Raw genomic sequence first — 71,833 nt, 5'->3', positions numbered from 1 at the left:
AATAAACTGTTCCTGACTACTGAAGCAAATAGGATTCTAGTTTTTTTAACTGGTGGTTTTGAAGCTGAGAACACTACTGTTTCCTTCTGAAGCTATGCATATCAGGCCAATATGTTTAGCAAGCATAAAAATACAGTTGTTCAATTTACAATTTTAGAAAGTGAAGCAGAAAGTATTCTCAAAACACTTTGGAAAATTAATCATCAGGAACAGATGGAATACCAATAGGGCCATTTCAAGTTATAGAGACGAAATCCATACAAATTCTTTAAAAGTCTGGCAAAAAAATATGGAAAACAAAACAATGTCGCACTGGTTGGAAATGTTCAGTATTCATTACAATACACCAGAACTGTGGTAACCATCAGACCATTGCACTAATCTGCCATGCAAGTAGATGATATTCAAGATTTTACAACCAAACTTCTACCATGTATAGAGCAAGAAATGCCAAATCCTGAAGCTAGATTCAAAAAAAGAAGAGGCTCACAAGATCATATAGCAAACCTGTTCACTAATGGAACACAGCAAAGAATTTCACAAAAATATCAGCTTGTGCTTTATAGTTTACAGCAAAGTATTTGACTTTGTATATTATGAAAAATGAAGGGTCACTCTAAAGGAAATGGAAGTCGTGTAACATTGGATTGTCCTAATGCATAACCTATACTTGGACAAGAGGTCACTGTCAGCATACAATATGGAGTTACATAATGATTTACAATTGGGAAGGGCATCAGTCAATGGTGCATTTTGTGACCCAAAAATGGGATTAGACATGGAGGAAGGAGGTGTTAAAACTGAAGAAGAAACATGAGTAATCTAAGACATGAAGATGACATTACATTAGAGCGTGCCCGCTCCATACATGGGCATGCCATACACGGCTTTCACTTTACGTGGAAGCCGCGCTGCTATTCACTGAATGGTGCATGCACCCATGGCATGCACACACCGCCACGAGCATGAGCTTATGTGTGTGGGGGGGTGTGTGTCTGGAAATGATCCCCGCATAAGGCAAGTCTCCACTGCATTAACATAAAATAGTCTTGGGAGAATTACTGCTCAAAGTTCAGGAAGAAAGTGCAAAAGCAGGGTTAAAACTGAATATCAAGAAAATAACAACAAAATGACTACAGAAGGTTGAGGCACAGTCTACACAGGCCAAAAGCCTCATCCCCCCACCATTCTGGCATTGTCCTTGTCAGATAGCACATGTCCCAAACCCTAGTTCTAGGGTACTAGTGTGACCAGTTCAGATGATGTCCAACACATTCTACACCAGAACCAGAGTATAATCTTAAAAAGGTTGTGAAAACCATATCTGTTATTCTGGATCTTCTGAGAAGATCTGGAGCCCTCTTTTCTCACACTGACTTGGTTGTCTGCATAGGTATCCCACTAAGCTGCCTGGCGTCCATCACAGGCTGCTTTCTCTGAGGTCAGAATGAGGGGACTATCTATGGGATTGAGGCTGCCCTTCAAGTATCCTGACCCATACAGACAGGACCTTAGACAATTTTAAACTTTAAAGTATCAAAATAGTTGACATTGTTTAAAGATTTTCTGTATCAGCAATTAATCAAAATGGAGGCTGCAATTAAAAAAATATTGTCTTCCCCCTTAACCATGACATGTTAATGAAATTTAATAAAGAACATTTTTATGCAATAATAATAATAATAATAATAATAATAATAATAATTAAATAAAAAAATTGAAGACTTGGAATGACAGTTCTGAAGGAACTAAATAAGACTCTCAAAAGGTATCATTAAAAATACCAAAGTCATAATAATCCATACAATCGTATTTCCAATTTCTGTGTATGAATGTAAAAGCAGTATAGAAAGGTGACAAGTTAGAAACAAATAAGCCACTAATTGGAACCGTGGTACTAGAGGAGAGTTCTGAAAATACCATGGGCCACTAGAAAGACAAATACAGTAAATAGGTCTGAAAGCACATAATACTTGCACTCTCTCTAGAAACCAAAATGCTTAAATCAAAGCTATCATACTTGAGATGTATCATGAGACAACATGACTCACTGGAAAAGGCAAAAATGCTTAATAAAGTTGTAGGTAGCAGGAAAAGAGGATGACAGTACAGTCAGTTCTCTGTATCCACAGATTTTTTTTATCCACAAATTCAACCATCCATGGCTTGAAAATATTCAAAAATAATAGTAATTCCAAAAGCAAACCTTGTTTTTGCCATTTTATATAAGGATACCATTTCACTATGCCATTGTGTTTAATGGGACTTGAGCATTCACAGATTTTGGTATCCATGGGGAGTCCTGGAACCAAACCCCAGTGGATACCAAGGGCCCACTGTATTCTAGGAGGATAGACTCAGGGGCTGTACAGACTAGCCAAAAGGGCCAGCATTGGAGTGTAGTGGGGACATGGTGACTGCATGCTGCATACTCCGACTCCACTCCCGGGTGGCATCACAGTGTTTCTTCAGTGCAGTGTTTAGACACACTGCACTGAAGAACAAGGAAGAGCTGTGAGGTGGCAACAAAGGCACCATTTTTCTGGGCCAAAAAGAAGTGGCATTTTGGCATGGAAAAATGCTGTATCAGGGCCACGGCATACGGTTGCTGTAGCCTGATCCAGCACTCAAATGGGCAGTGGCAGGCCACACTGTCAGGACAGTTTGTTTCACCCCTCAGTCACAAAACCACAGCCCTGAGTTTGTAAGAACTGAGCAAGACTAAATTACCAGTGCTGTTGGTGGTCTCTCATTCATAAGGTTGTCATATGTTGAAGTGGATGTGCAAATAATATGTGTTGTGGTCCATTGATGAACATGGATAATTCCTTTCAAGAGTAAGAGCAAGAGTAAGAGTAGATAGAATCTGAAGCAAAAAAAGGTGTTGTTGTTGTTTTAAAATATACCCCTTATTCTGAAATTTCATTAGTATGATAGATTAATATTTCCTGTTCATGTTTTGAGAGAAAAGGCCATATTGAAGATTTAAAATGACAAATGACAAAGTCACAATGAAAAAGAAAGAAAGTAGATAAGTAAATAATGTGGAAGCACAAAACTAATTTTATATGACTGTTGTTAACTCTGTACTTCATTGGTGATAGCTGAACATGAAGAGACTGATGTAGCAACCTCTTTTTCAAGGGTATTTTGACCTTCATTATTGTAAGTCCTGATTCCCTCTCTTTATAGAGCATAGTAAGGCCACGGAAATTTGGAAGGCAATAGTAAATAGGTGCCTTTAATCTTTTCTGTCTCATAAAATGTATTTAAAGGGCACTCAAATGATATCTCAGAAATATGTTGGCTCTGCAAAGGTTTGCTGGATTCTGCTTTCCTTTAATTTTAACCCTATGCAATTTAAGAGTTGTGTATCCAACACAAGAGGTCTGAAATATGCCACTGAACAATGCTATCAATATTCAGAAATCTGCCCCCCCCCTTTCTATCTCCTTAAGCATCTGAACATTATTTGCATTGCATAACATTGTTCCATATTTACTTTTTTGGAGTATGTGTGGAATTAACATTTCCCCCTATGACTGGGGGAAAGCAGCTCTGAGATAATGGGAGGATATTTTGAAATGAACATAAGATCTCTAGTACAATGCCACAAAGAAGAAAATTGGAAAATTGGAAAATTATTGATATATGTTATCTAGGCTATGTTTGTTCAAAATAATAATAAAATTATTATCCAATTTCCCCCTCAAAGATGCTAGTACAATTATCATGTTGATGGTCATTGCCATCATGCTGAAAAGAAATAAAAGTATCAGTGGTTATATAAAGGAATGGCTAAATAACAAATTAATTAACCTATATAAACATAAATTCCTACTGAATTCCAAGACCTTTGAAAAATGCAACAGAAGAAGAAATAATACATATTGTTTGTTGGGTACAATTTTTGGAAATTATTGCTTAGTGGAGGTGTTAACAATCTTCCTACTCACACTCCTGTCCACCACTGTAGCCCCACTTTAGAACTATACCAACACTTAGAAAATTTTGCTTCAAACCTCCTTGGTATAGAGAACTATGCTGCTCAAAGTTACAGAATGGAGAGGGAATGAATATTAATTCAGCTTAAGGCTATATTAAAAAGGTCTCACTGAGAACTGTTTTAAATACAAAATTATTACAACAATTGGAAATGACTTGAAGGCACACAGCAACAGCAACAACAACAGCAACCAAATATCACAGTCAGTGCATGAAAAAAATGAATAACTGTATACCACTGTAATGTTGGCTTTTGTCAGGTGCTATCTGAGTAACAAATTGAGAGAGTGGTAGGCTGTACACCCTCCCCCCCCCAAAGGGGCAGCCTCCAGCTACTCCTTTTATAGTCAGATCGGAGCTGCAACAACCACACACCACGGCTCCAGTCTGGCCTTTCTAGGATGCAAATGGAGCCACAAAAAGTGGCTTCTTTTTGCACCCTGGAAAGGGCGCAATAGTCATGGTGCCATGGCTTTACAGAGCTCCTTCAGCGCTGTGTCATGTGGACACAATGCTGGAGGAGTGCTGTGACACCACGTGCCATGCAGTGCACTGTGCAGCATCATGCCGCTTTAGTGGCGGAGCCAGATTCTGCCCCCAAGCCGGCCCAAACTGCTGATGTGCACAGGGCCTATGAGTTAATATTGCATAGTTTTAGATATAGAGGCCAGGATGGTAAGCAACATTTTTTCTGTAAAGCAAAGAACTAAATCCCAGTATAATGAGCCGCACCATGCATAGGTAATTTTCCCATAGCTTCAATACAGCTGGCATGGGCCAATGTGGCTCGTTTGTTTGTTTGCTTATGTTTATGTTCTGGTTTTCAGATGAGACTTACAAAGTGCATTTCTTAAAAGGGTGAATTCCAATGATGGATTATCTGTATAGCAAGGGATCTTGTAGCACCCATGAGACTGTGTGAAAGAAGTTATAGCATAAGCTTTCAAAGATGGTCTACATAATCAGAGGCTGAACATATAGATAAAGTTCTTCCACACACCTGTCTGCAATTTTAGAAACTTCCCTTCAATATTATGGAATTCAGTTCTTCAGATGATACTACTAACACAAAGCATTGTGTGTGTGCCCTTTTTTAAAATGGAACTGACACTGCAGGAAGACTCCTGATTCTGTGTTAAAAACTCATATGAACTTGCACAATCCTGTTAGATGAGATCACACCAGACTAAAGCAGATTCTATGCTGCTGGGTGAATCTTGGCAAGATTCATTCAGAGGAGTTTTGCCTTTGCCTTCCTCTTAGCCTGAGAGAGTGTGACTTGCCCAGGGTCACCTAGTAGCTTTCCATGGTTGGGTGAGAATGTGAATCCTCTTAGCCTGAGAGAGTGCAACTTCCCCAACTTCACTCAGTGGGTTTCCATGGCTGGTGAGATTTTGAACCCTGGACTCTCGAGTCTTAGTGCAACACTCACACCACTACACCATGACGTCTCACAAAGAAGTAAAAGGAACTCACCTATGACAACTAAAATAGTGAGTAGAGAATTTTAAAGTGCAGGCCTGTAGCAACAACCTGAAGCAGAGCTGAAAAATGGAGGTGGTTGTGTTGTTCTGTCTGTAATGGTAGCTTTATTGTTTGTAGCCACCCCAAGTTAGTTCACAGTAACACATTACAAAATACATACACAAATATAGAATATTTTTGTAGCATAGAATGTCATTTATAGTTACTAAATAACTGTTGTGCCTAAAAGATCTAAAATTACCAAATGTAACATTTATATAAAAACTTTCCTTTCTCGTACAAAAGGCATACTATCTAATTCTACACATCACATTAAAACATAGGCACAAAAAGCTTTCAAAAGAGACTGTTCTGTTTACCCAGCTAATTTATTTTTGATGTCTGGCTCTTAATTTTTTAGCAGACAGAGAAAATATTGCAACCAACATAGTGATAAAAATAATGCTGCTTTCTAGTAGTGCACCAAGAGGAGGTCTGTTTGGCAAAGAACAGAAATGGAAGCAAGAACTTTGTGCCTTATGGAGTGTACGGTAGGCAACCATAATAATAGTGAAATATGCCTTCGATTTCATGAGATGCAGAATCTTTGGTGAGACGGGGTATTATTGAACACCCCCTTCCCCTAAAGCTGTGGGCATACATTGCGGATAAAGTTGTAAAGAGGGCCATGATTCACTTGGGGATTTTTAAAGTGAATATGTTTTTTTTTTTATTTATATACCACTATTCCAAAGATCATAGTGGTGAACAGCAAGTAAGCTAATTAGCAAGTAAGCTAATTTGCCCCCAACAGTCTGGGTACTCATTTTAGCGACCTCGGAAGGATGCAAGCCTGAATCGAGCTTGGGCCCTTTTGCTGTTCTTGAACTCGCAACCTTGTGGTTTCGAGTGAATGGCTGCAGTACAGGCATTTAACCACTGCGCCACCAGAATATGTGTCTGCAGGAAACAGAATTGAGCAGTTTTGCCTCCTCTGTATTCAGCAAGGGGCTGCTATTACATTATTACATAATTAAGCCAGCAAAGTAACTGCTGTCATAAGGACTAATGTATAATGGGATCCAATGCACAACAGGACCTGATGTGCACTGGGACTGATGTGCTTTGGGACCATCATGAACAATGGGACACGGGCTAAAGAGTGCTAATGAACATTGGTAGAGTTTGATGCACACTGGGACACTCTTGCTGGTATCCCATTATGCATCTTTGCTATTTACTAACATGAGTTCCTTAGCACCTCTGCTATGGAGCTAAGTGTGCTGAAAGTTGTGCAACCTAGACTGTGACTGAGAATCTCATCTGAAACTCTTAAAATCAGAAATGCAAAATATTCCTCTAAAACAAGTATCATTTTATACAATTGACACCATATAGAATAATACATTAATGTCATTGCATACAAATCCCACACTTTTAATACAGCTGGATTATTTCTTTAAACAATTGTTTTGCTCTGGTGGAGGAAGGGCCTCAGTATTAATTCTGTGGTGTGCAAGATACTTTTTGCAGAATTTACTCAGGAGAGCTGTGATAAAGTTTGCAGTTGCTCTAAAAACATTTTTGGTAAGTGGGATTCATTCATACAAGACATTCATACAAGACCAGCATACAAGACCTGCAACATAAGGCAAGAGCAACATGGACTCATCTTTCTATACAGCAATTCTGTTTTAGTTCTTGAGAGAAATGCATGCATACCTTGAGGGACAGCTAATAAGATTCTTATACAAAAGAATTCTACACTCTCCAAAGAAGAGAATTTTGGATAGCCACATATATTTGTACCATAGAACAATTGTGAAACTATGTTCTTTGGTGATACAAACAGGCTCCCAATTTGAACTTTAGACAAATATATCAAGGACTGTATGGAGTTTATTTTACTTCACTGCATCCAGGGTCTATGAAAGCTGAGTGTCAAGCCCAAATCCAAAATTATACTGCTGTTCATTCACAGGGGTTTATTGCATAGACTTTAAAACAGTCTCAAGCCTCCCAAGCTGCAGCCAGGATGTGGAATGGAGGTGGAGTTGCATGCTAAATTGCCACCCTATCGCCCACCACCAGCCCAGGTCCAAATCAGGTTCCAGCTGCACTCTGCCAGCACTTTTTCAAATTTGGAAGCTTTCCGGCGTCTAAAAAGTGCTGGTGGGGTGTGGCTAGGATCCAGGCTAATGGCAGGGGATGATCAGGCAGCAATTTAGCAAGCGATAACCTCTGCCTCCATCCCGCTTCCCGGCTGCCGCCTGGGAAGCTTCAGACAGTGTTAAAGTCCATGTGATAAGCTCTACAGTCTTCAGCTCTGTGGACTTTTCTATGGTGTTTTATATAAGTAAACAATACAATGAGGATTCTGATTTAAATAATTATCTGTCTCTCTGTCTGTCTGTCGCTATCTATCCTCTCTCTCTCTCTCTCTCTCTCTCTCTCTCAATGTCTGAAAAATTTCTACCAGTTTTTATGAGCCTCTACCAGAAGCATGCATTCTGTGGCCTTAGCAAGATCAAGTCACCTGGAATACTTCATATTATCATAGCCATTCATTGTTTTTGTGAAAATTTGTTTCCCCTCCAGTTACTCTGAAGACTACAGCTACATGTAGAGAGACCTGGGCTGTCTAAAGATGGTGATGCCATAATTTCTGGTAACAAAAGAGCCTTGTCACTTTGACCCCCAAAGCCTTGGCTCTTTTACAGAAAAGCAATCACTTCCTTTTCCTTCTTTATTTTGGTTGGTAAAAGTATTGCTCTGGAAAGTCATGCAGCCAGCAATAGTGGATGAGTTGTTACCAAGGCTTTAGTATTCTGACTCTGGGTATGATAGGTGGCTAGTAGTATTTGTCTTTCATGATGCTACAATCTCAAGATCACTAAAAGGTCTGCAAATAGCTATTTGAACAAGGTCCTATAGTTATTTCATCATTTAGTTCTGCATTAGTGGCTTCCAGTTGGTTTATGGTTCTGTATTAAACACAGGTTTGCAACTTGCAAGACAACACAGTCCATTTATAGTTTCTTTTTTCTTTGCAAAGGTTGAAGCAGTGTCATTACTTATCAAGCAGGGGGAAAATAGGTGCATCTAATTGATTTCACTGGTGGTGTTCTTGGTTCTTTCAAAGCTTATGCATAATGGATGTACTCTGATCATTTCTGCTTCCCCTTCTGAAAAAGCAAGTCACAAAAACAGGTCTAAAAATCTGACTAAGAAAATATGAAGCCCAGTGCTGGTAAGAAAAGAAAATCAGGAAAGCCATGGGTCAGACTTAGAGAATCAAAATCCAAAGACTATCAGTACTACTTCTACTACTGCTGCTGCTGCTGCTGCTATTACTAGTTGTTGTTATTGTTGCTGCTGCTATTTGCATTACAAAAAACAAAACAAAACAAAAACTAGTAATATTTTGTTGTTGCTGTGTGCCTTCAAGTTGTTATGGTGACTCTAAGGCAAACCAATCATGTGGTTTTCTAAGGCTGTGTGTGTGACTTGCCTAAGGTCACCAAGTAGGTTTCCATGGCTGAGTGGAGATTTGACACTACTCAAGACGCTTTTAAGATGCTGGTTCCAGTAATATTATAAATAAAAATTCTCACTTGAAAATCATCCCATACAGACAGAAATGCTAAGAGTAACCAGAATGAAATATGTGCCCAAACTGGACTTCAGTCAGGGATCTTCAAAATATGGTGAAGATGGTGGGAGTTGCAGTCAAATACACCTGAAAGGCTTTGATCAGGAAACCCACCCTCCATCGGAAACCCTGCTACCAGGTGACCCATGGGGCTGTGCAAAGCTTTGTGCAAATTGTGATACTCGTGTGGCATCAGTGCCCAATGGTGTATTGAGTGGAACTCTATTAGAAGCCACATTCCAGACCCCCATGGCCAGTCCATGCAGGGAGTCTGTGGTGTAGAATAAACAGGAAGCGTACCCGTGCCAAGTATAACAGCTTGCAGTGTTGTGGCTGGAGGAACTGACTCCAAAGTCGACTGAAGGACTGCATCCTCTATAGCTACCTCACGACTCTGATCTTGATAATTTCTGTTAAGAGCCTCTAAGTGGGACAAAACCATAGCATTAAATGATTCATTTGCCATCCGTTTAGACTCATGTGGTTTAGCCTTTAGTCTATCAGCATGAAATTTCTCAAGTTTTTCCAACTCGGATAATATTGCTGCCCAGGCGATCAATTCACTCTCATCATCAGATGAATCAGAATGAATGGGGGAAGGCTGCTCATGCGCCACTCTTTTGGTGGGTGCCTTTCCTTTTGATTTACCACCCCATTTTTGGGGAGGCATTTCAATAAGAACTGTTGTGGAAGTGACCAAACTTTATATGAAAACTCTTTAACACAGAAACTGATTAGTGATGAACCAACCAAAACACAATTATGATATGCTATAGGACTGGGTGTGATGATATCTGATACTATCTTGTTTTAACAACGTGCACATACATACACAAACATATATCTGTGCGTGCTTGTGTGTGTGTGTATATGTATATATATATGTGTGTATATGTGTATATATGACTTCTAAACTAATAAGTACTTTATTAAGTAAAGTGAAAAGCAGGAGGAATTAGTGCCATATTCAGGTTCTAGAAAACCGAAGTTAGCACCAGGATTGATTAAGGAAATCTTATAATGTAATCATATACAGTGAGCCCTTGGTATCTGCTGGGGTTTGGTTCCAGAACTCCCCATGAATACCAAAATCTGGGGATGCTCAAGTCCCATTATATACAGTGTAAAATGTGTCTCTTATACAGAATGGCAGAATCAAAGTTTGATTTTTGGATTTTTTATATATTGGTTTTGGAACATTTTCAAGGTGTGGATAGCAAAATCCATGGATACAGAGAGCCAACTGTACTCATTTATGTGGGTGTATGCCCCACTGATCTTACGGAGATTTACTGCTGAGTAGATTTATATAATATGTTACTGTTAGTCATCTGCTTTGGAACCAGTATCTCAGTAACCTAGTAAATTGATCAGGTTTTTTTTACAAAAAATAATGATCTGTCACCGAATAAAAGTTAATACTGAATTACCCAATCCCTAAGCAATAGCTTAGTTTCCTACAATACATTGGTAACACATTATTTTCTACACTACATAAACTATGGAATTATAAAATGTTGTATTTGACAAGTTAGGATTCTGTTTCTGCTAAACTTCATTTTCTTTAGAAAGAGCTGGCACTGAAAGCTCACAAGCTAAGTATAGATAAAGTCAGATTACTAACACAGGCAAGCCTGGCCCACAACCTTGTGATTTTCAATAGATGATGGCATTTCAAAACCCTGTCTGGACTCACCAGAGTCCACACCTGCTCAGCATCCCCAACTGTATACTTATTTGGCAGTGTCACTGCCAGGTAGGCATTTTAATTTCTGAAATAACCAGCAGTGACAATATATACACTAAAGCATCTTGGGAATTAAAAAAGACTGCTTCTAGTTGCCATTACCAGCTAAACCCACAGCCAGTGGGCCACCCATGCAGGAATGGTGCCCTTGAAATCTGGAACTGGTCATTATGAGCATAGAGGTGGAGTCTCCTAAGGATTGCCACTAGGGATAGTGTCACAGGGAAAAAATAATAATTTGTTATTAGCTGACCTATTGTAGAAAAACTGTAACAAATATATATCGAGAGAGAGAGAGAGAGAAAGAGAGAGGCTTCTCAAAGTTCTTCATGGCTGATAACTGTAAAATGTACACAGAAATTTCAAGGATCCTGAAACATGTAAAGTGACGAATGGAAGATGAATTCCTTTGCAATCTCCCAGATGTGCAATTCTTCTGAAGTATTTAGGGCTGGAATCTGGGTTAGACAAACCCCTAGCATGATCATATATGGACATTCCTGCCCTTTCCCATCTGTCTTCCTCATTGTATATATTAATAACAAGGAAGAGAAAGCTGTGAAGTCATGCTCTCTGTATCCACAGTGCTTCCCCTGTGGGACAATTTGCATGTGTGCATCAGAAAGCCTTTTTGTGCCTATGATCTCTACCAAAATCCAAATATACAGCACCACACTGTGCTAAAAGACCAGTTGATCCAACCAGCAACCTCCATCTTTCTTCCTGTAAAGGTGAAAGGTTTGATACAGTAGCTCCACAAGGACTTCTAGCCTCAGCTGACAGGGTGGGTTAACAGGAAGGCCCTGTACTTCTATTAGAAGGTTGTTACTAAATTTAATAGAGGTCAGGGAAGAAGCATGAGAAATGTCTCAAGCAGTTATAAAGTGGCAAAATAGGAAGCAAGTGAACTGAAGAAATGTGCTAGAGTATAGAGATGTAATACAGCTTGAGCTACAAGTTCACTAGTATGCTGTAAGTGGAAAGCCCTAGTAGCTGACAGAATGAAAGATGGGAAAAAGCATTAATAGAAATTAATCATTGGCTATAGTCACACTCTATGGTTTCTACCACAGTTTTTTTTATTCCAAGTAATGCTCCTGTGATCTTAAAAGCTGGGTAAAAAACCTGACATCATCATGATTAGCAGCTGCAGCAGGTCAGCTTTTCCTAACCATAGTATATTTTCTGGGAACTGAAAGAATGGTTTCAAATATTCAAAAAATGATTTTAAAACATGTTTTTTGAGGTTTCAGAAACCCAGAAAAAAAGAATCCTGACGTAATGAGAAACTTCACAATTTGGGACTTATTTTGGGCAAAATTGACACAGGCTGGCCTTAAAGGCCGACTTGGGAGCGGAGTTGGGGCGTAGCATCCATATGACGCAGGTCCTGGCTCCGCCCCAGTGTGCCACTCCACACAGTGCTCCTTGGCATTGCATCCACGATACAGCGCTGAAGGAGCACCATAAAACCTACGGCACCATGGCTATTGCACACTTTGCAGGGCACAAAAAGGAGTCACTTTTTTGCGGCTCCTTTTTGCACCCTAGAAAGGCCAGATAGGGGTCACATTGTGTGGTTGCCATGCCCCAATCTGGCTCACCCCTTCAGGGCTGTCTGCAAAGCCCCACAGAAGTCTTTTGCACAGAAAACAGCATGCAATATTATTTCCTGAGCAGAAAATGCTGCTTTCTGCACAGAAAATTCTGTAATTGGAGAGTTATTCTGTGTAAAGTTCATAACATTCAATTTTCATAGAAAACAGCATCTTCTGCACAGAAAACAATATTTTTGCATTAATATGTTATTTTCTATGTAGGAAAAACTGTTGTCTGCATGCAAATAGTTTTTCCGTGCAAAACAGTCATAAGTGGAATTTACACAGAATAAATCCTGAATTGCAATTAGGTTTCAGAAACAGTGTAATTTTTGAAGACTTTCTCAGAATACAAAGAAAATTGATGACATTACTCATTGCTATTTTTGAGAAGAAACTTAGTGAGGAATAGGATCACTAATCTTTTCCACATTTTACTTGTGAAAAGGGTGTAGTTATGGAATTGTTGACTCTCGTGTAGCTGCAAAAGTTACAAGAATCTAGTCTGATAAAAGCTGGCAAAGACGATACTGGCAAGAATAGCAGTTAAAAGCAGCGATAAAGTATTATTGATTTACTAAGGGGATTACTTATAAATTTGATTTTTTAAAAAAAATCATTAATATGCTAAACAAAGATGAAAATTTGATTAAAAAAACATTAAGTTTTTTTTCCATTTTTCACAGAACTAGAGCATCTTCTTAGCTTCTCCTTATTCTGCCATCCTTAGAATGAGTACTGATGGAGAACACAACTGGACCTTTCTGTTTGTTGCTGCTAGAATGAAGAAGGGACTTTAAGCTGGTTCTATTCCTGTTTTCCTGGTCACCTTTCACTTGCAGGCAAAAGCTTTTAAAATTATTTTTCAGGCAGGTTTTCAGACTGGTTGCTGAAGATTGTTTTTCCTTTTAAAGCTCGATACTGCATTTTCTATACCAATGTATTTTTAAAGTGTTCTTTAATGGAGCCCTGGTGGAGCAGTGGTTAAATGCCTGTACTGCAGCCATTCACTCAAATCCACAAGGTTGCGAGTTCAAGACCAGCAAAAGGGCCCAAGCTCGACTCAGGCTTGCATCCTTCCGAGGTCGCTAAAATGAGTACCCAGGCTGTTGGGGGCAAATTAGCTTACTTGCTGTTCACCGCTATGATCTTTGGAATAGCGGTATATAAATAAAACAAATTATTATTATTATTAATGTAATTTCATTTTAATAATTGAGATTGTTTTTTTAAAATTGTATTATTACTGTAAGTGGCATTAATTCTGTTTGACAATATAAACTGGGTTACAAATCCAATAAAAATAAATATGGAAATGTGCCCATGTAATCACAATGTTCTGGGTGTTCAGTCTTTAAAGGTCTGTCTCAGGTCCAAAACATACTGTAGAAATAATCCAGATTGAAACTGCTTTAACTGAACTGGCTCAGTGCTAGGGACAGCAGAGGCACTGACAACCCCCCCCCCCCCAATTTTATATGACAAGAGAACTTGGTCCAGCATTGAGCCAGGGCAGTTAGAGCAGTCTCCAACTGGATTATTTCTGAAGTATATTTTATACCTCAGAATCCCTATGCATTCAAGCTCTCTTGTCATATGAAATGGGGGGGGGGGGGGAATCAGTGCCACTTCTGTCCTCATCATTGTCACATGCAGCACTTACCCCTCTGCTTGGAATTTATTCCATGTAAAATTCCACACATGTATTTGTTTTGAGGGGGGGGTACAGAAAATTTTGTGTGTGTGTGTGTGTGTGTGCGCGCGCGCGCACAGGAAACAGCAGTTTTGAAAAATTTCAAATATTTCCAAATATTATTTCCACTCTTATTGCATTCTTCCCTCTGACGGCTTCCCAGATTTCTTCCTTCCTTTCGTTGTCTCCTTCTTTCTTCTAAGTTCCCCCCTCTTCCCACACACCACTTCCATCTCTCCCCCCACTCTCTCTCTCCCTCACTCTCTTTCATGTACTTATTTCCCTCCCCACTCTTCACATTTCCTAACTGTCCCTACTTCAGTACCATCTGTGGAACAGCTTGCATTGATCTCCCCAAAGCCACTCAGGCACCAGTGCAAATACCAGATATTTTGATGGCACTGTTCGAGTGTGAGAGTGTGGGGATCCTTGGGGATTGCCTGAGGTGGTTCAGAACCTTTCCCATCACTTCTAATAGGCAGAGCATCACTGCTCACAGAACCTGTTATCTGGTGCATTGTTGTGTCACTCTCCCTAGTAGGCTTGGCCCTATAAGGACTTCTGTTAAATGGCTGGAATGAATATCTGAGCTATATGGAAGTATGTGAGCAAACTTAATGATCATGCCAACTGATTAAAATTCTCACTGTGCATTATGATAATATTTCCAACGAACCTGGCATTAGCCTTCCCAAGCCAGCTAGGAAATCACACATGAACTTTTCACACTCAGAATGCTCCTTTCCCCCAAGGTTGTTTTAGAAGCCTAATTTAGGAAGTGAAATGAGTCTTTGATTTATATTATTACTGAACCACAGGCAGAAGTACTTGTGATCTATTGAAAATCACCCAGAGATCCATTTCACAACAGATGCTAATGAGGATGCTATTTATTTATATCCCATCTTTCCCCTAGTCCTCTTACAAAAGTTACAACAGATACAGTTTAAAAATTTACATCGTAAAAAAATAAAATTTTTATTTCAGTTAAACTATCAATATATTTAAAGGCAGTTTAAAGTATAACCATTAAAAGAAGAGGAACAAACATAAAAAATACAGCATATGAAAGGCCCTTTCTCCATCAAAGGCCTGGCTGCCTATGAAAGGATAGCAAGGAGGGCACCAAGCTAATGTCTCTGGGATTTATAGCAAGATCTAAATAGGGCTTTGTAGATCCCATCCAGCACTTTGAATTGTGCCCAGAAATGTATCAGCAGCCAGTATTACTATTTCCATAGAGAGTTGTGTGCTCCCTATAGCCAGCCCCAGGTTCTGATCTGGTTTTGGATCTTTGGACTAGCTGAAATTTCCTTTTGTGCTTCTACAAATGTTGGGATTCCTCAGTTCTGCTTATACGTCCTTCCCATGTGGGCTGTGCTGTTTTGAATATACTAAAGAATCTGTGATAAGATAAATACTATTGTTGTATAGAAGATGGAAACAATGGTTAGCAGAAGACAAGGAGGATGCAATGAAATCAAACTTTGAAACTAATATGGGAGGTCAGTGGTGAATTCATGGCACCAATCCTAAATGTACTTACTTTTAATCAGAGTTGAAATCTGTGGAAATTATTCCATGTTGAAGGACTGGGAGGCCATCTTTCATCAAAGCTAAGTGGGTTTTATATAAACTGACATGCTGCAGTGTTTGTAAGGTGTCCATGCAAATTTTACATCTAGGATGAATCATCCTTCTTTCTCCCTGCCTCCTGATAGTTTGCTTATTCTTTTCATTTCATGTTATTATCCGTTGCAGTATTCTGTCTGCGTTAGAGTACAGACTTTAAAAAACCCTCTGTAGACCGACAGCTGCATTTATAAAATGGTATAAATAAAATATTGATAATTATTCAGCCCCAAGGCCTCCTTTGTTTCAGTGGGAGATGGAATTCCCTGTGAGGCAAAATAGTTGTTTATTGTTCTATAAACAAAGTACTTGGGATATGGCATTTCCTCACTTTCAAATGAGCATGCACCTTTCTAACAGCAAGGAGACATAATTTGTAACTTCAAAGGGGCATATTTATTTCTGTAAAATATTTTGCATTTAGCCCAAAGATATGCATTAATCAGTATTCAGGGTGGAGAGCAATATCTTTTTCTTACCACTTCGAAGTAGGAAAACACATTCTCGACATGGCTAGAAATTGTATGTTAAATACAGGCTTCTCTGTGCTACCATTTTAGATGTTGTTTTAGTTTTGCATTATTAACAGTGATGCACAAGGTAGTATTTGAAACTGTCTTTCTTATCAGCAGAAAAAAGCAAAGGAAATAATAATTATACAGCAAGCTCCCCAAACTATATAATGGTGTTTTAAATATGTATACTGGGTTGCCTATCTTGGAAAAATGTTCAGTAGGAATTCAGAATCGATGGCTTCAGAACAGAATGCAATAGCATATATGTTTCACAAAGGTTTTATGTCAAAACCCCAGTTCATAATTGAAACACCATAGTAATTAAACATTCTACTTTGTTCTTTTTATTAATGCAGAGGGACCCAGTATTTTTAAGTGGGTTGGGGGCTCAAGACTGTGAACTTAATGAATTGTTCATATTTGGAGGTGCATTTTTACAAAAGAGGAAAACACAGACTATATTGCATGAAAGTAACAACAGCAAAAGTAAAGTTTAGCCACAGTTATAATAGTAAACCACTTGAAGTAGCAAACAATATAACTACCATGAAGGCAATGAAAAAAAAATTGAAATGTTACAAAATTAAGAAAAAACATAAAATCAATATATCAAGCAAAGGGAAATTTTAAGACCCCACTCAGTGAAGAAACAGATGGATGTAAGGTCTCTGAACATACCCTCTCCTCCAGCACACTTCTTTAAAAGGTGGCAGCCCTAAAAATCCATAACTTCTAAGGTACTCACATAGGGATTATGTCCCATACCTTTAAGAAAACTAAATAATACCAGCTCTGCGCCACAGTAGCCTCACTAGGTCTGATGTCACCCCAGTGTGGTAACTCATGCTGTTATGCCACTCTACCAGCCAGGGCAGAGTGATTTGGAGGAATAGGAGAAGATGCAGCAGCTGTGATGTTGCATGTTAATAGGGATCTGTTTCCTGCCCCTGACCAACTTTTTCTTTTTTCTCCTCCTCTTCCTGTTTGGTGGTGGCTGACTTATCTGCATGTCTTTGTTGAGGGCTGCCATTCCATCCTAGCACCCAACCAAGCCCCATGGCCTCTTCCTCAAAGGTCCGCTGTTGTACTCTGGACCAGAGCAGCACACCTCCATCCTCTGCCTCTTGCATGCAAGTGGTAGGGTCAGCATCTTCATGAAGCTGCTCCAAGCGGGGGGGGGGGGGTGCTCCCTTGAGGTGTGCCTCTGCCTTGTGCAACTGAGGAGGCAGAGGATATGCAGGCCCCACAAGCTGCTTTGGCTGCCTCACCAGGTCCACAGCACTCATGTCTGGCCCAATTGGCCTGCCTGTCTTTCCCTCCAAGTGCTGAGACAAAATGGAGGCAGCCTGCGGGGGAAAGATGAGGGAAAGAAGAGTGCTCGGTTTTTCTCAGCTCTTAGAGGGAAATTCAACTCCCCTGGCTGAGTGAACTGAATTTTCCTCCAAGAGCTCTTTGCTCCTGCCTTCTCCCCCTGTCTTCCACATTTCCCTCTGAGTGCTCTTCCTCTCTACCATTTTCCACTGGTTTCCCTCAGTACTTGGAAGATTACTTCTGAGTGTTCTTTGCTCCCCTACTTTTCTCCTCTCTCTGGCTTCCTTCTGCCAGGTGGGAGAACAAGGTAGCAGAAGGGAAGAGAGGTCAGGCCAGTCCACTGCTGCCTGGCAATCTTTTCCAGGTCTGGCCCGATGGGAGTGTCCTGATTCACCAAACAACTATACAGCCTGGCTAGGAGTGAACCATCAACTGATAGTGCAGGCAGAGGCAGTAAATTATCATCAATTAGAAAGCATCCTTGCCTGTGGGAGTTAGTTAAGAGAAAGGCATTAGTCAAACAATACAAGTCAATGGAGGCAACAAGAATCAAGATCAATATGATCCCACGGTTGAAGAAGCCAGGAAGTCTTAAGTGCAGGAGTCTGGAAGTATATATCAGGGACAGGAATGTTAGTCAGGTAACAGACAAGTTGCTTCCAGCACTTAGGCAAACTCAGCTCTTAATTGGCCTAACACCAGCTGGTCCTAATCAGAGCTTCCTTGTTGCTGCTTGGTATGCATTTGCTTAGAATCATAGAATCATAGAGTTAGAAGAGACCACTAGGGCCATCCAGTCCAACCCCCTGCCATGCAGGAAATCCAAATCAAAGCATCCCTGATAGATGGCCATCCAGCCTCTGTTTAAAGACCTCTAAGGAAGGAGACTCTACCACCCTCCGAGGAAGTGCATTCCACTGTCGAACAGCCCTTACTGTCAGGAAGTTCCTCCTAATGTTGAGGTGGAATCTCTTTTCCTGTAGCTTGCATCCATTGTTCCGTGTTCTGTTCTCTGGAGCAGAAGAAAACAAGCTTGTTCCCTCCTCAATATGACATCCCTTCAAATATTTAAACAGGGCTATCATATCACCTCTTAACCTTCTTTTCTACAGGCTAAACATCTCCAGCTCCCTAAGTCGTTCCTCATAGGGCATGGTTTCCAGACCCTTCACCATTTTTGTCGCCCTCCTTTGGACACGCTCCAGTTTCTCAATGTCCTTTCTGAATTGTGGCGCCCAGAACTGGACACAATATTCTAGGTGGGGCCTGACCAAAGCAGAATACAGTGGCACTATTACTTCTCTTGATCTAGAGACTATACTTTTATTGATGCAGCCTAAAATTGCTTTGGCCTTTTTAGCTGCCGCATCACACTGTTCACTCATGTTCAACTTGTGGTCTACTTGGACTCCTAGATCCCTTTCACACGTAGTTTCATTCAGCCAGGTGTCCCCAATCCTATATTTGTGCATTTTATTTTTCAGCCCTAAGTGCAATACCTTACATTTCTCTGTGTTGAATTTCATTTTGTTAGCTTTGGCCCAGCTTTCTAGTCTATTCAGGTCATTTTGAATCTTAATCCTGTCCTCTGGAGTATTAGCTATTCCTCCTAATTTGGTGTCATCTGCAAATTTGATAAGTATGCTCCCAATTCTGTCATCCAGGTCATTGATAAAGATGTTGAATAGCACTGGGCCCAGGACAGAGCCCTGTGGGACCCCACTGGTCACTTCTCTCCAGGATGAAAAGGAGCCATTGTTGAGCACCCTTTGGGTTTGGCCGGTCAACCAGTTACAAATCCATGTAACAGTTACCTTGTCTAGTCCACATTTTACAAGCTTGTTTGCAAGAATGTTATGGGAAATCTTGTCAAAGGCCTTACTGAAATCAAGATATACTATATCCACAGCATTCCCTTCATCTACCAAGCTGGTAATTTTATCAAAGAAAGAGATTAGATTTGTCTGGCATGACTTGTTTCTCTGAAACCCATGTTGACTTTTTGTGATTATGGAATTGCCACCTAGATGTTCACAGACTCTTTGTTTAATTATCTGCTCCAGAATCTTTCCTGGTATTGATGTCAGACTAACTGGACGATAATTGTTGGGATCCTCTTTCTTCCCCTTTTTGAAGATGGGGACAACGTTTGCCCTCCTCCAGTCTGCTGGGATTTCTCCTGTTTTCCAGGAGTTTTCAAAGATTATTGCCAATGGCTCCAATATTACATTTGCCAGTTCTTTTAATATCCTTGGGCGGAGTTCATCTGGTCCCGGAGACTTATATTCATTTAGATTAACAAGGTGTTCCTCTACTATCTCTTTACTTATTCTGTGCTGAAATTCCCCTATTCTGTCCTCTGCTCCATTATCCTCAGGTTGAGCACCCTTTGCCTTTTCTGAGAAGACTGAGGCAAAGAAGGTGTTGAGTAATTCTGCCTTTTCTCTGTCCCCTGTTAACATTTTGCCATCCTCTCAACGCAGTGGCCCTACCATTTCCTTCTTCTTACTTTTGCTGCGGACATATCCAAAAAAGCCCTTTTTGTTGTCTTTAACCTCTCTAGCAAGCCTGAGTTCATTCTGTGCTTTAGCTTTTCTGACTTTACCCTTACACATGCCTGCTATTTCTTTGAATTCCTTTTTCGTGATTTCCCCCTTTTTCCATTTCTTATACATGTTCCGTTTCAAACTTAGCTCAGTTGAAAGTTCCTTAGTCATCCATCCTGGTTTCTTGAGACACCTCCCGTTTTTCTTTCTCACTGGAACTGTTTGAAATTGTGCCTTCAGTATCTCTCTTTTGAGAAAGTCCCATCCGTCCTGAACTCCTTTATCTTTTAGTATTTCTGACCATGGAATCACCCTCAATTCTTCTCTAAGTTTACTGAAATTCGCTCTCCTAAAGTTCAGAATGTGTGTCTTACTATGCCTGGTTTCTCCTTTCCACTGTATTAAAAACCCCAGGATATGTTTTTCCCTCCTTCTTGACTGAGGACTTAGGATCCCAGTTGTGTCCTCTGCCTCAGCAGCAGGTGAGTCTTGCCTTTGTCCTGCTGGCTGAAGCTGCACTTCCACAGAATGAACGGGCTGAGGTTGCTCTGCAACAAGAAGGGCTGGCTGAGGCTGCTCTCCAATACAATGCACTAGTATAAGAAGAGCCATGGTGGTGCAGTGGTTAAATGCCTGTACTACAGCCACTCACTCACAAACCATAAGGTTGTGAGTTCAATACCAGCCAAGAAGGCTCAAGCTCGACTCAGGCTTGCATCCTTCCGAGATTTCTAAAATGAGTACCCAGCTTGTTGGGGGCAATTAGCTTACACTTTGTAAACAGCTTAGGGAGTGCTTAAGTGCACTGATAAGCGGTATAGAAATGTACTTGCTATTGCTATAAAAATGTGGGTGCACTGGAAGCACTCTGTGAAGACCCACTTCTTGACCTCATGCAAGATGGGTATGCCAAACACTAAAAGGATCTCTTGAAAACCCTGCTTAGGTTGTAAAAATGCAAAACTGCATTATTTCCGGAGGAAGCATTTCCTTAGCAAGCTCTTAGAACACAGATACACCTTCATACAGTCTTTATTTCAGTAGATTGAATAGAGAAAGAGAGAAAGAAGCATCCAGTCAAATTACATTTTTCCAGTGAGAGGACTGATTTTGCTTTATTTTCATGCATCTGTGGCAGGTGGAAGCATTTTAGCTTGTGATTTTGCATGAAAAGTCACTCTATAGCCAAAGAAAAGCAAGAAAAATGTCTGACAAACAGAAGGGCTGACCTTGTGTTCTCCATTCTCAGGTGCTAAGAGCACTAATCAGTTCTAATGTATGTTTTGTCTTGGTTGACTTATACAAATGGAAAACAGGGAGACAATGAGAACCATGTGTCTATAGCAAGAGAACTTTTTCAAGGCTGTAATACCAAATGCATGAGAAGTATAAGAGAGAATGAAATGGAAAATATAAAAACAGTCATCAACCAATGAAACATTTGCTTATCCTATGCATGAGAGCACACAAGAAATGAATAGGCATAGGATTCTTCTGGCTTTATCCATGAACATAAATGGAAAAGACAGGTAAAAAGCATTCTAGCATTAGCAGTATGTTGACATGAACTCTTGGGTTTGAATGCTTATGTTGAACTTTTGGATCATGACTATGATTTACTAATATAGTACACATGAGAGAGAGCAAAATAGATACCTCAGGCAGCTGATTTTGAGTTTCATGAAAGGGAAGCAGGAGGCTAAATATTTGATGTGTTACTGTTGTGTTTATATTTCCAGGGACAAGGAAAAGGTGCTTCTGAGATTTTCTACCTTGTATACCTTGATATCTTGACAATGTATGTATGGATATCACTATTTTCTCCTCTGCCTCAGGCAACTCAATGTCTTGGGCTAGCCCTGGAAGTTGCATTCCTTCCTGTACTAAGAGTAAACACACATTTTCTCTGATTTGTTCATCTTGACTATTCAGTACAAAACAAAATATTAGAAAAACCATTTCCTTCATATATGGGCTGCCACCTTTGCCACTTGTATTGTGTGTGTGTGTGAGTGAGTGACCTGTGCACCACAAGCAGTCCTAGAACCTTTTTGTGGCCCAGTGACCAAATTATATTTGAAAAAAAAAGTCCCAAACCATGAAGTGTGTGTGTGTGTGTGTGTAGAGGGGATTTTTGCCATGCTTTTAGCTCCAACCACCTTCTTTTAGGCCTAGGAGAGGCTGCCCCCCTCCCCCAGTAGGCATTTCTGGATTACTTCTTGTTGTGAAAAAAAAAAGACCTCTCCTGAATCTAAAATGAAAGAAAGACAGCTAACAATGTGGGGAAATTGCCTATTGGGGTGCATTTTTTCAGTTTTTTGGAAGTGGGTGATAGCAGGGATGTAGCCCTCTATGGTTCCCTGAGGGGGCTAAACCCACTGCCAAAAAACTGAAAAAATGTACCCAAATTTCCCCACATTTTTAGCCATGATGCAATGTGACCTATAGCCTTGATAGTTGCCCACCCTTGGTGTAAAGCATCTGACGCTATACATTCAGTCATGGACTTAAGAATGGAGCAGATGTAACTCAGAGTTAAACTGGGGTCTCAAATACTCCAGGTTCAGACATGCACTTTCCCAAGGCTAGCCACATTCTGCCACATTGGAATCTAGATGAGGGCAACAGATTTTGGGTATGTTGTTTGTATGTCGTGGGAGGAACATTGCTCTAAAATGGACACTGGGTGTATTACTTTCTAGTGGGCGTTGACTAGTTCTAGAAAGAAAATGTAGATATGTGGGGGTTTTTTTGCTTCCTCCTTAGTTCTTCAAGTATACAAGGCTGGGTTTTGGTACAGTCGACAGATTTAAAACCACGTCCTCAAAGACCAAATACAATCCAGCAGCAGGGTGGTGTTTTACTGCCACCCACTGCAGCATAAGATGACTTATCTCTGTAGTCATCTCAGTATCCTATCCCCAAGGTGGGCCTTTGGCATCAAGAAGAGCATGGTGTTTTTATGCCCTCTTTACTATGCTGAGGCACTTCACTTTGGAGATAGTCTGTGAAAGAGATGCTGCCTTTAAATGAAGTCCTGTGATTCAGAAAAGTTGTGGTGTTATCTGCCCTTCACCATTACAGGGCTTAAGGCTGTGATGCCCAGAATACCTTATGGTTTGTGGAATTTCTTATAAAATGAAATTTTATAAGAATTTTAGACACAATGGAATAGTTTCATTATTCTGCAGAAGGTAAGTGAGCTGATCAAACCACCCTAGTAGTCATTCTCCCCCCCCCCCATTGCATTTTTATCACATCCTTTCTCTGAAAAGTTCAAGGTGATGTAAACTGTTCTCTTTTCACTCCATTTTATCCTCCCAACAAGCCCATTTTGATGTTGGTGAAATGGCTATGAATCTATTTCACAGTTCCACTGAGTTGCCCTCATTGTATCGCTTATATAGCAATATCTCAAGATAAATACACAATTTTCTCATGCAGAGCATGATACCCCATCCAATGACAACTGAGGCATGCTTATGTCCCCTAAAATCAAGAAGCTTCATGGTGTCCAAATCTGCGCTGAGGTTATTTCAAGTATTTTTCACAGTTTCATTTTTTTCTTCCTAAATTAATGTAAAAAAGAAGTAAAATGCAAGATTTAAATGAGAATAAATGTCCAGAATTATTTTGTGAAATTACTAGACTAACCAAGGCTAGAGAAGAGCTGGGAAGGAAAGAAGAATTACTAAGAGTTATTCTGAGAAGCCTCATCCTTAAGTGTTTCTGTCAGGATGAGGACACATTTTAATCTTCCAAAAAGTTGTCATCTAAAGGAAGAGTGGAGTATGTGTAAGAGAGGTACTGTCTTTTTAGTTGGGATACAGATGCTGCAACTGACTAAACAAAACAAAGAAAGGCCTGTTACAGATGGGCTAAAAAGTATGCGCGGAGCGTGTACTAGGGTTAAGACGGGGCGGTGCTTCCGCACCGCCCTAACCCTAGTCCGTGCTCTGCGTGCACAAAATGGTGGCGGCCATTCCACACGACCGCCACCATCGATACGTGACGACCGCGCCGCCTCCAAACGAGGCAGCGCGGTTGTGACGTATTGGGGTCGCGGCAGGGCGCCTAGGGCGCCCTTTCCGTGACCCCAGAAGGAGCTCCGTTTCGGAGCTCCTTCCTGGTTTGGTCCGCTGGGCGCAGCCTTCAGACGGCTGCGCCCAGCGGACCAAAGGAGAAAGGGGCCAAACGGCCCCTATCTCCTTCTCCCTGCCGCCGCGGGATGTCCTTGGGGCTTGAAGCCCCAGGGACACCCTTTTTCAGGTTGCAGGGAAGGGGCCTTTTGCCGCTTCCCCGCAGCCCAGAAAGCGGCGGATCGGGGCTTCAGCAGCTGCCGCTCTGGACGCTGAAGCCCCGATCCGGCAGGGAAAGGTGCGCCTACAGGCCACCCCAAAGGGGCGGTCTGTAACGTGCCAAAGAGACGGGCAGACAAGGAAACACACCACATAATGAGTCCCTGTACCGGGAGGAAGGTGGGATATAAATAAATAGAATAATAATAGAACAGTAATATTGAAACTGAAAAAATGATCATGGGCTAAGTGAACTCCAATTGCTATGCCTCCAAATCAGAGGATTTTGGTGAATGTTTCTTCCTGTCAGATATCAAAATAGGGAAGAAGAAGCACAAGCAACCATATAATTGTCCTGGACTGCGGCCAGCAATCGCAGACATAAACTGATAAGAATGACTCAGCTTAGCAAGTGAATGTAAACACAAACCTTGCAAAGGCAGTCCTAGAAATCAAGCAGAGGTCAGGGCACTAGAAGTCACAACAATCCAAAAGCCAAGTCAAAGTCAGGATACTGGGAGACAGAGTGGTCAAAACAGTCCGAGGTCAAAGTAGCCAGAAGATAACAAGGATTCGGTCCGAGATCAAACAACAAGGAATCAAGGTACCAGAAGCCAGTGCTAGCAGCAATCACACCAAGGGATCATGCAATAAACTCTGGCAAACAGTGAGGGTCTCTCCATAGTTTAAGTAAGAGAAACTCTCCCCCGTGCCACCTGAGGCTGGTTGGCTAATTGCCTCTCAGCAATCCTTTTGGATCTGTGCCTGCAAGTACTCTCAGCCCTTCTGTCTTGGAACGTAGGCACCTCCAGGCAAGCTTCCTCCTCAGAGTCACCACTAGGCTGTTGCACCATAGGAGGCCCCTCTCTAGCACTAGGACCTGGTTGGGCCTCCTCCTCAGGGTCAGGGAGAGTACAGCTGGGACCTGGCAGAGCAGGCTTGCCACCTGGTATAGCCTCAATCAGCTCTTGCTCTAGAAGAGGCTCATCCTCCTCGAGCTGATCTTGGCTGGCCATGACAATAATTAATAGTCCTGTACAACTTTTACTGTAATTTTATTTGAAGAATCATATGTAAGCCATTTCAAAAGATTCTGGGCACTCTGAAGTTGGACAACAGCAATCTAAACACACACATACCCTCACAGATAAATAAAATAAATCACTCTATGGCATCAGCCGAAGGCAACCTCGAAGAGGAACATCTTCAAGGCCCACATGAATCCTGGGGTAGAAGGAACAAGATATAAATGAAAAGTTCAATGGATTTCATGATAGTTGTGAACCCATGTAAAACAAAATTAACTTAACTACCAGCAGGCTACAACATAGTGACAGAATAGAAATTAGGGTTGTTCCATATGCCTTTTTAAGACTGATTTTCTGCTCTGTCTTCTTTCACTATTTTGTTTTGTTTTGTAGACCTTTTGGGCCTGAGACCTGAGTTAAAAATGATATAAATAAATCATAATTCAATGAGCAGAAATTAAGATATGTTGATGTCTGAACTTCTGACAGTGTGCTGACAACAACTGGCGAACACTGGTATCCTGCTATTACCATGCTGTGCACACTTGTGTTGATTGTTTCAGACTGGGATTGGTGAGATTTACATTCCCATCAGTTCAGCCATGAAACCTGCCAAGTATTCCCAAATTATTTCTTATCTGTCAGGCAAATAGGAGGGAAAGAACTCCTAGACTTCCTTGGAGGATGGGTATGTCAAAAATCAACATAAGGTTAATAATCCAAACACTGTGGTGTCTGGCTTGAAGTTAGAGGAGAATATGTTAAAGAATGTTACTCAGAGGTTCATGGAAATTTTGGAACTTTCAACTTGCCCTGGGTTGTTTAGTATATCCTATTTTCTATACCAGCATAGGGAAAAATAGTGTTACTGTTATTTGCTCTCAAGTTGGCTTTGACTTTTAGTGAGCCTATGAGAGACCTCCAAAAGTCCCCATCATTGATTTAACCTTCTTAGGTTTTAAACTCTGAGCTGTGGCTTCCTTGACTAAATCAGTCCACCTGTGGTGTGGTCTCCCACTTTTCCTACTGCCTTCAACTTTACCAAGCACTATGATCTTTTCCAATGAGTCATGTCATCTCGTGATAAGTCCAAAGTGTGACAGATTCAGTTGAATCACATTTTCTTCTAGGGAGTGTTCAGTCCTAGAAACCATTCATTTTCCTTTTAGTGGTCCAGGCTCTCTGTAGAACTCTTTGCCAGAACGGCAGTGCAAAATGAATTGATTTTTCTTCTACCTGCTTTCATGACTGTCTAGCTTTCACAACCATACATATAACCTGGAAATACTAAATATATTGATTCTCACTCTGGCATTTCACAATTGGAGAAAGTATAGAGCACTGAAATTAAATTATTCTTGAGTTGAAAAATCAGTACAGTCAGCCCTTATACACGGATTCAAGCATCCATGGTTTGAAAATGTTCAAAAAGGTATAAATTTCAAATATCAAACCTTGATTTTCCATTTTTTATAAGGGACACCATTTTGCTATGTCATTATATTTAATGGGACTTGAGCATACATGGATTTTGTTATCCATGGGGAATCTTGGACCTAAACCCTAGTGTATAATAAGGGTCCGCTGTACTTCTAAGCCTTCACATCTATAGTCCTGTGGCCCATATAACCCTGTTCCTTTTTTCTTCTTCTTTTTTTCTGAACTAATTCGTGATGGCTGAGAATTTTGTTTCAGTTTCTTTTTTATAAGAATTTGCCAAACGTTATCATGTTCTCCTTATGTTATATGGAAACAACTTCAGATTATGTAAATTTACAGCACTTTATAAATAAAGGTTAATAATTATAGGAATTTTAATGTGGTGGAAACAAACTGAGAGATTTGTTTGAGTTTGGGATGTTTGACTCATTTTTTTAAAAAATATCTTTCTACTAAATTTGATTCCTATAAAATGTAAAGTAACATATAAATAAATATAAATAGATTAGCAGAGAAGAAGTTATAAAGGAAGTTACACTCGGCCCTTCCCTTACATGGGGGATCCGTTCTGGACCCTTCACGTAAAGGGAAAATGCATAAGCTCAAGTCCCATTGGAAGTAATGAGGCTTGTGCCTATGGCACACCATGTGGCATGCACCATGGGGGCATGCCCCATTACTTTTTCTGGGGCATGTTAGCATTTTTTCCGGCACGGCTTCCAATGTATGCGTGCCTGCGTATAATGTGGGTACACTGTACTGTGATCTCATATCTTATTTTCATTTGTAGTACAATCTTCAAGTTCTTCTATCTACTAGGATTATCCACTTGTGTTATGAAGAAATTCAATAAATGGGAAGCATGTAAGATACAATTCCATTCCAGTTTGCTCAGTTCTGGTGTGGTGAACAGTGGTTGTGAATTTTTCTAGCAGGGCATGCTCCAGACTTCATAAGTCAGTTCTCTATGGAGAAACAATTTGTATTTATGTAAGGCTATTTCAAGCCTAGCTGCCATATATTGAAAAATGGCTAGATTTTTGTGATTTAGTACACCATTTTGATTGTCAAAGATTGAGTAAAGAACAACTTGGAGTACGGGGTTGATAGGCACTAAACATATTAATTCAAAGATATGAGACCAGAAGGTAATTGTATATGGGCAATTCCATCATATATGTATGTAGGATCATGTAATTCTGTTTTGGCAACAGCATTTCCCCCCTCAAATATTTGTTGATGAAGAATAGTCTAATTCAATGATCCCCAAACTATGCCCTTTAAGAGATTTTGGACTTCAGTTCCCAGAAGCCTCAGCCATGTTGGCCAATAGTCTGGGATCCTGGGAGCTGAAGTCCAAAATTCCTTAAAGAGCACAGTTTCGGGATCATTGGTCATATTGGTGTCAGATAACACCCAGAGATGGTTTTCAGATGAATTTTCTTGTATAATGGCAGATATGGTTTTAATAGATCCTAGTTCAAAGACCAGATTGAGGCATCAATTTCTGAGGCAATATAATTTGCCCATATCTATCTTATACCTTTGGAGACAGGATAAAGACAATGTATACATTTTTGGTTTTAGTCCCATTATGTTTACTCTTGATTTTATCACTAAATCTTCAAATTAACTTAATATTTTTAACCCTTCTGCCCCACACTGGAATGAGATAAAGAAGTGTAGTGTTTGATCAGTTTGAATGCAAGACATAGAGGAAACAAGGCAAACAGTGCAAGGACCCAACAGTGGGAGGCAAAAAAACTTGCACAGGCAGCAAGTAAAAGGGAACCATGGTCTGCGATGTCTCTACACTAATGCACAGAGCATGGGAAATAAGCAAGATGAACTCCAACTCCTAGTACAACAAAGCAAATATGATATAATAGGCATCACTGAAACCTGGTGGGATGAGTCTCATGATTGGAATGTGGAAATAGAGGGGTATAACCTTATTAAGAGAAATAGGCCAAACAGGAAAGGAGGAGGAATAGCACTATATGTCAGAGATATTTACACCAGTGAAGAGATCCTGGACATCAATCCTGGAAGCCAGGTGGAGAGCATCTGGATAAGAATCAAAGGGGAGGGAAACAACAAGGGTGTTAAGGTGGGAGTCTACTACAGACCCCCAAGTCAGACTGAGGAATTGGGTGATATCTTTCTAGAACAGATGACCACACAGTCAGAAAAGAGAGATGTAGTAGTGATGGGCGACTTCAACTATCCTGATATTTGCTGGAAGTCAAACTCAGCCAAATCCTCAAGGTCTAGCAAATTCCTCACTTGCCTGGAAGACAATTTCATGGTCCAAAAGGTGGAAGAGGCAACAAGGGGGTCAGCTATTTTAGATCTGATCCTAACCAACAAGGATGACTTGGTTAATGGGGTGCAAGTGGTGGGATCATTAGGTGGAAGTGACCATGTACTCCTGGAGTTTGTAATACAGTGGAAAGGAGAAGCCAGGCAGAGTCAGACACGCATCCTAGACTTTAGGAGAGCGGATTTCAGTAAACTTAGAGAAGTATTGAGGGCGATTCCATGGTCAGAGATACTAAAAGATAAAGGAGTTCAGGATGGATGGGACTTTCTCAAAAGGGAGATACTGAAGGCACAATTTCAAACAGTTCCAGTGAGAAAGAAAAACGGGAGGTGTCTCAAGAAACCAGGATGGATGACTAAGGAACTTTCAACTGAGCTAAGTTTGAAACGGAACATGTATAAGAAATGGAAAAAGGGGGAAATCACGAAAAAGGAATTCAAAGAAATAGCAGGCATGTGTAGGGGTAAAGTCAGAAAAGCTAAAGCGCAGAATGAACTCAGGCTTGCTAAAGAGGTTAAGAACAATAAAAAGGGCTTTTTTGGATATGTCCGCAGCAAGAGGAAGAAGAATGAAACGGTAGGGCCACTGCGTGGAGAAGATGGCAAAATGCTAACAGGAGACAGAGAAAAGGCAGAATTACTCAATACCTTCTTTGCCTCAGTCTTCTCAGAAAAGGCAAAGGGTGCTCAACCTGAGGATAATGGAGCAGAGGACAGAATAGGGGAATTTCAGCACAGAATAAGTAAAGAGATAGTAGAGGAACACCTTGTTAATCTAAATGAATTTAAGTCTCCGGGACCAGATGAACTCCGCCCAAGGGTATTAAAAGAACTGGCAAAAGTAATATCGGAGCCATTGGCAATAATCTTTGAAAACTCCTGGAGAACAGGAGAGATCCCAGCAGACTGGCGAAGGGCAAACGTTGTCCCCATCTTCAAAAAGGGGAAAAAAGAGGATCCCAACAATTATCGTCCAGTTAGTCTGACATCAGTTCTAGGAAAGATTCTGGATCAGATCATTAAACAGAGAGTCTGTGAACATCTAGAAGGCAATGCCATAATCACAAAAAGTCAACATGGGTTTCAGAGAAACAAGTCATGCCAGACAAATCTAATCTCTTTCTTTGATAAAATTACCAGCTTGGTAGATGAAGGGAATGCTGTGGATATAGTATATCTTGATTTCAGTAAGGCCTTTGACAAGGTTTCCCATGACATTCTTGCAAACAAGCTTGTAAAATGTGGGCTAGACAAAGGAACTGTTAAATGGATCTGTAATTGGTTGACCGGCCGAACCCAAAGGGTGCTCAACAATGGCTCCTTTTCATCCTGGAGAGAAGTGACCAGTGGGGTCCCACAGGGCTCTGTCCTGGGCCCAGTGCTATTCAACATCTTTATCAATGACCTGGATGACAGAATTGGGAGCATACTTATCAAATTTGCAGATGACACCAAATTAGGGGGAATAGCTAATACCCCAGAGGACAGGATCAAGATTCAAAATGACCTGAATAGACTAGAAAGCTGGGCCAAAGCTAACAAAATGAAATTCAACACTGAGAAATGTAAGGTACTGCACTTAGGACTGAAAAATGAAATGCAGAGATATAGGATAGGGGACACATGGCTGAACGAGACTACATGTGAAAGGGATCTAGGAGTCTAAGTAGACCACAAGAACATGAGTCAACAGTGTGATGGGGCAGCTAAAAAGGCCAATGCAATTTTAGGCTGCATCAATAGAAGTATAGTGTCTAGATCAAGAGAAGTAATAGTGCCACTGTATTCTGCTTTGGTCAGGCCCCACCTAGAATATTGTGTCCAGTTCTGGGCGCCACAATTCAGAAAGGACATTGAGAAACTGGAGCGTGTCCAAAGGAGGGTGACAAAAATGGTGAAGGGTCTGGAAACCATGCCCTATGAGGAACGACTTAGGGAGCTGGAGATGTTTAGCCTGTAGAAAAGAAGGTTAAGAGGTGATATGATAGCCCTGTTTAAATATTTGAAGGGATGTCATATTGAGGAGGGAACAAGCTTGTTTTCTTCTGCTCCAGAGAACAGAACACGGAACAATGGATGCAAGCTACAGGAAAAGAGATTCCACCTCAACATTAGGAGGAACTTCCTGACAGTAAGGGCTGTTCGACAGTGGAATGCACTTCCTCGGAAGGTGATAGAGTCTCCTTCCTTGGAGGTCTTTAAACAGAGGCTGGATGGCCATCTGTCAGGGATGCTTTGATTTGGATTTCCTGCATGGCAGGGGGTTGGACTGGATGGCCCTAGTGGTCTCTTCCAACTCTATGATTCTATGATTCTACGATTCTAAGTTATTTTAGCATTGGGTAATTTTTCAATTTTTTTCTTCCTCCGTCAATGGCTTATTTTCTTGAAAGACATTTGTCAGTCAGTAAAGATCTGTCTGCTGCCAATCCTTAAAGGTTTGATTTATGCCTGTCATAAATAATGTACTGTATATAAATTACTTCAGTTTGATATAGATGTTGTGATATATTTCTTATAAACCCGTACCCTCTTATCTTATTCCTATAAGAATTGTTTCATAGCAACAATGACAAATTGAAGAAAAATATCATGTAGAAGAGTGTTTTATTGTTTTGATATATTTATGATTAAAAGGTAAGGAATAGCAAGCCATGTATCCATTTCAATGATAATTCTTGTAGCTCTAGTGGTGACCAAAGTGTTTACATTATTTTTGGTTATTACTGTGACCATTTGTCTCAGTTGAAATGTCTCATAATGGAGAGCTGGTTTTGGAATTCCCAGCATATCCTTACTGTTTTGTTCATAATTTAAATGATTGGGGGTTCTTGATTTCTTTGCTTTATACATAAATTGTAGAACGAAATTGTATTACACTTAAATAAATCTCTAAATTGTGGGGAGTTTTCTGACTTTGAAAAGTGATTTGCTGAGCACTCCTAGGACTCGGGCTGCATCTGGGCTGTATTCAGCCTGCAGATTTGGCAGCAAATTATGTGTGATAGAACCTGGCTGCCTCCCAAATTAGAATTCAACTCAGGAAAGGTAATCCAGGTTTTTTAGCAGTGTGATAAGCTCCTTAGTATCATGTTCTTAAAGGAGACCTCCAGCTTGCAAATTCCTAGAAACTGATTATCTCTCATAAGATTGTGCTTCTTCATTTTGGACTGGTTTGTACCAGGCACTTTTTAGATGGAGGGTTATGGAACAAATGAGCTGTAAAAATTGATTTGTCCATTTATTACAAGAAATGACCTCCTGTAGGTCAAATGTGAAGAAGATGGAAAATGCAAGGGTTTATCCTCAGTGGAATGTCCTTAGTTTCCTGCTGCTCATTCAGCATGTCATAAGCAAGCATAGTCACTAAAATAAACAGAAAGGACAAGCTCTGTTGGTCCCTCCCTGACAAAATCCCCAAACAGTCTTTGACGGAGAGCTTGAAAGCACTCTAGAGGACACCTCTATTAAGTTTTATTGGGATGTGTACTGGGCTACAACTCTCAATGTTCCTGCGCTTTACTGGGTATTTAACTGATCTGGGAATTCAGCTTATTTCTTGCTTGAGAACTTTACTGTTCAAACCTATAAACTATGTCTTGAATGAAGTGGAGCTAAAATGTTTTTGGTGGGTTGTTTAGCATCTCTTTTTCAGCTAAGTTGGCTGATAACAGCCATTACTTCTTGTTGCTCCCAGAATTGTGCTAAAGGTTGAATATGCTTTAGCAAGAGTTGGGGGAGGGTAGGTGGCCCTCCAGGTATTGATGGACTGCCACTTTCATCCATCCTAGGCAGCACAATGGTAAGGTATGATGGGATCTGTAGCCAAGCAACATCTGGTGCCATACACATTCGCTATTCCTTCTTTCATGGTTCCATTTTGAATGATTTAATCTATTGCATAGTCAAAGAAGTAAAAGCAGTATAGAGTATGAATGTGATAATTTGGAAGTGAATTTGTGACAGATACACATTTTTAACTGTGCTCCTTTAATAATATTTTATTGTGTTCATTTCCAGGCCAGGATGCATGGCAAGTTATGCAGAACATTCATATTATCCATATTAATTCATTTCCCTCCCTCCCTCCCTCTTTTTGTTTCTTGTGACACTTCAAGTCATTTTTGACTTATGGTGGCCCTAAGGGTTGGCTTGGTAATATTTGTTCAGAGAGGTTTGCCATTGCCTTCCCCTGAGGCTGAGAGCATGTGCCCAAGGTCACTCAGTAGGTTTCACGGCCAACTGGGCAATCAAACCCTGGATTCCAGTCACAGTCCAACATTCAAATCACTATGCCATGCTGGCTCACTTCAAATATAAAGTCCTTTAAAAAGAAAACAAAATGGACTAAAATAATGACCAAAATCTGATCAGGAAGAGTAATTTAGAAGACTTCATCAGGAATAATAATAATGAGACTTTCATGCAGTGTTTGTCCAATATTCACACAGGACAAAGTTTTTTTATATTATTCTGCACAGAACTCCATCAGATGAGTTCTTTGTGCAACCATCATGGTTTTTTTACGCACGCATACACACACACACACACACCTTTGCCCCCCAAAATGTTTGCAGACAGTGACATGGAGTATTTTGTGCAGGGGTGGTTTTCTGTACAAAACCCAGCAATCTTTCCCTCAATCTTGCACAAAAAATATTGTAAAAAATGATAGACACTAGATGTTTTGGTTTGTGTGCAAAATGATGATGATGGTGATGATGACAATTATGATACATAAATAGCAATCTTACACAAAAACCGCTTGGCTATTTTTGCATGTAGGATTGATGTGGGTGGGAGTTGTGCAAAAACAGAAATCTTGCCCAAACTATAAAAGCAGCATCTGGAAACAGTGGGGTTTTGTTGCACAAAATTCATGAATCTCTTTTTAAAAATAACACCCACATGTACTTCTGGGCTGAACAATTTCCAGGAAGACTTTGGAATGTGCAATTGCCAAGTGAAAACTATGCAGAATTATTCATTTCCTTTGCAGCAGGGAGAAAACTGTGGAAATTATTTGCCCTCACTTGCAAGGATGAACTAGTCAAATATTTACATCCCTGGTTTAGTGTTTAGCCACTGCCTGAGCCTGTTCTGTCAGGAGATTTACTGGGTCCCAGCCTTGCATCATCGGAGACTCAAAGACATTTATGCTTCTCTCTTTTTAAGAATCACCATGGTTCCATTAAGTTAACTTGAAATGGATTCTAGAGAAGGGATAAAGTGGATAGCAAGAACTACAGGGTAAGAATAGGTAATCTCCTGGGAGTGAGCACTGTCACATAGCCTTAACAAATATATTTGCGATAACAAAAAAAGATAGAAGAAATGGAAAACACAGCAAGGTTACAATTGTCAGGAATAAGCCCTCCATCCACACTTGGAAACCCAGTGCTTGCATGGTAAAAGCCTCATCTGGATGCTCCCTCTGGGATATGAATATGTTTTTGTGCAGTATCCTTGTTATGTTGATGGTATTGGCGCCAGTGTATAAACTCTTTATATCCAGTACCAAGTGAAGTGCTGACAGCTGCATACAAGAAACGGACACCAGAAAGTGTTATATGGCATCACATTTACATGGAATTAGTTCAAGAAGCTCACATTGAGTATCAGTGGGTCTCCAGAGTTTAAGGTGAAAGTTTGTTTCCACTAATATGAAGAGATGCCAAAGACATCTTCTACATAAAAACAAGTGTGTTCCACCACTCAATTGGACTATCTCCTTGTGTTGAGATGCCTAATGACTTATGGAGAGGGAGAACTCCAAAGGAAGAGAAATCAATCATGAAAAACGTGAAAAGAGCACTTCTAGATCAAGCTAGACACAAATTGACTGGAGGGATGGAGGGCTCCTATCCATTTTGATTTCTCTCTCTCTCTTACACACACACACTTCTATCAACATCATCATCATCATCATCATCATCATCATCATCTCCAACTTTAATAGGAAGACATTTGAAAATTTTGGCCAGTTTTTCAAACTATATAACAAAATTCTTACTACACTGGCCAAATTCAATAGGCGCAATCATGTCCAGCATATTGAAGATCATGTTATACTTGTCTGCAATATAAATGCTAACAAGAAGCTTCACAGAAAAAAGTGACGGCAACTAAAATTTTGAAAGATCTGGAAACCATGCCCTATGAGGACAGGCTTAGGGTATGTTTAGCCTGGAAAGGGGTGATATGATAGTCATGTTTAAATATTTGAAGAGATGTCATATTGACTATGGGACAAGCTTTTTCCTGCTGCTCCAAAGACTAGGACACAGAACAATGGATTTAAGCCATAGGAAAAGAGATTCCATCTAAACATTAGGAAGAACTTCCTGCTTGTAAGGGGAGATATTCCAGAGTTATGCAATCAAAGCTTGAGTAGACAAATCTGTCAATTTTAGCTTTCCCACAATTTTTTTTAAAGACACATTTTCCCCATCCTGAATGTGAATAAATTTGTAAAAACAAACAAAAATGTACATCCAGGCTTCTTGACTCTTTGAAGTATATGAATGGAACTTCAGAGCTATAGCCCTCTCCCACTGTTGTTGGTTAGTGTTTAGAGGCACGGTGCCTATGAAGTCATGCTGGGTCTGGGAGTTGTCTAAAAAACATCTTTTGAAAACTTTGAGTCAACTTGAGTAAGAATCATTATGCCCCTCACTTTCTCAGGTGATCAGCTCTGCTATCACTGATTGCATGGAGAAGAGGTTCAGAAAAACCTGGAATAACTGTTTTACACTTGATCAAAATTGCCAGAGCTAACAGCACAGATGATAAATTCACTAGTGCACAAATGAAAGGGCACTACAATGGATGCATCTTGGGACCTGGGGCCCATAACTAAATTATCATGACTTCAATTTAACAGCCATGGCTGCATTCTATGGAATCCTGGGTTTCTAGTTTGAGGTGGCCCTTAGAGCTCTGATGGGGAATGGTAAATATTCCTCCCTAAAATGCATATCTCACAGTTCCATAGGATGGAACCATGGCAGTTACAGTGGAATCATAATACTATAATTGAGCAGTGTAAAGGGGCTCATAGACATCTCTCTTTACTTATCAGCCTGCTCCTCCATGTAGAAAGACAGAATCAAAGTAATTCTATGTATTGCTGTGACTTATTTCTGTGTATGGGGGGTCCTTCTTCAGGCAGGAATAGTTAAACATCTTCAGAAACAGTGACTTTGGAACAGCTATATTAAAAATAATGGGAGAAGTCAAAAGCAAATGGTTGGAATGTTTCAGCTATAGCATATCAGCCCCCTCCCCCATTTTCAAATCACTGGAGCAAGGGAGTTCAGTTTTCTGAAAGGTTGTTAGAAATGCAATGCAAGTAATTGCTACGCACACCCTGAAGTACAGATAAAGACCCCACACACACATGGTGAGCCTGACATATCTGTCTGTAAATTTATCAGACAACAAGTCTGTAAAGAAACTTTGTCTGAACTTTTCAACACAATGTTTTTGTTTCTCAGTGAGATGTGAATCATAGCACCTCTATTGATCTTTGATCACCAAAGCATGTTTTTCTGTCTTTAATGCTTATTCAACCAACTTTCCTCCCTCATGAAACAGAAATGACTGCTGTCAGAAATATGAGGCTACTATGAGAAATGTCTTTGTTGAACTATTTTAATATGCAATTCTCCTCTTTGAAAAGTACACTTTAACAGCATAATATAACTGCACCTTCATTTTTAAAGAAAAGGCATCAGCCATGTCCAAAGTCTAGTTTTCTGGGGGGAAAAACAGAGTTTTCAGAAAAATCACTCTGAAGAATTTTCTCTGAATATTCTAAACGGTATGTGTTTTTGTGTTATGGGTGTAAAAGATATTCATAAATCTTTTGCTAGATGAGAAAAAGTGTCCAGACATATGGAGAAGCCCCATCAAAAAAGATTGTCAGTTACTATGAAATATTCAACCGTAGACCAATAGCAAAAAAAGAGTACGTCTGTTTTTTTTCATTTTCTGTTTCTTTATGCAGAAAAAAATTAATGCATGTTTTGCATTACATTTATAGAAATAAAGTTTGTTTTTACAAAAATTCAGAAAATGTGAATTCCTTTTTTTAAAAAAAATATCCTAAAAAATTTGGTAATCTTAGCCAGCAGGGAGAGTGCTTGGATTTCTTGGGCTTTGCATGGGAAGATAAAATAAGCAAAGAGTTACACCCCCCACGTATTTGTGATTGACAGTGAGAGCAAGAGCACTACTATGACTGTGCCTACACAGGCCAAATAAAACTGTCTCATTTATTTTTCATAGCAAACAGTCAAAGTGACATACTGGATAATTGGGGCCGAATCTTGCCTTTTAATCACTGTGAAGCTTTAATTCAAAGGGGATTGGGTGGGAATTTATCCCAGTTTTGAGTGGAAAATTCAGTGTTCATGTGTAGACCATAATCCATAGTGATGTTTGTGTGAGGCTAGAGGAGGAGGAGTTCACTAATATATGTATGGGGGAGAGAGGTGGGGAAAATCCCTGGAGCAGCCATAGCCCTGTGGTTGCACATACTGTGATTTATTGGACTAGGGTAAAACAGACAAACTTGCCCCAGTGTGTACAAACAAGTTCATAGGCTCTGAGGATCAGAGTAACCTGAAGGTAAGATGGATTTTCCTGTGAATATAGATGTGCCCTACGTATTGCTCACAATGTGGAAAATGAAGCATGATAGCCAGGCTGCTACCAAATAGTTGCTTTTGCTACTCACAGAGCAGTAACAACAAAAACACAGGGCAGAAAACCCTTTGCTGTTGTAAGTTCTACTCCTGAGAAATGTTTGGAGAATTCAGTGAAATAGTAGTCACCTCAGTTTCTCAGTCCATCCATTGAAGCAAATTTTGAGAAGACATGTGCACATTGTTCCACTTTTAACAGTGTAAAGGAACATATGTGCCCGTCACTCAAAGACTGATTGAAAAGGTATCTTTATGTAACTTTTATATAAATTTGTATATTATGTTTTTTAAAACTACTGGTATCAGAATAAGAATTAAGGAGTAAATAGTAAAGGTAATGTCCACCAAACAGTGATACCTTTACTTGCCAACCAAAATGCACAGTATACATTTTGCAAGCTTGAGAAGCTTCACTGGCTTCTTCATCAAGCAAGATGTTACAAACCAAACAGGATGATAAAATTGAGGCTAAGAAAGTCATAGGCCTGCATTTTGCAGTTTCTCGCCTTAGTTAAGATGATATGGAGGAACATATCTTGCAGGCTGGCCCCTTCTCCTTCTGGCCATGTGGTATCTGGGAGATTTTCAAAGTTACCACTTGCCACATGGCCAGAAAGAGGAGGGCTAGCCTGCAAGATATGCCTCTCCATGTCATCTACCAACAGAACCAGAAAAATGCAGGCCTATGACTAACATCTTTAATTTTTTTCTCCTGTTTGCTTTGTAACACCTTTCCTAATGAAGAAGCTGGTAAAGCTTCAAAAGCTTGCAATATGAATATTGTGCATTTGGTTGGCCAATAAAAGTGTCACTGTTTGGTGGATTTTTTAAAAAAGTTCTTTATTTGGCTACTTTCTTTACCAATAATCCTTATACAAATACAATTCCATCCTGATCCTGACTCATATGTTCTTTCCTGAATATGTTTTCTTTCTTTAATTGTCCCTTTTGCATGCCCAGTATTTACTAGTAGATGTTTCTGTTCGACAGTGGAACACACTCCCTCAGAGTGTAGTGGAGTCTCCTTCCTTGGAGGTCTTTAAGCAAAGGCTGGATGGCCATCTGTCGGGGATGCTTTGATTGAGATTTCCTGCATGGCAGGGGGTTGGACTGGATGGCCCGTGCGGTCTCTTCCAACTCTATGATTCTATGATTCTATGAATAATTATAGCAATAATAATAATAATAATAATAACGGAAGGTTTGAAGAAAAAATAAAACAAAATAAATCTAGCTGTACATACAAAATAGTACTAGATAAACAAACAATGTTTGGTGGATTTTTGATTGGATTTGCTAAATGGCCATCACAGCTACTCCTGGATGTTTTCTAGTAAAGGTAAAGGTAGTCTCTTGACATGAATGTCTAATCATAACCAACTTTAAGGGGTGGTTCTCATCTCCGTTACTAAGCTGAAGAGCCAGCATTGTCTAAGGACTGCTCTTGACCTGCATGACTGCATGGAATGCTGTTACCTTCCCACCAAAGTGGTACCTATTTATTTACTTGCATTTGCATGTTTTCAAACTCCTAGGTTGGTAGGAGCTGGGACTAGTAACAGGAGCTCACCTAATCATACAGCACTTGGGCCTAGAACTGCCAACTTTCTGATTGTCAGAATTGGCAAGATATTTTGCAAGTGTGTCTTACAAGAAGCAGGAAGTGACAATCAGGAATAAACTAGCTGAGAACAAACACAGAGACACTATACTTTTTTTAGAATGGTAGACTGATAACATATTTGTATGGGGGAGAATTATTCTTGGTGTTAGAAAATGGTTTGGTGCCATTTTGGTAAATAGAACTCTTTTGGTATCATAAAAGAGGCCGCCTGACTCATTGGGTCGGCCCTGGTGCCATATGGGGGAAGCCACCACCACTGTGATGAGCTGGCTTTGCAGCGTCCCAGCAGGCACTGGGCCTGGCATTAGCTGGCTGGGCTGTGGAGAGGGCGGTACTTCTGTCCAGTGGGGGGACTACAACTTCAGACATGTTTTCACAGGGTATATACAACATGGGTTGGAACTTTATGGTTCTCAGTGTTAGCCATCCTGGTTAGGGCTGATGGAATTTGCAGTCCTACAACATTTGGAAGGCAACATTCCCGCCTCCTGGTTTACAAGGAGGTAGTACACACTGGGTATGTGGAAGGGGTGTCAAAATTATATGGGAAATGCAATGAGAATGGGAACAGAACTGCCGCTGAAATTAAGCAGTATGGTCAAACTGAAATTACACTAAAACGATTTTTAGCATTTTTTGAAATGGGAAGGTATACCTGTAGCTTTGGTCTGTAAAAAAGGCAATGGGGGCCACATGAATACCATGGGCCATCTGTGAAACAGAGGGTCATAACAAGAATAATCTGCTCTTCCCTATCTAGGAGGGGGCTGGATATTTATTGTATTGTGATACCAAACAACAAGAGCTCCCCAGGGAATGTAAAATATATTTAAAGACATATGATGCAACAATAACATAGCATATAAAAGGAAAACAAAACTCAGCAGCAAAATGTAGAAAACTTTCAGCATATATGAAACCAATTATAAACCAGCAGTGAGATGTTAAGTGCCAAGATTTAAAACAACTAAAATGAGATCTTAAAATGTGTGGAAGAATTTTTTTTAAAAGTCTTCAGCTGGAGTAAAAGAAATATCATGATATAGGTTCCATGGGGCACTCCTGGACAAACCATTCCACGGTGTTGCCACCAGAGTCAATTCGGGAGGTAGTGCCATTTGGAAACAGGCAAAATTTGCTTTGCCTAGATACTTTCCAGAGAAAGGAACAGGCAATACTACCTCTGTGTATTCCATGTGTAAGAAAAGCCATGGATTTCATGGGGTCACCATAAGTTGACAAGTAACCTGAAGGCGCGCACACACACACAATCAATATAAGAGAATTTCTTCAAAATATTAATATTGAGGAAAATTCCTCTGTGCTTTGCTGCTCAGGTACCACATCACTAAAAGCAAGAATGTGAAAATGTTGATATACCTAGAGAATCTGACAGCTCAAATAATACTTCTTGAAAATCCTACCATCCTTCTCACATTTCATGTGGCAAGCCAAGGAACTTTTTTTTTTTTTTTGCTATTAGACCCACATGGTTTCAGCAGCTTACTGGGGTTCCTTAAATGCTACTACCTATAGTTAACCAATACACAAGGACATCAGGCAAGATATTGTGTAACCCAGTTTGCAAGTTGTCTTCTCTCTTCAAAATTGCTTGTCATTTTCAATTCCTATTATTACTACAGGGCTTTGTCTGTGTGGGAGATTCAGTCTTCAGAAGGTAGACAGTTTCTACATGATAAACTATATTTATTTTCTACATTAAGGTCATTCCTAGTTGGTGTTGATTCTCTTGTTTGTTCATCCATTCTTTCCCCCTCTAGGATTTGTGCTATTGCTTAAATGCCAGCACCTGCACTGTATTCTGCTGATTATGAGTTCCCTCAAAGCTTCTGCTTTCTCAGGTCAGTCCATTTTGATTGAATCCTAGCTGTGGGAACATTGATTGCTTGCTTTTATCTTCTGGAATGTTGCCAGCTGAATGGATTTTAGTTCTTTGCTTTCAAATGCTGGTTGTTCAGACTTTAGAGCTTTGGAATGATTCTACTGTTGTTTGTTCCAAGAGAAGCAGGAGGGCTATTATGACTAAACAGTGTTAATGAGTTGTCCTGGTTGCAAGGAGGCCTCCTACTGGTCATTTGGTCACATTTGTCACCTGCAATTACTTGGAAGCCACCCCGATACTGAGAAAATCTGAGAAAGAATGACTAGAAATGGGGCAAGACTTTGTAGGGATTATTCTGTGGATGTTCAGTTGGAATGAGTGGGACATGGCCAAGTACTGTGCTCACTGTGCACTTCCAAATGGCTATGAATTCTTTTCTAATGTAGCAGTAGACACCTCACATATTACACTTTCAGTTTTTAGTCTATGGCAGTATCCGATAAACTGTCCTTTATTGATCTATCATTCTGACTTGCCGAACCCTGTTGAGATTCCCTTATTTGGAATTCCAAAATCTTACATACTCCACAGTCTAAAATTAACCACATGGATGGCTGAGATAGTAACACTTTTGCTTTCTAAAGTTTCAAGATATACACACTTGTTACAAACAAAATTATTTAAATATTGTATAGAAAATTACCTTAGGGCTATGTTTTTAAGATATATGTGAAACATAAATGAATTTCATGTTTAGACTTGGGTCACATCTCAGAGATCTCATTATGTAGCTGCACATATTCCAAAATCTGAAAAACCTCCAAAATACTTCTGGTCCTAATTTTGGATAAAATAGACTCAATCTGTATCTAATCTGTCTAGCTCAGTAATGCATACACTGCTTGGCAGTCACCCAGAGATCTTTGAGCCCCACCTGGAGATGCTGGAGACTGACTTTGGGTCAAAGCTTGGAATCTCACTTTAATTACTTACCAGTACAATTACAAATTTACTATTTTAATAACAGCACCTATTTTCTCTCTCATTGTCCAAAAGTAACTGAACTAGTTACTTCTAAGGTTGTTTGTTTTTTAATCACAGAACTGGGGGACATAGAAACTGTGGTACATGCACTGGTAACCTCATGACTTGACTTCTGTAATGTGCTCTGCATGGAGCTATCCTTGTGCCTAGTCTGGAAACTTCAACTGGTTCAAAATATGGCAGCCAGTTAATCACCGGCACAGCTAGAGGTGACCATATAACTCCCTTTTTAAAATCTTTTCACTGGCTGCCTATTAGTTTCCGTGCACAGTACAAGGTTTTGGTTATGATCTTTAAAGCCCTTCATGGCTTGAGTCTAACCTATTTGCGGGATTACCTTCTTTCATATAATTCACCCCGCACACTTAGGTTTTCTGGGGAAAATTTACTGCAACCAATAAAACCTAGGTTGGTCACAGTCACCTGGAGGACCTTCTCATCTGCTGCTCCCAAACTATGGAATGGTCTGCCAGAAGAGACCTGCAACATTATCATTCTTGACAGTTTCAAAAAAGCTGTCAAGATGATTTTCTTCTGACAGGCATTTCCTGGATAGCCCACTTGGTCTCCCATGGATATGAATTATTACATAGAACACTCCAAACTGCCCACCTCCATGCAGCGTATTGTTTCAATTGTTTTAACTGTTCTGATTGTTTTAATGGTATTTTATTATGGTATTGTGTTGAGAGGAAAGGAATAATAGGATGTATTTTATAATGTATATTTTATATTGTATTCTATTGCTGTTGTAAGCCGCCACAATCCTGTGGGAGAAGTTGGATAAAAATAAATTATTATACCCTTCCAATTCACGGGGGATCCGTTCCAGACCCCCTCCCCCAGCAAATTTGTAATATCGCTAATTTTGGAGCCCCATTGATTACAATCGGGATGCGCTCCTGCGTGTGGTGCTGTGCATGCACCTAAGGCATGCAAGCCATTATGTCTCTTCTGTCTTGCCATCCAGAAAGACCAAGAGGCATGAATGGCAAGACCACAAATTGGGAGGGATAACTGTATATGAGTTGTAGTTGTATCTTTAATGTACTACAGTGTTTTTCATGCAAGAGAGAAGGTTTTTTTTTCTTCTAGTTTATACTTGTTCCACAATCTAGGATTATTAAAGGGGCTGTCCCTTATTTGAGGGCCAGGAAGCTTGACCTTTCTGTCTTTTAATATATGGGATGTGTCCCTATTTGATGTTTCAAAAGTTTTTCCTTTTATATAAACTAAAGGAGATACCCAAAAATCCAGTATTTTGGGGTGCGGTCCCTTCACAAAGACAGAAATATGTTCATCATGTAATTCATGGTTGTGGATAATGTGCAAATTTTACAAAGAAATACATGGCTGAAATCAATACTTCCATTTGGTATTCAGGTAGAATACAAACTTGTTAATAGCTGCTTTCTGACTGTCAACCCTGCATGCCATGAATTGCCTCTTAGGCCCTATACAGACAGCTAAAATAAAGCTGCTTCAGGTCACTTTGGAAGTATGGGCCTTAAATGGGGTGGCTCCAAGATGCCCCATCGGCGCCACCTGTTTTGGCCCAAAGTCTATGATAGCTTACACTACAATGTCTTTGGCTCATTTAGGCCAAAATAAAGCTGCTACATGTCACTTCGGAGGCATGCTTTTTAAATGACACATGCATCTTAAGAGGTCAGAAGCTACCCCAAAGCTGCGCTCCAGTCCTTAGGACTGGAGCGTGGCTTTGGCGTGGTTTCCAACCTCTTAGGACACATGTATCATTTAAATAGCATACCTCCAAAGTGACTCGAAGCAGCTTTATTTTGGCCTGTCTGTATCAGGTGCTCTTTTGAAAACCTACCAACACAAATCACATCAGTTGAGAAAACAACTTTCAGGCATTCTCTTGTCTCTGTCTCTGTGATAATTTTTTCTATCACTATGTGTTCTCAATGGACAGATGTTGTAGTTGCAATACCTGAAACTTATTGTTTATTCCTCCAAAATAAGTTATTTTTCTCATTAGGAATCCTATTGTATTTATTTCTAATCCCCTGAGTCAACCTTTGCAGGTAGTTATCAAGAACTTCACACTGATCTTTCTTCACTCATTATGTATCTCTTGAGTGGTGGTAAATAGAGCTCAGAGGCAATCAATGGCATCAGTATTATTAGCTTTGGTGATAAAAAATATTCACTGAGGGAATGAGACATGTGTTTCTAATTTGTTAATGAACCCAGGTGACAGCTTAATAGAGCTGCAGTTTTTACACTGGAGGTAAGTCACACAGTTGGGTACTTTGTGGTTCACTGAATATGGAAACTTCACACACTGGTTTACAGCAATACTTCAAATAAAGGCTGTGTGTTGCACTGTGTGTGTTTACTACAGTGAAAGCTCATATAAATAAGAGTTATTGATTTAATTTCAAATATACTCCATCGTCTTACAACAGGAAACATATTCCTTACCTCCCAGTAGTGTTGCCCCTAGGTGGTTCAGATATTCCTTTCCATCCATTAATATTGAAAACATTTTTACTCTAACCTTTCCCTATTGGGCTATTTGGGAGGATAGGTTGATTTGTCAGCATCTGTGTTCTACCAGCTAGTCTGTTCATCCTCAACCAGTGCAGCTATTAATAGATTACAAAGATATTTGAGATTCAGATCCTAGTCGTGTTCCATTTTTCACTTATTGAAGCTCATCCTCTGTCCTGCAGTTATTCTAGCTCTTAAACACCTCATTTATTCTCTTAATGAATCATCCAATTTTATCCATCTTTTGAAACTTTGTTGTTGTTGTTGTTGTTGTAAAAAGTATATTTCTTCTATTTACACATTTAAGAAGACAGTCAGAGAGCAGGTTCTTCCACCAACCCTTGTTGTGCTCATCAGATGTCATTTACAGCAAAATCTCGGAAGATTGCCCACATATGTTAAAACAACTGACACTTATTTGGGTTGTCTTTAAGATCATTTTTGGAGCTAGTGTTCCATGTGCAAAGCATTGAACAGTTAATATTGCAGGGAAATTAGCATTAAAAAAAAAGAATTAGCCCTCCCATCCTTCTTTTACAGAGGCAGCTCCTAAAGGTTTTGCCAAGAAAGGTCACTACTCACAAGTCCTGCACTAATTACTTCTTTCTTTCTCTTTTCAATCTGCTTTTGGAGTGGAAATTTGGTTGCTGGGTCACCTCCCTTGGCTTGCTGCTGTAAAAGTATGTGGCTTGTGGGTGGGTCTTCAAACCGCAGTTAAGGATGATCAGAGCAAACTGGGTCTTTCTTTCTCTCTTTCAGAGGCGGGTTACAGACGGGCAAAAAGGGATGTACTCATGACGTCATGAAGGTAGAGCCTTCAGACGGGCTTTCCCTGAATGCCGTCATGAACACGCCCCCCGCACGCCCCAAGCGGGAAGAAGCGGCATTAAAAAGGTGCTGCTTTTTTCCGCTTCTTTTTGATTTGCGGCGTACGTGCGCATCTCCGTATGTAAGCTGCTGCACCGGTACGTCAGAATTGCTACGCCGCAAATATAAGTTGCCGGTTTAAAAGCTCCGTGTCAGCTGCGTCGCATAATGGGTCGGGGTCCGGGACATGCGTGGTTTGCAGTCAAGCTTAAATTGCAACGTCCGCTGCCATGCAGCTGTGGAAGCTGCGGCACAGCTGCGGCGCATTTTAAGCCTCGTAACCCTAACCCTAGAGCCACTTGTGCGCATGCGTTGCTAGAATCGCGGGAAGTTGTAAGTTTTGCCGGCGGATGTTTTGGTTGTAGAAAGTGATAAGGGAAAGTTTGGGATTTAAAGTGACCCCCTACACACATTCCTGCGCCATTTTCACCTGGGAACGGGCACAGTTCGGCTGCTCCTGGCACAGCTGTGTGGCGGCTCCCCTTTGCCACCAGGCAGGATGGCTCAGCCATCCACCAGCACCCCGAAAAAAGGCAGGGGGACGTCTTGGTCTCATACTGAGACGGCTGACCTCATAGCTATATGGTCCCAGCCAAACATTTTGCAGAAACTGGAGCAGTCCTACCTGAATGCTGACACATATCGAGAAGTGGAAGAAGCCATGAAAGTCAAGGGCCACAACAGAACCTTGGAGGAGTGTCGCCGAAAATGCAAGTCGCTGAAATCTCAATACAAACAATACAGAGATGCCCTGGCTAAAGGTACTACAAAGGGCGCCCCCCCGCCCTTTTACAAGGAGCTGCATGCTTTCATCAAAAGTGATGGAAGCATCAGACCCCACAGACTAGCCACCAGTGGGGAGCGCGTGAGGGTCCCGGCGGGCCAGCCAGCCAGAGCCGAGCCTGTGGTGGTGGAGGAGGAGCAGGAGCAGACCCCGGAGCTTGAATGTGCCCAAGACCTTTTGATGCCTCGTCAGGGTAAGATGTGCCAGGGCCCCTGGGGGGAAGGCAGGGGGGAATGGGACAAGGGGAAGATGTGGCCCCAGGGTAGGCACAGGCCAGAGATGACCCTTGTCCCTTGTCATATAGGTGAGGAGCAGGAGGAGGAGGAGGAGGAGGAACACCCCGACTCAGGTGATTCCTCCAGCAGCCAGAGATTTCTGGACCCCCGTGCCGTGCTCAGACGAATGTCTGCTGAGGCTGGGAGCTCCAGAAGGAGACCACCATCTCGTGCTGGATCCTCTTCCACGACCAGCAGCTACCGTGACCGTTCACCTCTCTCTCGGGCCAGTGCACCCGCCAGCGATGGCAGTGAGACCGAAGAGAGTATGCAAGGTAAACCTTATATTTTTGTTTATAAATGCATGGCTCAACTGCGCAATTGTGGCATGTCTCATTCACTGCTTACTGTGCTGGTATGTTTGCAAGGTTGCTGTGCAAGTAGGATTGTGAGTGTCCCTGGCATGGTCATGTCCTGCATGTGTCCCACATTCCTAAGGCACCCCTCCCTTGCATGTAAATCTGTCCTTTCCCAACGCCCTTAGTTTGAAGCTCCACCCTTTGCCACAGCTTTGAGTGAGAGTTCCTGCATGGCAGAATGGGGTTGGTCTAGATGAACCTCAGGGTCTCTGCTAACTGTAGGCTTCTATGACTCTCTGCTTGTATGTCCCATAGTAGGAGGACGAACTGAAGCAGAACAAGAAGAAGAAGGAGAAGGAGAACCTCCTGCAGCTAATCCCATAGCTGCCATGTCAGCAGAGGAGCGCCTTGCCACCAAGAAGAAAAGGGTCCGTCCGTCAGCAGCTACTAGAACTGTGGCAGCTGTGGATGTGCTCAAGGTTTGCTCAGAAGAGAAAATGACAGCACTGATGCAGCAGGGGCAGCGGGCCTGTGATGAAAGGGAGAGGAGCAGACAGTCCCGCAGGGAGCTCATGGAAAGGGCACTGGAAGTTCAACTGAGGGGCGTTCAGAACCAGGAGACAGCACTAGAGAGGTCAGACCAACATCATGAGACCACAGTCCAGGAGCAGAGGCGACTCAACACCAGCATGGAAGCGCAGACTGTTCTGATGGGGCAAATGCTGGAGGTCATGAGGGGAGGGCAGGGTGGCCCGAGACGCAGAAGGGTACGTAGGGAGCAGGGTGGAAGAGGCAGGGCTGCTGTCCCCAGGGTCGTGGAGGAAGGGGTTGAGCAGCAGGAGCCCCCAGCAAGAGGTGGAAGAGGCAGGGCTGCTGTCCCCAGGGTCGTGGAGGAAGAAGTAGGGCCACAGGAGCCCCCAGCAAGAGCAGTCCCTCCAGCTGAGGAGCAGGCAGTTGCCATGGAGGTGGAACCGGCTCAGCAGCCTCTGGCTGGCCCATCCTCCAGCCTCTTCAGTCAGTCAGTGGCAGTCCCACCGCCCACACCCCGCCCCCAAAGGCAAAGGGCAACTAGAGGGGGCCTGGGCCTGGGATCAAGGGGCAGGGAGCACTGAAAAGGCACTAGGTCCCATGATGTCCCATAAAGACATCATTTCGCCTCCCAGGGCATGTGTTCCCTCCCAGCCCATCTACCCTATTCTACCCTTCCTGTTCTCTCCTCCCACCATGCCTGGCTCACTGGTCCCCAAACCAGCAATCTCCAAACTCTGTCCTCCCAGGCGTTTGGACTTCATCTCCCAGAATCCCCAGCCACCTTGCCCTGTGGTCTGGGATTCTGGGACATGAAGTCCAAATGCCTGGGAGGACAGAGTTTGGAGATTGCTACCTCACACCACTCCTGCTTAGCTTTAGACTGCACAGTTGCGCCTAAGCTATCTCATTCACACTCACAGCCACACCGCCGCAGTTGCGCATAATTAACCACACAATTTTTTTTTTAAAAATAAACTTTTTTATTAACAATAACAATAAATTTTCACTATGTACATATATACAAAAGGAAGGGGGAGGGTGAAGGGGGGTGGTGAAGGGGGGATGGCAGAGGGGGCAGGGAAGGGAAGCTGCTTCAGGGAGGGGGAGGAGGCGGTGGGGCGGGCAGCCGGCGGAGGAGTTCCTGGAGAGTCTCCTCCATGGAGGAGACTTTCTCTGCCAGCTTGTCCACCTTTGCTTCGAGAGCAGCGAACCTCCTCTCCGTCCGGTTCTCTGTGGGGGGAAAAGAAAGAAGATGGTTAGGGTCAGCCTGTGGAGCCCATCACCCACTCCCACAGGCAGGGTTTCTGGGTGCCCCCGCTCCCTTCCCTGGGTTCACCACTACACTTACCTTGCTGCCGGGCTTGGAGGACACGATCCAGGGCACTGGCATCGAGGGCCAAGTGCCCTGGCTGTCCTGGCAGGCGGCGGCTCGGCCCAGGCTCCTCTTCCTGCGCGACGGCGGCAGCAGCAAGGACATGAAGCCCTGCAAAAGGGGAAGGAAAGGCCCAAGTTACCATGCTGGCATGGCAGATAAGGGCACAAGTGTCGTGGGGGCTGCAGGCAGGCAACCCCCACCCCTCACCCTGGGGACCTACCTTCCGCCAGAGGAGCCTGCTCTGGCTGCGGAGGGGCCACAGCAGCTGGTCCTGGCTGTGGCCCACCCTCGGGGACATCCTCGTCCCCCGAGGATGGTGGAGAGGGCGACCTGGCAGGGTGCCCTCCCTCCCTCCGCCTCCGCCTCGGCCGCACGCCTGCAGAAGGGAAGAGGAGGGATGGCATTGGCACCATGCAGGAAGGAGAGGAGGGCAAGGGAAGGGTCAAGGAGGGGAGGACAGGGCATGGCAAGAGCTCTGACTTACCTGGAGGACGGCGATCTTCCGGTCTGGGCCGATCTCCCCTGATCCACAGGTCCTTCAGCCGCGAGAAGAATGGTGGCTGCCTGTCAACCGGGGGCGCCTCTCCGAAATCCTCAAGGGTTTCGAAGAACGCTGCCTTCAGAGTTTTAAATTTAACTCTACATTGGTGCAGCGTTCTTTGAAACCCTCGGTTTCGGAGGGCACGAGATGCCTCGAGGAAATGCCCCCGGTTGGGCTTGTTGGTGCTGGCCATCACCCTCCTCGCGGCTGCCTGTGGCATCAGGGAGTCCAGGAGGATCCCGACCTCTTCATCGGTCCAGTAGGCGATTCGGACCGGGACCCTCCTGCGTGGCTCTGCCATGTTGATCGCCGTCCTGGGGTCTTTCACAGTTGCGCACGGGTATATATGGGCACCTGTGGCTCAGGGCCGTTAGGCCAAGGTGGTCCTAGGCCAATGAAAGCTCTCAGAGGAGCAGTTTGAATCTCTCCCCCAATAGATGCCCTCTGAGTACCCCATTGATACATTCAAATGGGCCATTAGGAAAGCTTGAATTTGAGGGAGATTGATACATTGTCAAAGGGGCAATTGGCAGTTGGAGCTGATGTATCTTTTTCACCCAGGAAAACAGGCGCCAGGAGACCTTTTGTGTGTGTGTGTTTGTGTGTGTCCCCCTCAGGCACGTGGCAAAACATGCCCACAGCACAGATCAGGAATGATAGGCAGACTCAAACTGTGGATAATGGGATACATTTATTCATGTGCTTATGCTATTACAGAACAATGCACTCTGACATCACAGATGATGGCACAGGAGCCATCCTTCAGATTCTCCTTGTCAGGAAAAAATCTGCCAGGGCATCCCTCACAGCCTCCCCTGCTGCCTTCTTGGCATTCTCTTCATCCCTTGTGATTGGTGCCGGGGCGGGCAGCACAAAACGGCGCCTATATCGCATGCCCTCATCCAGGACCCTGCCCTTGGTCTCACAGATGTTGTGCAGAATGACACATGATACCAGGATGGGCACCACGTTCTCCTCTACCACCAGGAGTGGGGCAGTGAGACAGCGCCATCTCGCCTTCAATCTGCCAAACGATCTTTCCACGGCCCCCCTGACGCGATTCAACTTCTTGTTGAAGATCTTCTGTCTGGGAGTGCGTGGGGTCTTAAAGGGTGTCATGAGCCATTTCCGAATGGGGTAGGCAGAGTCAGCCAGTATCAGGGGCCCGATCTGCTGGCCTCTGATGTTGATGCTGGGGTTCCCTTGCACATAGATGCCAGCCTCCATGGCCTCGTAGATGAGAGAATTCCGTGCCACCCTGGCATCGTGTGCTGACCCATGCCACCCGAGCTCCACGTCCACGAATCTTCCTGTGTGGTCACATGTCCCTTGCAGGATGACAGAATAGGAGCCCTTTCTGTTGACATAGGCATTCCTCAGCCCCAAGGGTGGTATGATCAGGCAGTGGCACCCGTCCATGAGGCCAACCACTTGTGGAAAGCCGCGGCGACCAAAGGCATCCATAATCTGTGGGGGAAAGGAAGGGAGAGAAACAGAGGAATTGAGATGACAACTCTTTTACACATGCGCAACTGCACCATAGCAAGAACAGCAAATGTACAGTGAGGGGGTGACACTTGACACAGAATACCACAGGGCTGCCAAAGATTAAAGGGAAGGTGGTGTGGCTGTCCCTACCTCACGTGCGTTCCCCAGGTACACGGTCCTTGACAGCAGCAGCTTCTCCATGGCCAGGGCAAACTCCACCACGATCTCCCCCACGGTGGCAACGCCAGTCCCAAACAGCGCTGCCGTCACAATATAGGTGGATTTGTGTGCCAGTGAAAAGACACCAATGGCCACTCTCTTCTCCACCGGGATGGCTTTCCTCATCACTGTGTCTGCCTTCTCCAGTTCTGGGCGCAGGATGCCCACAAGCCTGTGGAAGAGGGCACGGGGCATTCGGAAGAAATGCCTCCATTGCTCGTCAGACCATATGGTTGAGACAAAGTTGTCCCACAAGTCGTGCGATGCAGGGACCTGCCAGCATCGGCGGAGACGTGCCACTCTGGCCAGGGCCATGGCACCGCCAACAGTAGCCATATGAAGCGCTATGGCAGCCGCTGCCGTTCGCTGTTCTGTGCCATCATCATCATCACTGCTGCTGTCATCCAAGTCTACAGCTGTCATGGTGGTGGATGATGGGACCTCCATTGCAGTGGCAATGGAGGCGGAGGGGGCAGAGGAGGCAGGGAAGACGGCGGTGGCAGCGGCGACAGCTGTGGCTGTGCATTGCAGCTTCATTAAGACCACAGGGAACAAAGGAGAGGAGGCATCCATGATGCCAGTGGTGGCACTCGCAATGCGCAAGCGGGCAAGGATGCCAACACCAGCTGATCACCAGCTGGCAGGAGGCCACCTTTGTTCTTGGGCAGGGCGGGGAAAAAAGTTTAAAGGGACCTGGGCCCTTTAACGGTGCACATGCGCACTTTGCAGTTGGGAAAAGGGAACTTGCCGGCTGCTGGCTGACTGCCGCAGCTGCGCACTTCTCATGCGGCAAAAGAAAAAAAAAAGCCGCGGTTTGCGCCGCCCGTGCGGAAGCTGCTTCTCTTTTTGCAGCGTCCTCCGAGGCGGCCGTATGAAAGCTCCGGGTCCGAAATGGACCCAGGTGGGGCGTCTTCACTGCCCCCCGTGTGGAAGCTCCAACACCTGAAGCACGCCCCCGGGGCGGGCCGTCTGGAGGCTCCGTATTGAGCTGAATACACATCCAAGACGTCTTTCCCTGCCCGTCTGTAGCCCGCCATATATTTCCTCTCTTATATTCCTTCTAGTTTTCTATCTCTGTTTTCTCTCTATGCCTAGCAATTGCTACTGGGGTTGCCTCCCCTGTCTTTGTGAATGATGGGCTGTCCTTTGCAGGGACTGATAGGAAGAATGCCCTTAGCCTTGCAAACCTGATAAAGATGGCTTTAAACTAACACAAGAGGTGGGAAGACCAGACCTAACAAGGAATTCAAGGGCTAGGGACAAGAATACAAAGGAGGGGAAAAAATTGGAAATTAGGGAGATATAGTACCCATAGGTGCCGATAAAATAAACTTGAAATACCATTACCAGATGGCAAGTATGATCTGACTGAAATATATCATTTCACATTTAACTTGTTCCAAAGGAACATACACATCAGAAAAGGATGAGGGAATCTTATTAAGTGAAGAGAATGTATACATTAGTACAGAAAATCATGACTGTGAGAATGGAGAGCCTACTGGCAGCATTTGGACTAAAACAAGAGTGTACTATACAAGAGTATATTACTGTGGCAGGAAACAATGGTCTACACATCCTACCAGAAGACATGGCACTTTCTTTGGACTTAGTATGAAGTGTTCACCTAAACAAGCCACAATAGTTATTAGATGATTTCAGCTATCCTTTTCTTGACATCTGCTGAAAGTTTAACTCTGCTAAGAAATAAATATCCCATAAATATTGAACTTGTACTAATGAAAATGTTATATCTCAGAAGGTGGAAGATGGGGGAAAGGGGGATTGATATCCTTGTTTTAATCCTAATCAACAGAGAAAAATTTGTTGATGTAGTAAAAATAACAGGTATCATGGGGGAAAGTGAACATGTCATATTGGAATTCATGTTAGTGAGAGATGTGAAAACTGAGTTTAATTGGACAAGCTTTATGAAAGACCATTTCAAAATATCCAGTGGAACTTCATAGGAATCTATGCCACTGAATCGTAAAACTGGGGAGGGGGGGAGCAAGTTCAAGAGGATGGGAAATTCTAAGTGTTGAAATATTGAAAGCACCATTGCAAATTGTTCTCATTAGAAGGAGAAATGGGGAACATTTGAAGAAGCCAGTGTGACTTCACAGGGGGTTCTTAAATGTGTGGAGTTTCAGAAGAGCCATAATTATGAGGAGGAGAGAAAGACATGCAACAAAGGATGGGAACAAATGTGTACCTCAAATCTGGAAGTCCTAGAATGATAAAGTCCACTATGGGATGAACGGAGGATTGCTGAAAAGAATAAAAAAATGACCTTCTCATTTGAGGAAGTAGACTCAAGTCTACAGATGCTTATTATGCAGCACATCTGTCTGTCTGTCTGTCTGTCTGTCTGTCTGTCTGTCTGTCTGCCTGCCTGCCTGCCTGCCTGCCTGCCTGCCTGCCTGCATAGGCCAAATAAAACATCTTCCCCCATCCTCTCAGCAGAAAGAATTGATGACGCATAACCCAAACTCTGGTTGTGGTAAACTACAATCTGAGGGCATTTAGAAAATAATGTATGGTTTATTGGGAGTCAGAGGTTTTGTTTGCTTGTTTGCTTGTTTTTGGGTTTTTTAAGAATAGCTCTTGCTAATCCAAACTTATCTTTTAGGTTTTTGTATGGCATTACAAGTTTGATAGATCATGGGAACAACGCTTCTCCTAATGTATTTGGTGAGGAAGGCTAATGTTAGATTGATAACTCATCTCTTTTAAAACCATGGAAGTTTCTGTATGGAAGGTTAACTGAGAATAACCAGTCATGCAACTGATGGAATAGATATGGAAGAAATTGCAATTGACAAGACAATATTTGGCACACAGTTCTAATTGCTGAAATTGTTGAAAACATTTCACCCTTTTTTAAATTAAAAAGGGTTAGAGAACCAACTACTGTCCATTTGAATAGAAGTGCTGGAAATGAAGATCCTAAGGCGGATCAACATGGATTGTATACTTACTTCAAGTAGATATATTTGCCAATAAATGCAAGATAACAGATATGCCCGATGTGTAAGAAGATCTGGAAAGCTGAAACTTTCCCATTTGGCTGGAATTTCCATCCTTTTCATTGAAAATTCTCCTATAAAATACATTTAGTTTTGAATATATTTATAAGGTATAAGTAAAGGAATCCCATGAATAACATAATTCTAGGCAAAATATTCATTTTTGTCATGTTTACCTTACCACACACTCATCTTTAAGTACACTCATCTCTATAAATCTTGTGCAATATCTTTTATCAGTTTACATATATTAAGATTAATCATCCAAAATAAGTCCCTAGGTAGAATTATATGCCCAAATAAGTAATACAATTTGGGTAATATTGAATCTGCCATGCTTTAAATATGATAGAATCCATCTTTTCTCCCTCTGGAAATATTTCTCACTTGGAACAGTTAATTGAAAACCCAGATATTTTACCAACATTATTAATCAACTGCATCAAAACAGGGATCAATTGCTGTGGTTTTGAAAAGAACAACAAATGATCACCTGAGAAAAGAGCATTTTTAAATTCTAAACTGACATGCTCAAATCCATTGATCTTGAAATTTTATCTAATATCACATATATGGGTTGCAAGTTGCATATTAAATAAGACAATGGATATTCCTGCCTTATATACTGTTTTCAATGTGGAAAAAAAGGATGGGGGAAATCCACTGGTCATAATCTATGCTCTTGGGGCTGAACATAATTCTTTTATCCATTTCAGAAATATTTTAGGAAATCCAAAATTAAGCAAGACCAGTAAATTTTATCAAAGGCTTTCTCAGCATCTAAAGAAATAATGCCTGAATTAATTTAAAGCAATGAAGTCCATTACCAATTGAATGTAACATAGTGCCAGGCTCACCTTGATGTCAGAGCCATTCCTCAAAGGGCTTTCTAATGCTCCATAATTATAAAATATATTCATATAAAGACTGTAGGGTCCCTGGAAAAACAACCCTGCAGGTCAAAGTAGACATTAAGTCCAATTATCCTGTTTTTCGTCTCAAAATGGGATTCCCTTGGAGATGTATGATTCAGCACAGAACTGTCTGACTCTGTCACAAAATAATACATGCTAAAAGCAAATGCCATAATTAAGCAAAATTATTTAGTTAGACAAACAAATGGAGCATTCCTTTTTGAAAATATGCTGGATATATTGTCTAGCTTGGCTCTGATTTGGTTTCATCTTTATTTAACAATTCACTTATTGTTAAGTCTCAGTGGCTAAGTCAATGTGCAGAATTTTTAAAAACAACAACAATTTGTTGTGCCATAACACTTGTAGAAGTAGGATCCGACAGACTAGAACTGTCTTAAAAAATGAATGGTACAGCCGGGTTGTGGCAAGATATATACTAGTTAGACACATTGTTCAGTTTAATTTTGCCTAATGGGATTTTCTCCTCATTTAATGTGCATCTTAACCAAACAAGTAAACTTCATCATGACATGGACTCAGAAATCCCTAGAATATACAAGATAAAAAGCAATATGTTTCAGAAAACACCAGCAGTGAAACACGAAGGCAAAGAAGTAAAAATAAAATAAGAAATATTCTTATATTGCTTTCTTTTTACCATGTTACATTTTGTTTGTCTACAAATGTTCCCTGCTGTTCCTGGCTCTGAAAACAAATTGGTGTACTACTATGCAGAACACTTTCCATAAAGTGCCTTTTCATCATGGCACTAGCACTCTCCTTTTCCAGATTTGTCTTTTAAAATGGCAGTTTGTTCATCCCTTTCAGTGTTCTCTAATCTGTTTAACCAACATCCCACCAATATCCAGACTGAATATGAATGCAAAATATTAATGCAGGATGGATACTTATACAGATACTGCTACAGCAGCTCCTCAGATGTTTATCCCAAGCTTAAGCTTGTAAGCATGTGGGAGTTTAGGCCTAGTGTCTCCATTAGGTAATGTACTTCCTTTGTATCAGGATAGAATTGTCTTCAAGATTTGCCAGTCAAGCTTAGGAACGTTACTTTTTGGAATATAACTTTGATCATACTGGCTGGTAGATTCTGAGAGCTGTAGACCAAAAATGTAGCTCCCCCAAGCTTTAATATGGGAACATGGCCACACATTTCCCAAATCTGCAAATATCACACCAAAGCTTCTAAATCAGGAGTAGGAATCACGCAGACCTCAAGATGATGTTGGATTGCAAGGCCCAGCAGCTCTATCCAGCACAGAAAATGGTAAGTAATTATAGGAGCTCCAGTCCAACAGCACCTGGTAAGTTACATAATTTCTATCCCTTTTCTAAACAAATATAGAAATTTTTGTCATCCAGACAAGTGCTGAATAGGGCCGCCTGACTTATCGAGCCAGGCTGGTTGCCGTACTGGGGGAGAAGCAGTCTCCTTGCTGGCTCTCAGCTTGGCTGGGTCCTGGCATGCTTTGTGCCAAGGCCAGCTGGGCTCCTATTGGTTTGGAGGGAGGAAGAGGAGGCTCTTCCACTCCTCGGCACTGGGAACTACATTTCCCAGTGGGAACCAGGAGCAAAAGTGCCTTGGGATTGGCTACACCAAGTCGTGCAGCATAGTGGATTGACTTAGGAGCTGGCGGAGGAGGTACCTTGTCTCCTCTTGGCCTCTGATTGCTGGAATGGCCAATTTAAGGGCCTTGTGGGATGCTGATCGGTGCCATTCCAGCTTGGCTCTTCCCGCCCTCTCTCCCTCTGTGAGATTTCTGGGCTGCACTATCACAAGTTTTCAAAGGCAGTAGCATAGGTCTTAGTTCTGGAGGGCATGGTGTCCAGGGCTGCATAGCACCAGATCAGGAGTTCTTCGGGGAACCGGGAGTGCTGGGGACATGCAGTGTTGCCATTGCAGGGGCAACACGGATTCAGCATATACTGGTGACTAGGGGCAGAGAGGCAAACAGGCGATCAGTCGGTTACCTGAGTTGCTAAAGGGCATTTCACCAGTTGCCCCTATGTCATCCTGAAGCTTGGCCATGACCAAGCAATTGGGTTCATTGACCAACCAGGGGTAGATTGATGACAGATTCGGACCTCATGCTTTGAGGCTAACCCTACTTTTCAGCTGTTAAATAAAGTTGTGGCCTTTTCCTTCCAACGTTATGTGTTATTTGTGTCCTTTGTGACTCTCCTCCATGGCAACTACATCTTATTGACAGTAATTTTCCAGTTCTCAGGTGGAGGTCCTTTGCATTTATTTTCTTCCTCCCCCTCACAAATTTTCATTTAAAAGTTCTTTCTATTTTTCCACAAGTTCTTTGTCTTTCTCTAGGGGGTTACACTTCAGGTAGAATCCAGATTGAATATTTGTTGCTCACATGCATTTTGAATGCATCAGATGAAGTATTTTTTTTTTTTTTTGAGAGGGGTCCCAACCCCCCTAACCTGGGATAAATGATCTCAGGGTTTTTCCAGCCCGAGATTTTCTAAAAGATTTGTATTCTCGGCTGTGTGAATAACTGATCCGAATAGACCCAAGATAATTTGGGATAAAACTCTCCAAGCCTTGAACACATTTTGAATACATCCATATCACTGACTCCATCTTTATTAAAGTGCTGCCATGTCTGAGCAACAGAATTCACAGAGATGCACTTAGTTGAAGTTCCATGTGTGAACAAGACACCTGGAATGCATGAGTGAGATTATTTGAATAGTCGCGCTAAAAAACAACAATGTCTGTTTCTCTTTCCATAAAGGAAGTAAAAAAACCAACCTATTAAAAACAAATAAGATGAAAAGTAAATTAAACAAAAACAACAACAACACTGAACTAAAAATGCTACAATAATCAAATAAGGGCCAAAGGCTACATTTTTTAAAAAAGAAAGAGCATATGCAGTTACATTTGCACTTCTTTCTTGTTCATGAGTAAGTATATGACCTGTGGGATCATATTTTGAGTGAGGGGAAAAACACACACATTACATATTGAAAGTTATATGCAACTTGGCCCTAAATTTGACATCAACCACTCCCCAATTGTTCCAGTTTGGGAGGACAAGGATCAAAACTTTGAATAAAAAACATACTTATTTCATCAAATGCTCATTCTGTTTTCTTACATGGCTCTTACATGAGGTAAAGCAAGGCAGCCAATTAAGACAGCAGATATTGGAAGAAAAATGAATGAGTGGTAACATTTTGGGAAGACAAGAGCTATATGTGCCATAGGATATAAATGTGCCCAAGGACAGAGCTGTGTCTGCCCTGCATCCTATATTCCTGCCTGCTGACAGCAGGTACAATAGATGTCACAATTACAGGAGGTATGATATATGGTGTTTGAAGTAAGCTACCACAGGATATAATTTCGTCTTCCATCTCAGACAGCAAAATATCTTGGGTCAACACTATCTGTCTTATTTTTATCTTGGTGATCTTTTTCTCCCTAATCCTTATAGGATATCTGTAATTTTCATATGCTTAATGTAAATATAATCTCACCCAGACTGAAGGTTCCTTTCTTTACAGAATCCCACCTAGATCCTTAGAGATAAACCAGTTCTATCAATTTCTTATTTGAGGATTCATGAGAATATGTGGGAAATGCAGAGTCAAACTCAATAAACACTTGGCTAGGTTGAGAGGACTGAGCATCCAAACTTGTAACAAACACTATACGACTTATTTAGAATAGTCTCTGAACTTAGGCAAAATAAGAAATGAACATCAGGCCATGTGAGAAATTGAAGATGCCATAAGAGATGGCAAGACATCTCACAAAAAAGAGCAGGAATACAGAGTATCTTCCAGAAGAGTATCTTACAGAATTGATAAGAAAATATGATTTGAACATCTAAACACATTCTAAAAATAAAGAGGAGTTCTTTAAAAAGTTATAAGTGCCCAGGCTTCTCCTTTTCTGTTGGGAAGACAGAGGCTGTTTCAGCATGGAGGGGGGGAAATGTTTCCACCCACTTCTTACACTAACTTATTTAGATGATGCATGGAACATGAGTCCAATCTGTGCTCCAGGAGTAAAAAGATTCCTCATTTGTCCCAAATCAGGTTGGAAACTTTGGAGAATCCCCTGGGTGCGTGGACTGTGTGCCAGTGGGGGGGGGGGGGCAGAGGGAGGACCATGGTGGGCAGGAGGAAGATGTCAGGAGCAGGTGCCCTGGGCTGGACAAGCCACTGGCCCAGGGAGTGTGCAGACAGTTCTGCTGGTTGTGGGTGCTGGTTGTGCGGGCAGCTTGTCTTCCCCACAGATCCAGAAGCTCCGATGGTAAGCTGGGGTTTCCCATCACTATGGATATAGCCAGAGAAACAGTGACTGAAAGATAAGGAGGTCATGATCGTTGGGTTTACTTTGGGGAATTTCATCTACTACATAGTGGCATGTAAAATAGTAAAGATGAAAGAAAGTATTTATTCCATATATTCTCATTCCTTCTTTTGCTCAGGTGCTATACATTTGAATTGTACGTGTGACCCGTAATTTCTCTGAAGACATGTTTCTAAAAAATGAATAATGAGATGTTTCTGTTTCTCACTTTGCAAAATGTTCTTTAGATACTCTACAAAATTTATTTGGTAGTCATCCCCACAGTGCTCTGAAACAATGCTAAATCTAGGACATTATGGAGGATAGAAAATAGTCACCAACCTGCCAGTACTAATGATGAGCTTCACTTCAGAATGTGTTTGAGAATTCCTTCCCCCAGAGAAATTCAGTCCATTTATTTGATGAGAGTGATCAATCTATTTATATACAACTCTAATGAATAATGCCTTGTTTTTGTAACTACTTTTAAAAGCTCAGATGTAAACTAGGCATTTTATCATCAGTCTGTACATTTAAAAATTCACCTAGTCTAACCAACAATTGTCAGAAATGCACAGGCAGGCAGGCAGTAAGGCTTTATGATTGGATATAAGCTGGCCAAATACTAAACTGAAAGTTCAGGGGCGAAAGAGGCTGCCCCTTTGTGCCACCTTCCAGGCAGCTAGGGAGCACAGAAGCCATCTGGCCATTTACATAGGGGCAGCTTCATGATGCTCTAGCGGTGCAGTGTTTACATGCCACATGACATCAAAACACCATGAAGCTGGCTTCTGGCTGTGGTGCAGGTGGAAAAACCAGCTTTTTGCTGCCCAAAAAAGGAGCAGCTATTTGCCACTTCTTTTTCGGGTGGATTTAGGGTGGATTAGGACTGCAGCATGTAGTTGCCATGGCCCCAATCTGGCTTCAGAAGGGGCAGCTTCAAGCCACCACTTCCACCGATCTATTTCGTCCCTCAGAATCTTAGGAGGGAACTATATGTTACAGGTAGGCTGTTTTCTGGGATTTTTGAGGCTGCAGTTTGAAAGAAAAGACTGGGGCGCCTAAACCTTTCTCTGATATAATTTTCAACAAGTGATCCCACCAGTTGTTTTTATAATTGCTGGGGGGAGGTAATCCAGTCTCCATCACATTTTAGTCCAGCGAGTGAAAACTGGATTACTTCACATAGAGCTTCATCTGACTCTGAATTTGGGCTCTTTAAATCTAACAGTGAATTTGTCTCCCTGTATCTTTATGAACCTGTGATAAATTTCCTTCACTTTGGGAGGCAGGGAACAGCAGGGTTTTGTTGACTTGTTTCCTTTGTTTATTGTTTGTAGTGCTGGTGGTGATATTAACATAATGTTTAAATATTAACTTTCCAAATGTTACTTATTTGTGGCAGAACTGCATATGCATTGCTCACTCAGAAAGATGGCGCCCAAGTAAAAATTGTGAAACTATGTAATCATAACCAGCTAAAATGATTGCATATGGATATGTTTGCCTCTCATAATGTTCTCTTCTAATGTTTGATTTTCTGAGTCATTTCATTTTTCTACAAGGAATTATCACAGTCTAAAATATGGAGTGGGAAACTGGTAACCAGCATGCTGCACTTGAACTAATAAACTGGTAAATTCTAGCAATGTATTCTTTTTTTTATTCTCCTCGGTAATATTCGTTTCTCTTCTAAGATGTTCCCCAAAAAACTGATATTACATGTCCTGATAAGATGCATTACCTACAGTGAAAAGCTCAGATTTCCCGTGTGTATGACGTGAAGGACTAGCTAAATGTCGAACTCTGTGGGGAAGCAAAGGAAAAATTTGCATTACAGATGAAAAGCTCTCTGACCAGAGAGATGTGGAAGTCCTAGAAATGTCACTTCAGATTCTGAGAGTATCAGAACAGCCTGCATAGAATAATGTCACACAAATCAAACCAGCCAGACCTATGTTCAGACCAGTTTGAACAAACAGGCCTCTTATGCGAATCATGTCAAAGGTGTAGAGGTTGTGCTGTGATCACAGATGTTGGTTTTGGTCTGCTGCAGTAGCTAGGATGAGTTGGGGCAATAAAGGTATTGATCCCCAGATAAGAATTCTGCCTGCTTAAATTATATTTTTCCTTCAGTTCCCAAATTTCTAGCACTGGAGTGACTTAAAAACTTTAAAAACATAATTGTGTTAGTTTGGAAAACCAGTATGCAAAGGGAGCTTGTAGCTTCTTTGAGACTAACTGAAAGGAAGAAGCTGGTAGCATAAGGAGCTTTTGTAGACTAGAGTCTACTTCCTGTGCGTCTGATGAAGGTGAATTTGCATTGTAGAAATAATGCAGTTTGACACCAAGTAAACTGTCATGGCTCAGTGCTATGGAATCCTGGGATTTGTAATTTGTTGTGGCACCAGAGCTCTCTGACTTTTGTGAGGCTAAATATCTCACAAAACTGCAGATCCCAGAATTCCAGAGCCATGGCAGATAAAGCGGTGTCAAATTGCATTAGTTCTGCAGTGCACATGCAGCTGAAGTAGACTCTCATCTATGAAAAGTTCATGTTTCTTTCTTTCAGTAAGCTTCTTTCTCTCAGTAAGCCTCAAAGCTGTTGCAAGATCCCTTTGCATACTTAAAGACGGCAGCTGAAAATTTAGAAATAGAGTTTCCAAAGGAAGACTTTGGGAATTATCACACTGGGAAATGGATATCCTTTTTCTGTCCTTTTCCCATGCTTATTGTGCAATCGTGTAGAGATTATTAGATAACGTCATGCTTATCCCATCATTATTTCATCAGTCAATTGGAATTATTGCACATCGCACAAAAGATTATCGGACAACATCATGTTTATCCCATCATTATACTGTCAGTGAAGTGGAATTGTCCTGTCATTTTTCATTAATGGAAGGTTCCGTTACTGAAAAGTGACTGGACAATTCCAATTCATTGACAGGATAATGATGGAATAAGTGTGATGTGTGTGATAATCTTTTCTGCAATTATGGGATAAGGATGGGATAAGAACTGGAGCAATCCGCATTGCTTCCATCCCCCCCCCCCCATCGGATAATTTCTGGGGACACCTAATTCCCAATCCCTTTATCTGACCTAAGAACAAGTTTTCAAAATGTATAGTTACTATGTTGATTTGTGACTGATGTTTCTTGTCATTTGGCACCCTGAAGTCTTTTCACATTACACAGTGATAGCACTATGATTCCATTGTTTCAACAGCTGTATCTTCTGGAATTTGTAGTTTGTTGACGTGCCATAGCTCTCTGGCTGAGAATTTTAAATACTCCCACAACTTCAAATCCCAGGGTTCCATATGATGTTGCTATGGTTGTTGGTCATGGATTTGGGAAAAGGTGGTGTATAAATTAAATAAATAAAAATAAATGAATAAAATGCTAGTGAAGTATGAAAGCACCTCTGGTCTCTACCAGATGAATTGGAATACACTGCAGTTAGATTCAAGCTTGGTCATAGCAGCAGCATTTCTGTCATTTAAATATGTGTTTTATTTCTTAAAAAAGAAATGGAATAGGCTCTCAAATATACATTTGAGATAAAGTACATTCTGGTGTTGAAAATGCTGAAGCTTTAGCTCACCTTTACCTAAGGATGGATGAGAAGTTTTCTAGTTATTAAAAAGTATAAACCTCTTCATCAGTGAGACTGAATGAAGTTGAGACTCAAACTTTCAAAAGCAGGAGAAAGTGAAAATCACATATTACTCCATTGTCCAATCTGCTTTTTATTCTGTGTTGATTCACATAGATGATACTTATTCAATAGCCTATACATTAATAGATAAATTGATCATTTCAAGCTCTAGAATGATGTTCTATACTTTAGAGTGATTCATTTAGTCATAAATGAATAAGCTTGAACAGATATTATGACACCATAAGTTGCCAGTGCTCTGCTCTCAGAAAGGACATGGATCCTGTAAAAAAAAGCACTTTCTCCTTCCTTAGATTCAGAGAACTGGTGGCACAGAGCAATATTTAAACATCAGGTTGCATATGTAAATATGTTTTCATGTATCCTATGTTACACCTGAGCTTCAGTGTATAACCTCCTTATTCAGACTACTATAGGAGAAAGAATATATAAAAAGGGATGAAAAGCAACATAATTTCATGGCTGTGTGAACATAACACAGCCTTTTAAATTATTTCAGCACTAGAACAAACATCTAATTTAAATAACCCATCTGGCACAAAGTAATATATTTGTATGACAAGTAAACTCTATTTTTTTTATTTCAGACATTTATTCAGTATTCTAATTGCTCACTTTTGAATTTTCTGCAACTTTTGTATGACTATTTAAGGTTTAAGACAGAATGTTAAAATTTAATGAATATTTTGGAGAGAGAAAGAGATTGCACCAGCAAGGAAGCACATGAGACTTTTTAAAGGAATCAGTATTTTACAGTTGTCGTATCTATAGCATCTGAACTTCTTGAAGGCTTCAGTTCAAAGAAGAACATTTTCAGCAGCATTCACAATGAATCCCTCTCTTTCCAAAATAATCCCTGGTTGATAAGAAATCTTCACCATGTAGTAACTAACTTTTCAGTAATTAACCTTTACTTATTGTTTATAATAATCCCATACAAGTACTGCCACAAGCTGTATTCTAATATCAATTGTTCAGTGATGTTTCTACAGTGGACTGGCCATATGTCAGAGATTGGAAAAGTATCCTTTTTTGGACTACAATTCCCAGAAGCAGGTAGACACAATAGCGAGAACCATTATAATTTGTAGTTCTACTGCTTAGCCACCTCCACCTCTGATGCATTTGGTTTTCTTGTACTTCTATACTTCCTTGAAAGAGCACAGGGCTCTACTTGTCTCATTTAGGCGCGTTACAGACGGGCCCATGAGGCGCTGTCGTTACGCGTGAGGGGTGGCGCTTCCTGATCACCTTGCCCCTCGTGAGTAATGAGTGCGTCAAAATGGCGGCACCCTATACAGATGGGCGCTGGCATTTTGACATCGCGGACGTGTAGCATCCGGACGTCGCATGGCAGAAGTGATGCCGCGAGTGCGCGCCTTGCGCCTTGCAGCACCACTTCCGGAGTGCAGAAAGAAGCACCATTTTGGCGCTTCTTTCTTGCTGCGCCCGGGAACTGTGCGGTTTGACTGCTGCGGTTCCCAGACGCAGCAACCGGCAGCGGCATAAGACCGCCCTTTTTTGGGCGGTCTGTAACACGCCACAATTTCACCATCATTGGTAGTTTGCATCATTGCTTAGAACAGCCTGATCAAGTTAAAACAGAGACTGGTGATCTATGAAGTGTGAACATTCATATTAAAATGTGTATGAAACCAAATTATTTTCTCTTCCATTCCTAGGGCTATGCCAGGGTTGGCAACTGTTTTTGGATGACAGTTCCCATAATCTTTCTATACTGCCTAGAGCTGATGGGAGCTGTAGACCAAACATCCTTGGAGAACTACAGTTACCAACTTCTGGGCAAGGTGGACAACTAATATTTCTTGGACATGAAGAGTCATAAATGCTTGTTTCTTTAGTAGGGATATTAGGAATAGAGAGGAAACTCTGAAGTGCATGACTTGTTTTCTCTCTATGATCCCCAGTCTGTGTAATTCAAGCTTTTCTTTTTTGGTTCCTGTTTATAGGGGTCACTTTGTACTTTCTCCCCTTCTTTCCAAAAGTGAGACAACCCTTTGTCTGAGAAGGAAACATCCATGAGGCTTCTCAGTCTCAGGATGGTCATACAAGCACACATGAGAGTCAAACTCAGGGACTTTTCTACCAAAGTATAAGGAGCTTTTGTCTAGCTATTTTCCTATTTTTAATGGATTGCTAGCAACATAAAATTATGTTTTGTTTTTTACCCTTATCAGAGCATCCTTTACATTTCCATCTTGTTTTACACTAGAAGCTCAGGTTGCACAGGGGCACACTGAGCTCTGCTTAATATAAATACCAATATTTCCTACACTTACCTGGCATAATGCAGCTGCCTAAATTCCCGGCACATACAGTTGTGCTGGATGTACGAGGCTACATATGAAGAATGTCATTCAGAATCAGGGTAGGCAACGCATGGCGAGTAGGACAGATATGGAATCCTAGACATTTTGTGGATACTGGGATTCCCTTTTCAACACTGGAAATGAACAATTCTAAAGTATATAGGAAGATTTTGCTTTAGTTCAGGGGTGAGTAACTACTTAGGATTAGGAGCCATTGAACCTGAGCTATTTAACCACATTTTTGCACCCTTTGACCAATAGAGGTCCAAGAGCCCATCACTTTCGGTTTTGCAGAAATGTTTCTCCTAGCTTAAAATGGCTGGAAATGGGACATAGGGGAGGTTTTGCTAAAATAATTCATTGAAGGTTTTCAGAGGACCTGGAAAGGGAATCATAAAGTGTCTTGGGGGCTATAGTGTGGGGGAAGGCTTCCTCTTTTTCAAATCTGGCAGGATGTGAACTTCCAGTCATTTCCTGTTTTGGAGAAGATGCACCCCATGGTGGGGAACTGGCCCCCAATCCATTATAGTTGTCAAATCCTATTGTAAACTGGAAGTAATAATATGTACTAGTAATTTCCAGTCAACAATAGGGTTGTTGGGCATTGGGATTGGTATGTACCTTAGATACATGGATCCTAGGGTTGCCACAGTGAAAACTAGAGAAAACTCCTGTTTCTTTCATAGCTGTGTAGAGCAGAAATCTTCAGTGGCTTGTTACTTGGTTGTGTGACAAGCCACACCTGTTGGAATTCTCTCTTCTACCCAACCATTAAAAGTACATGAATCCACTCCAGTTTTCACTCTGGAAACCCTAAATTACTTATTATTATTATTATTATTATTATTATTATTTATTTATTTATGAAGCGCTGTAAATTTACACAGCGCTGTACATGCAATTTTTTTAGTTAGACGGTTCCCTGCCCTCAGGCTTACAATCTAAAAAGACATGACACAGAAGGAGAAGGGAGTGGTGACGGGAAAGGGTAAGAGGTCCAGCAGTTCCTCTCAACCTCCGAGGCCTGGACCAAGGCAGATGGACAGGAGGGAGGGCTTGGCTTCAAAATGGAAGGTTAATCATTATCCAGGGAAAATACATACTCACAAGTAGGATAATACATATACAGTACATAGCAATACAGGAAATGGATCAATAAACAGTCAACAACAGAACATCAGATAGTAAGCGACAATTATGCGATGTCTGGGAAGGCTTCTCTGAACAGGATATCTTTTCACCTTTGAATTTAGCCAGCATTAAACAAAACTATAACAATTATTTGTGAAACAGCTCTCTCCTGTATTATGCATTTAGATGAAAGAGAATACTGCATAATTTTCATGGCATCTTGTAGTGTTTCCTTATTGCAAAATGCAGAGCAAAACTGTTTGAAAAACAGCACACTAGTTGAAGGTTTGCATGGTTACACAACCTAATTACAAACCCTCTATGAGCTCCAAAGCCACAGTAAAGTAAATGAATGCATCACAGCTAAAGAATACATGTCTGATAATAATACATTTTGCACTTTGAAAGCAATTAAAAATAAAACTTCATTTTGGCCTGCAAGTTAAGAAATGATGAAATGATAAAATGTTTGTCTTAGTGATGGGAATGTAGTTAAAGAGGGGAAACAATGAAACCACAGTAAGACATTTTAAAAGGGCGCAGTTGTCTAAGAAAAATGATGAAATTGCCTTTTTTCATTTCACTCCTACTATAAAAATGTACATACAACTAAAGAAGCAGCAGCTGTTTGCAGCTGCAACTGTTTCAGTTAAAGGATTTAGTAGATTTAGTAGAACTGTGAAATGTAAATCTCAGGTCATAATGGATGCTAGTTTTTATTGTTACTGAGGCACAAAGTTGCCTATGTTGTGTCTACGTTTGTGATTCTGTAGCTAATTGGGCCCTGGGGAAGAATTTGTCTAAGAAAATTGGACTGGGAGAGAAGGGTTATTACCTTCCCTCCAACATGTCCTTTTCCAAATTGGGGCCTGTGTAGTACTATCTGCTTTTAGCAGGAAAAGAAAAGAGGCCAAGAGTTTCTTTCACCTCCCCCCCCCCTTAATTCATTACAGACATATGTAACGAATATGTGTGGGTTATACATACAGCAACTCTTCCTACTTCATTAATCACATTTCTCTCTTCATCAGTTATTACACACACTAGAGCAATTTTCTAAGTCATTAAATGAGTATTGACTGTTAAGATACAGAATGGTACCTACCAGATACAATTGCCAAATCACGAACATGACTTTACCCATCACTTTTGATTATGTATAAAGTTTAAAGTCACATTGGGAAGGTCTGCAGGAGGTAAACCACATAAAAGCAATTTACATCACGTTACTGGTGATACCTAAAATCGAGTTCCAATATTTTTGATAGAAAGCTAGTTCTCCTTAGTAAAATAAATGGGAAGGGCATATGAGAAGCTCTTAGGGTAGTGCTTCTCAGCCTTTAGTTTTCCAGATAATCAGCTTCCAAAAGCCTCAGCCATAAGTGATCAGGGATTATGATAGCTGAAGTGCAAAACATCTGGAATTGCAAAAGTTGGTTAATATAGCTGCTGGTGATGTTCCTGTTTAATGCTTTTCTCAGGGCTTGATATATAATAAATAACCTTTAATTTCCCACAGCTATTGCATATGAAAGGAAAAGCACAAAGTAACTTATTAATCTTACCTTCCATGACATTTTTGATACAACCTTAATGGTACATTTAAATGCAATTTGCTTTGTGTTAAATTGCTTCTAAATATAGTGCTATAATGCACCAGTTGAATATTAACAATATTTTATGTATTCACTTGGCAAGAAGACTTTTTTTCGCAGTAGCTAATGGGAAAATAAGAACTATGTTGTTTTTTCATTTTTCCATGTTATAACAAAAATGATGCCTTAGGTAAGGCAAAATTGGCTTTCTTTAATGTAAACAGCAGGAGTTCAGACATCTATCATTTTAGGAACCTGAAGCTTTGCACAGTCTTGTTTGCATAGAGGTCTTAAATATCATGCAGTGGTCTAATTAAAATCACTATTCCATCACTTTACCACTGATTGAAATACTCAGTTTCAGTCTACACTAGTTAATTAAATGATGAAGAATCATGCATTTAAGAAGTCTTTATTTTTTGTAGTGAAGATAATATGTTGTGCGGTGAGTGAAAATGCTTCTCCAAATTTACCGGCTCAGTTTGCATATGTTTTCTTTCCTTTTAGTGGTCTTGACATGTTTTATTTTATTCATTTCATTCTTATGCCATCTTTCTTCCAGATAGGACTGCAAAGTGGCTCACAAATAATTTATATAAATAATATAATTTATTCCTAGGGCCCATTTATACTATACAATTATAGCACAATTATTCCACATTAACTGTCATGATTCTATCTTATGGAATCCTGTGGTTTGTAGTTTGGAGGGCTTTGACTGAGAATTCTAATTAATCTGCCAGAAATTGCCAATCTGATTTAAAGTGGAATAATAGTGATATATTTTGTTTTTTTATATATCGCTATTCCAAAGATCATAGCAGTGAACAGCAAGTAAGCTAATTAGCAAGTAAGCTAATTTGCCCCCAACAGTCTGGGTACTCATTTTAGCGACCTCGGAAGGATGCAAGCCTGAGTTGAGCTTGGGCCCTTTTGCTGGTCTTGAACTCGCAGCCTTGTGGTTTTGAGTGAATGGCTGCAGTACAGGCATTTAACCACTGCGCCACCAGGGCTCCTCCTATATAACACAGTTGTCCCTCCACATTTTCAGGTTTGGAATTTCAGGACTTGATTATTTATGGATTAGTGTATTTGCCACACCACCAAAAAAAAAAAAAAAAGGGGGGGGGGGAGAAAAAGAGAACCAGCAAGTGAGAGATTTTTAGGCATTTCTAGGTGCTCTAGCATGTTTCTATGTGTCTGGTAGACTACCAGAACTTCTGGTGGAAGCTGACCATGGAATTATGCTGGAGGACCTACAGATGCCTAGAAAAATGGTCTCTCCAGAAAAAAAAAAGGATCTATATTCCCTTGTGGTGGGGCTCTACCCCTAACCCCCATGAAAGTGAAGGACCAACTGTAATTCAGGCTTGTACATAGGTCCCTGGTTACAAATTCTGGTTAAATTTTATGCTGATTTGGTCAGCACCAAATGTGTGTACATTCTAGCAGATGAGGGAGGACACAGGTTTTTTAACAATCAGTGAAAGTAAGATTTTTTATGGTACCCTTAGAATGTCATGATTCTAGACCTGAATTCTACTGGTGGTCCAACTAAAGTAGACCAAGGTTCAAAACACACTGCAGAAATAATCCAGTTTCGTACTGCTTTAACTGCCTTGGCTCAGTGCTAGGAATTGTAGTTTATTGTGGCACAAGAGCCGTCTGACAGAGAAGGCTAAGTGTCTTAGAAAAGCAATGTTCTCAGAATTCCCTAGCACTGAGCCAGGGCAGTTAAAGCAGTCTCAAACTACAACTGAATTATTCTGGAATGTCAGTCTTTGCATGTTTCATTCTCACACATAAAACTGGAAAATTTCAGATTTTTCCTCCTTGCTTGGGCAGATTACAAGATTAAAATATATGTATTGGATTATTTATTTGCTGTCTGTGTTTTGCTTAGAATTCATTTGCACACACACACACACACACACACACACACACACACACACACACACACACTTTTGCAAAATGAAATTGTTAGGCAGATAACTGCATTTGGCATAAAAATGACATATTTGTGCCCAAAACTGAATTTTGTATAGAATACAGTTTTTGATGCATTTATTTTATTTAAAAATCAGCAAAAAATTCCAAAATAGAAACAAACTTACAGTGGTTCAGCACTTTCTTGCCAGCATATCTCAGAATGTTGAGATATCTTTCTCATCAAAGACAAGAGAATTTACAATTCAGAGATATAGCAGTGTCAGTCTGCAATATCAGTATGCAAAGGGATCTTGTATCATCGAGGGCCCGAGTAGACATGCCAAGATAAAGCTGCTTCGGGTCACTTTGGAGGTATGCTGTTTAAATTATGCATGCGTCCTAAGAGTTTGGAAACCACGCCAAAGCCTTGCTCCAGTCCTAAGGACTGGAGCGCAGCTTTGGGGAAGCTTCTGACCTCTTAAGATGCGTGTGTCATTTAAAAAGCATGCCTCCGAAGTGACACACAGCAGCTTTATTTTAGCCTAACTGAGCCAAAGACATTGCAGCGTTAGCTTTCATAGATTTTGGGCCAAAACAGGTGGCTCCGATGGGGCATCTTGGAGCCACCCCATTTAAGGCTGGATTGGGTCTGCAGCAAACAGATGCACAGCCCCAATCCAGCCAGCTTTTGCTCCTCTGCTCCTATTTGGGCCAGAAAAAAACTGTCCCTTTTCCTATAGAGCCAGCTTTTCACTGGCTCTGGGGTGAGTGGCTTCTATATGCCATGCCCCCAAGTCGCCTGGAAGCTCCCGGCATGTAATCTCTGACACGATGTCTGGGCAACTTAGGGGGAATGGCACATGTAAACACTACACCCCCAAGCTGCCTTGAAGGTCCTGCTGGTCTGTTCTGGCCCTTAGTGTACTTCTTGGGCACCAGGTCACTCCATGAATCTGAGGAAGCAGTCTCTATTCTACAGGTCTGTGAAAGCTTATGCTACAATGTCTTTTCATCAGTTGAGTTGTGTCTCAAAGGTGATACAAGATTCATTTGCATAAGGAAATTTACAAGTTTCTTTACACCTCTAGTAAAAAGTTAAGTAAATTCAATTGATTGAGTTTTTCTACTTTAGATGACAATTGCAATTCAGGACATTGTGGTGGGAAATGGTTGCTACCACCTGGTGGCCATGAAACCAGAGAAGGATTCAGCTCCTGCCACTATCACCACCTCCACCTCTGCTGTCATGGTAACTTCTACCTCAAAAACAAAAAAGGAATAATCTTTGAACAGTTTAGAAAGCCCTCATACATACTGTAGTATTTGGACAAAGACATGACATCCTAACTATAACAATAAAAAGAAATCAAGGCTTTCCTCATGTTGGAATGTTGAAGGGTAAAACATTGAAGATTTTCACACGACATCATTATATTGTCCCTTTATCGTCCCAAAGTGTAGTGGAATCGTCTTAACAGATAGACGATTCCAAAAGATTTTCACATGAGGCTGGTAG

At 41.3% G+C, this 71,833-nt stretch overlaps 3 protein-coding genes across 5 annotated transcripts; 1 reads left to right on the top strand and 2 right to left on the bottom strand.

Moving 5' to 3' along the window:
* Positions 1 to 45,822: 45,822 nt before the first annotated feature.
* On the top strand, positions 45,823 to 48,689 carry LOC149318640 (uncharacterized). 2 transcript variants are annotated; one of them, XM_089507842.1, is made up of 3 exons: positions 45,823 to 46,831; positions 46,943 to 47,188; positions 47,528 to 48,689. In XM_089507842.1, the coding sequence occupies exons 1-3, from the start codon at positions 46,354 to 46,356 to the stop codon at positions 48,322 to 48,324; spliced, it is 1,521 nt and encodes a 506-aa protein (XP_089363968.1). In that variant the 5' UTR covers positions 45,823 to 46,353; the 3' UTR covers positions 48,325 to 48,689. The 2 variants fall into 2 exon arrangements, with proteins under 2 accessions (XP_089363968.1, XP_089363967.1); XM_089507841.1 differs by having other exon boundaries at positions 45,823 to 47,188.
* Positions 48,690 to 48,764: 75 nt separating this feature from the next.
* On the bottom strand, positions 48,765 to 50,014 carry LOC149318639 (uncharacterized). Of its 2 annotated transcripts, XM_089507840.1 has the most exons (4): positions 49,603 to 50,014; positions 49,339 to 49,494; positions 49,092 to 49,226; positions 48,765 to 48,973 (listed from the first exon to the last, which is right to left on the bottom strand). In XM_089507840.1, exons 1-4 carry the CDS (start codon positions 49,958 to 49,960, stop codon positions 48,837 to 48,839), a joined length of 786 nt encoding a protein of 261 aa, XP_089363966.1. In that variant the 5' UTR covers positions 49,961 to 50,014; the 3' UTR covers positions 48,765 to 48,836. The 2 variants fall into 2 exon arrangements, with proteins under 2 accessions (XP_089363966.1, XP_089363965.1); XM_089507839.1 differs by having other exon boundaries at positions 49,339 to 50,014.
* A 483-nt stretch (positions 50,015 to 50,497) lies between these two features.
* On the bottom strand, positions 50,498 to 52,307 carry LOC149318638 (uncharacterized). The gene is made up of 3 exons (XM_089508341.1): positions 51,298 to 52,307; positions 50,614 to 51,126; positions 50,498 to 50,503 (listed from the first exon to the last, which is right to left on the bottom strand). Exons 1-3 carry the CDS (start codon positions 51,937 to 51,939, stop codon positions 50,498 to 50,500), a joined length of 1,161 nt encoding a protein of 386 aa, XP_089364467.1. The 5' UTR covers positions 51,940 to 52,307.
* Between the last annotated feature and the right edge of the window lie 19,526 nt (positions 52,308 to 71,833).

The sequence above is a fragment of the Sceloporus occidentalis genome, unplaced genomic scaffold, assembly GCF_023333645.1.
Source record: "Sceloporus occidentalis isolate IW3139 unplaced genomic scaffold, rSceOcc1.0.p SCAF_2, whole genome shotgun sequence".
Taxonomy (NCBI): Eukaryota; Metazoa; Chordata; class Lepidosauria; order Squamata; family Phrynosomatidae; genus Sceloporus; species Sceloporus occidentalis.
This window is presented reverse-complemented; position numbering and strand designations above follow the sequence as displayed.

Excerpts from the sequence above, each read along its gene's own strand:
- LOC149318640 (XM_089507841.1), top strand. The coding sequence starts at position 46,354 with ATGGCTCAGCCATCCACCAGCACCCCGAAAAAAGGCAGGGGGACGTCT. Across the intron at positions 47,189-47,527 it reads GACCGAAGAGAGTATGCAAG|TAGGAGGACGAACTGAAGCA; the intron begins GTAAACCTTATA and ends TATGTCCCATAG.
- LOC149318639 (XM_089507839.1), bottom strand. The coding sequence starts at position 49,960 with ATGGCAGAGCCACGCAGGAGGGTCCCGGTCCGAATCGCCTACTGGACC. Across the intron at positions 49,227-49,338 it reads GCAGGCTCCTCTGGCGGAAG|GGCTTCATGTCCTTGCTGCT; the intron begins GTAGGTCCCCAG and ends CCCCTTTTGCAG. Across the intron at positions 48,974-49,091 it reads CCTCCAAGCCCGGCAGCAAG|AGAACCGGACGGAGAGGAGG; the intron begins GTAAGTGTAGTG and ends TTCCCCCCACAG.
- LOC149318638 (XM_089508341.1), bottom strand. The coding sequence starts at position 51,939 with ATGGATGCCTCCTCTCCTTTGTTCCCTGTGGTCTTAATGAAGCTGCAA. Across the intron at positions 51,127-51,297 it reads ACCTGGGGAACGCACGTGAG|ATTATGGATGCCTTTGGTCG; the intron begins GTAGGGACAGCC and ends TTTCCCCCACAG.